Source organism: Haliotis cracherodii, unplaced genomic scaffold (genome assembly GCF_022045235.1).
Source record: "Haliotis cracherodii isolate W230 unplaced genomic scaffold, xgHalCrac1.p SCAF_4, whole genome shotgun sequence".
Classification (NCBI taxonomy): domain Eukaryota; kingdom Metazoa; phylum Mollusca; class Gastropoda; order Lepetellida; family Haliotidae; genus Haliotis; species Haliotis cracherodii.
This window is the reverse complement of record NW_027266297.1, coordinates 40,961,800-41,025,662: the sequence shown is the minus strand read 5'-3', so window position 1 is coordinate 41,025,662 and position 63,863 is coordinate 40,961,800. Positions and strand designations below refer to the sequence as shown.

General features: G+C 40.5%; 4 protein-coding genes across 4 annotated transcripts in view; 1 reads left to right on the top strand and 3 right to left on the bottom strand.

Moving 5' to 3' along the window:
• Positions 1 to 6,674: 6,674 nt before the first annotated feature.
• Positions 6,675 to 30,590, bottom strand: LOC139478442 (neutral amino acid transporter 9-like). Its single transcript, XM_071260903.1, has 15 exons — positions 30,473 to 30,590; positions 30,106 to 30,159; positions 27,329 to 27,446; positions 26,558 to 26,643; positions 25,000 to 25,063; positions 24,501 to 24,594; positions 22,303 to 22,470; positions 21,587 to 21,649; positions 17,031 to 17,216; positions 16,253 to 16,363; positions 15,023 to 15,129; positions 13,768 to 13,872; positions 13,037 to 13,185; positions 11,057 to 11,146; positions 6,675 to 9,904 (listed from the first exon to the last, which is right to left on the bottom strand). The coding sequence occupies exons 1-15, from the start codon at positions 30,559 to 30,561 to the stop codon at positions 9,715 to 9,717; spliced, it is 1,674 nt and encodes a 557-aa protein (XP_071117004.1). The 5' UTR covers positions 30,562 to 30,590; the 3' UTR covers positions 6,675 to 9,714.
• A 273-nt stretch (positions 30,591 to 30,863) lies between these two features.
• On the top strand, positions 30,864 to 46,392 carry LOC139478651 (phosphoglucomutase-1-like). Its single transcript, XM_071261212.1, has 10 exons — positions 30,864 to 31,233; positions 32,622 to 32,784; positions 33,499 to 33,771; positions 34,579 to 34,769; positions 35,510 to 35,664; positions 35,904 to 36,035; positions 36,630 to 36,749; positions 37,955 to 38,138; positions 40,060 to 40,194; positions 41,620 to 46,392. Exons 1-10 carry the CDS (start codon positions 30,985 to 30,987, stop codon positions 41,707 to 41,709), a joined length of 1,692 nt encoding a protein of 563 aa, XP_071117313.1. The 5' UTR covers positions 30,864 to 30,984; the 3' UTR covers positions 41,710 to 46,392.
• A 698-nt stretch (positions 46,393 to 47,090) lies between these two features.
• On the bottom strand, positions 47,091 to 60,661 carry LOC139479711 (WD repeat-containing protein 18-like). Its single transcript, XM_071262561.1, has 11 exons — positions 60,637 to 60,661; positions 58,279 to 58,470; positions 57,168 to 57,278; positions 56,200 to 56,333; positions 54,418 to 54,565; positions 52,460 to 52,603; positions 52,009 to 52,082; positions 50,475 to 50,599; positions 48,788 to 48,960; positions 48,575 to 48,619; positions 47,091 to 47,234 (listed from the first exon to the last, which is right to left on the bottom strand). Exons 1-11 carry the CDS (start codon positions 60,652 to 60,654, stop codon positions 47,097 to 47,099), a joined length of 1,302 nt encoding a protein of 433 aa, XP_071118662.1. The 5' UTR covers positions 60,655 to 60,661; the 3' UTR covers positions 47,091 to 47,096.
• A 3,193-nt stretch (positions 60,662 to 63,854) lies between these two features.
• Positions 63,855 to 63,863, bottom strand: part of LOC139479419 (phytanoyl-CoA hydroxylase-interacting protein-like) — a 576-nt gene continuing 567 nt past the window's right edge. The window contains exon 1 of the mRNA XM_071262271.1: positions 63,855 to 63,863. This exon is cut by the window's right edge and continues 567 nt beyond it. Within this exon, the coding sequence (XP_071118372.1) occupies positions 63,855 to 63,863 (9 nt within the window).

Here is a 63,863-nt window from a genome sequence, read left to right as displayed (position 1 = left end):
ACCACACGATCCCTTTAGTCGCCTCTTACGACAAGCATGGGTTGCTGAAGACTAATTCTAACCTGGATCTTCATGGGCCTCATCCAAACGATAAACACAATGGCTAGCACAACTGTGCTCTAATTTCTAAATTACTTACTGTACTGTTCTTTTCTGAGAATTTTGACAGTGCCCACTCCTGCCCTTATGGATAAGCCAGTTCTTACCATTGTAAGCTTGAATGAGATTACATCCTTTGAAAAAACTGATATCAGGGTAAAAAATGTTTGAGATATATTATTGAGTGTATGATATCAAACAAACAATTGACAACAACTGAACAATCACTAACTTGTGTGAAGTTAATGAAGATAATTGATAATTTCTCTGTATGATATACAAAAGCCATTTTCATACAATATATAGCTATCAATACAAAAAGCTATCTACAAGCTGTAAGTCGAGTAGTCTGCATATTGTGATACCATTTGTACAAATTAGAACCAGGATATACCCTAAATACATTTGTCTGACAAAACATGACATTTTTCATAAAAAGATAACTTCAAATGTGAAGTATACCCTGTACACATCTGATATTTGACAAAAAACAAAGCGACTCATGGGAAATATGATTATTGTAGTGAATCATGCGACTTATTGCTGACAAACCAAGGATCATTATCAGGGTATATCTGGGAGTCAAACCAACGATCAGTGGATGCTGGCATGTGTAAGGGAAGCAACTCTTCTCAGCTAATTGTGGTGCTCTGGACCACTCAATCTCATTAAAATCATATCTTAGTTCTTGCTATCGCTAAACAAAGATCTGAGGACATCCCATCACGTCAGAACAACCTTGCATCCGACCAATCGAAAGCATCGCTTACCAGATCATGAAAGTGACAGTCGGAATGTGTTTTCTAACCATGCAAACTCAAAAATGTTAACACTGAATCTATCTCTCGCTTCCGTGGGATAAACATTTGAACGGAGGAGGCGTTGCACAGTACGTGGGAAGCACTCCTACACAATCTCAACCATATATTAGACATTCCGGAATGTTCGTTTGTTCAGTTTTCAAATTTTTAATCAAGAACTGTGTCAACACATTTTTCAAGTGTAGTCTGAACTGGTAGTCGCCAGGTTGAAACGATTGCGTAAAGCTTGAGAAAGCTGATTTCTAATTGGCTGATGTCGACTTCTTGTTAGTCATTTCAGTGGTCGGTCAAAGTTTGCGAAAGGTCGTTCTGACGTGACCCGTAATGGGATGTCCTCAGATCTTTGTTTAGCAGCAGCGGGAACTTGGATCTGATTTTAATGAGATTGCGGACCACTGGGGCAGCTGTGTAAACTATTTCCAGTGCTTCATGGGTCTGTGGACACTACTTTCCTTCATCCTCCAGAAATACCTGGCTGCTATTTATAACCACCGAATCAAAGGCCTACTTCAAAGGAGAGGGAAGTCAACGATTGCTCAGAGAATCAGCAAACATCATACATAGGGCAATGTTTCATGATTATGTTACCTGTTAGGCAATGTGTTCACACCTAGTTCATACATGGCGTAGGGCTCATTTGACCAACATAAACTGCTTTATTTCATTAGCTGATGGGGCAGTGGGGTAGCCTAGTGGTTAAAGCATTTGCTCATCATGCCAAAGGCCCAGGTTCGATTCCCCACATGGGTACAATGTATGAAGCCCATTTATGGTGTCCCCTGCCATGATACTGCTGGAATATTGCTAATAGTGACGTAAAACCAAACTCACTCACTCGCTGACAGAAAGTGATGGAGGAACGTAGTTGTGTATATCAACCAGTGAAGTACTGATGTAAGTTTTATCAAGAACTGTAAGTTTCTGAAAAAATTAACCTCAATATTTCTTTCAACGTGCACACCGTAAAAAAGTACAAAACGGTGAGAATAATTGAGTGAGTTGATTTTAACACCACTTTTAACAGTATTCATGTTATATCACGGCATGTCAGCTGAATGTGGGAGGAAAGCCCGAAGTGATGTAGGTCTCAGACGTTTACCACTTCGGTGAAACCCTATAGCACGGGTATGGTGCTGACAAACCTAGAAAAATAATCAGGGCGAACCGGGATTCGAACCCACAATCATAGGTTTCAGGTGTGCCCCTATTAATAATGAGTAAATCTGCATATTATACAAAGCGTGCTCATCAGTTATTACGTTTTTTGGCTCCATAAATGCAAAAAACATACTGAAGTCATGCCAACTATAATAACTTTACAGACAACTTATTTCATCAATAACATACAAAAAAATGTAGACAACAAAAAACTATATCTACATCATGTACATCTACATCATCGTTCTGTCCAATAATGCAACACTCAATCCATTATCAACCAATCCAAAATACAGTTAGAGGACAGGGCTTTTGGGAGGAATTATGGAAACATAAATGCTCCTTGTTTAGCCCATCAAATGACAAAGAATCACTTGCAAAAAATCTCCCTGAATAACCATAATGGTATCATGTCCACCAATGTATACAGTCCTAGTATTCCATGGTCCATTCAGTGATAGTTGAACAATATTCTCCCATACGCGGACATAGTACATTTATCACAGCTAGAGACTTAATGAAGATATATAACAAAGTTCGCGATACTACAGCAGTATCACAGTGCTCAATGGAATGTGACTAGAAAGCTACTGTGGCACGGTGTGAAATGTTTACATCAAGTACATACAGGATACATATTTTCAAAATACATAAAAATATTTTTTTTCATCAATGATAAACAAACAAGAGATTTTCAGATGGTTCAGACATGAACACCATGACACCAGCTCTAATTGATCTTACAAAAATACAACATTTCTGCCCATTTCATCTTCCCAAGGCAAGGGCGTTAACTGACCAAGTCCAGTTTCAACCTTGGAATTTTCAGGCTCTATCATAGCGCCACCAGTGGCTATTATAAGTTGTACCAGGATCAGTCGGAGTCCCGCTGGAGGCGTGTGGTATCAAACCAAACAAGGGACGCATAAAACCCCATGTACCCCGAGTGATCCTGCTACAACGAATTTAACTTACCAACATGTTTTAGTATGACATTGTAAAATAATTCAAACAAATTCCAAACTGATAGAAAACAGCTGCTCGATTGAGCTGAGGTCAGCTTGCACTATGTCACGTGACATCTATGGGCTCGGAAAAAGGGTGCGGCTTTTTGCTTTGAAGCGGGGTATAAAGGATTTATTCTGTCTCTCAGAAATGCACGTGCAGCCTGTAGTGGTCGTGGTGGGGTATAAGAGATTTATTCCCCCGCTGAGAAATTTATTACCCTCCAAGGAAGGTTACGCAGTATTTTATCAAGGTCATGTGGACCAATCAGATCTCATGTTTCTGACATGGAGGTATGATAATACGAGTCATGTCCCTCCAACTGACAATCAGATTCCATCTCATGTATCACTTACATTTGCATTAAACAAAATTGTGGTCCCCTGTCAAGACGATCTGATCGGTGGCCAAGATCTATAGTGTAATAACATGGGTTTTACCTCGCAAGGTGCATCAAATCATTAGAGCACCTTGACTAAAAACATGAAAAGATTTGTAAAATATCTGTCAACGCCCCGTTGGCGGTATTTGCAAATCCCGCAGTCAACTGAAATCTGCACTTTGAAATCCATGTTGTTCGCAAACCGGATGTCTAGTTCCTCACACAATTTTGATTGGAGCATGCACACACTCGTTAGTCCAGCCAAAATGTAACTCTGGTATTCCAGCAAGGCCATAGTTAACTTTTTTTGATAGGGGGGGGGCAAATAAGATTATTCATTTTTTATTCAAGTTAACTTTCACAAGGAAAAATGTTTTCTGTAAAAAATCCAGGGAGGGGCAACTGCCCCCCCTGCCCCCCCGGCTGGCTATGGCACTGTCCAGCCTAGTTCGGCAAGGGCGGAAATTGGTCTTTAATAGTCAGTTAACACCCTTGCCTCGGTAAGATGGCCCATTCTGGTGCAGATTACACCATTCAGTTGGTTCATTATGATATATAGTACTCAAAAGCAGTAAAAGAATACCCGATTTTCTTCATATGACAAGAGTTAATGCCATGCCATGACAGTTTAACTATAGTTATATGAAAAGCTTGGGTGTTCTTTAACTTCTTTTGAGCAGTATATATATTTAGGAGACAAGGATATCCATATGTTAGCTTTATATGATGTGTTGAATGAATTCATGGATATTTCATCAAATCATAGTAACATTGTGCGAGGTACTACTTTCACGCGAGACATACTCAGAGATTTTAGATTTGAATTGTAAAACCTAGGTTTTACAAATGATTTTTATAAACCTGCTTTGAGGTTTTACATTTGAATTGTAATACCTAGGTTTTACAACTGAAGATTTAAAAACTGGCCTTTTGATGTGAATACAATGTTAATTTTTGATTGGCTGAAATCACTTTTTTTTCAGATGAAAATTCCATGACGTGAATCAAAGCTGCATCCTCACTTCATGTTAAGTTTTGTAACCCACTGTTTTCCTACTGAGCAGGGGAAGAAAGGTTGTTCAGTTTTACATGTCATGACTTCAGTTGTGTGCATGCTGCACAGTCTTTCTCTCGCATGCTTTGATCAAATTCCTTTTATACCAAGACACACCTTATTGTTTCACCTTAAGGAGTCCCAATGTTTTCTTATTTTTTCTGGTATTTCTTGCATTAAGATGGTTCATACGTTGGATAAAACACTCCTTGTTTTGGTTAAAAAAATGTAAAAGCATAATTTCTGGAAAACCTCACAAGCTCCCACGCTTGTGGTTTTACAATTTCAACCAAAACTGAGGAGGAGTGTTTTATCCTTAACTCATAAAACAAAAAGGGGATTAGGCTTCGACAGGTTTGATTCACGTTGTTCAAATACCACTTTACTGATCCACTAAATCAAAAGTTATAATTCATTAAATCACCATACCTCAATTAATTTACCAAATAATACATCCAATGTGAACAACATCTGAGTAAATGCTAAGTGGCATAAACACTTCTCTGTTGCCCTGCTTGTACATTAGGGAGTGAGTTGGTGGATTGGGAACATAAAATCAATATTTCAAAAATGTTGATAGAAAGCATACCAAGGTAAAGGCACATAAGGACCAACAGATAATTACAGAACCTCAAAAGAGGTGAACATTGTGAGATTACATGGATTTATGTGTAGGATAAACCATGTCCGAGGGTATTTATGATATCTAAACCCTAAATCCGCAGAATAATGGTTTTGATTATCATAAAGTGGAAGGAAGTGTTTCATCTAACGTATAAACCAAAAAAAGAAAATTAAAACAACATTAATCAACATTTTTATGTTTCAAACATACTTTCCATGAACCTTAGGAAACTGGCGTAAAATATTTGTTGCTGGCGTGAAAACAATATTCTTAAAAGCATTGTGATTTATCAGCACCTTTGTCACCTAGTGGTACACTCACTGGGCTACAGATATGCAGGTTGAGTGTTCGATCCTCGGGAACATAAAAATTTTGATTTTATTTTATATTTCATTACATTGTGTTGAAATGCAAAATAAATATCTCGCCAGAAACATTCATATGTTACAATCTAAACGGAAGTTATTTCAATAAAATACCTGGGATATTACATGAAATCCCCAGGATATCATAAAACATTATATAGCAAATATGACTGGAATATCATGTAAAATCCTGGGGATATTACAACATCCCTGTTTATGAGATTTAACCCGACTGGAGAACAATAGCATGACATCACTGGAGGTTTATAAGTGGATCTACTGGGGTCTTGTTCCATCTATCCCCAGGAGTTGTACATAGTAATGACAGCTGTATCATTAAAATTACACTAGGTGGTCTGTCAGCCTCAGATGATTTAATAAAAATTGATCTCACGTATATTTATTTTGGATTTCGATTCAGTCAAGTTATTTGTATAACATGTTGTAAATATACTTAAATATTATGTTTGGAAAATATTGTATATTAATTATGTGGTTATAAAGATGATAAATGTCTAAAACAGAGTGATATAGAATCTGTGTTACATAGAGGTAAATGCGTGATTTGAGACAAATAAACAAAAGGAAACCTGTGCTTATTTACCACGTTACTATTACTGCTGTTGAGTGATTATAGTCCCATCATTGTCCTCGTGGTCTATCACCAGCCACTGACAGTGAACATCGAGAGGAAGACAACAGGGGAAATGGTTTCAGATCTGTATGTGAACATCAGTAACAAAACACAAAGGCGAAAGTACCAGTCAACAGGATTTTGATTCATACTGTGATTCTAAAAACATAGTCCTCTAAACCCTTTTTTTTTAACGAAAAATGCGTTTAACTGTGCCAAAGCCAGGTACAATAAAATACAGGAACAACTTTTATCTGTTAAAAATATATTTGATATAATTATCATACAATTTCAGTTAGCAATAAATTCCTATAAACACTGTTGACATTTAGCATACTAAAGACAATTGATGATCATAACTAAGGATCACATACCTGATCAACTGCAGAGACAGCATGAGGTATCACAGCCTAAGAATACAATTCAGCTAAGTGAAATTTCTAATGAGGTAAAATGTTACCATGGTAACAATCAAAACATCTTAATTAAGTTCAGCTGTATCAATGCATCCTTCTTACAAAAAAAGCGGATTTGTGGAAAACAGCATGATTTGTTTGAGAACAAAAGCTTTGTAGTTAATCATGACTGACTACAGTAGCAACATGAGTGAGATTGCATCTGGAAGCTGTACGTGCCATCATACAATAGCAACATGTCACAAGAGTGAGATTGCATCTGGAAGCTGTACGTGCCATCATACAATAGCAACATGTCACAAGAGTGAGATTGGTTCTGGAAGCTGTAAGTGCCATAATACAGTCAGTTTACACACAACCACAGCGCCATGGAAGTTGTGTGAAACATGTCACGCACCAACCATGACTGGGCCCAGAAGCACTAACCTATGAAAATAAAAACAATTTCACTTTTTAGGCTAGGATTTGGGGAAACATGGTGAGGTTGGCGCACTCAGAATTGTCAGAATTGTCAGAAAGTGTGACAACACAAGGGCAGGTCTCTGACAGAACCTAAACACAAAGACTACATACAATAACAGCGTCCAGTTTTATCAATAACCAGGGCCCACTTGCACAAAGCGGTCTTAGCGCTAAGATGATCTTAACTCCCATACTTTAACATAGGCTTACAATAGTCTTAGCGCTAAGATCGTTTTGAGAAAGTGGGCCAAGGACAACTCAAGCTCCTGTATCTGCCACACCCTTGAATCAACACAACAAAAGAAACAATATGGTGTTTGTTGCCTTCCTGTCCCTTGGCATACTGACAAAAATATGTGAAAAACAAGACAATATATTGGCCTAGCCTAATAACAGCATTAAACACAAAGCATTGCCTTTAAATAAAAATAAAAATATGTATTGAACATAAGGTAAACATGCTCTATTGAAGTCATCAGGACACTATCTGTCTATCATACCACAGTACATGCCCTCCTCCTGTAGCTTGGCAGGAGAGCTAGGGACATCCTCTTAAACCGTTACCTAAACCTCAAGTTGTTTCGTATCACACAGCTGTATTGTATCATGATTTCAAAATTCTGCTAATTGTAATCATTGTAAAGGATGTTGATACGGTCGCTTCAGTATCAGGCAGCCTTCATATACACAGTACAGTTCTAAAATATACCGGTGGATTTAATGATAGCTTTCTGATATTCATATAAATCATTGTCAAGGATGTTGATACGATCCCTTCAGTATCAGGTAGCCTTCATATACACATTACAGTTCCAATATATACCAGTGGATTTAATGATTTGCTTATGTGTATTTTAGCAATTCACATAGAGGGTTGGTCAGTTGAACCAATATGTCATATTGGTGTATTGCTGAGAACAATATGTTACACTGGTAATGCCGTCCATCATTCTAAAGTCTCCAAATGATAGTGTTACATCACAAGGGAGGGGGAGGTGGTGATGTCAATTCATGATGCTAGGGTGGAGACTGACTCAAGGATATTTAACATGAGGGAATGGAGATAAATCTCATTGGTTCAACAAGGATACATAGCTCGTTGGTAATTCTCTGATCATTTCCTGCCAAAGAAGTTTAGCTTATTATCTTATCTACACAATTTACATAGTCAACTAAAATAATGTAAAATTTATTTGGAAAACGGGCAGATCTTAAGTCCTATGTCATATGGCCGATGATGAGAACCGGTCCTATGTCCTATGTCATATGGCCGATGATGAGAACCGGTCCTATGTCCTATGTCATATGGCTGATGATGAGAACCGGTCCTATGTCCTATGTCATATGGCCGATGATGAGAACCGGTCCGAGGTCCTATGAAGTATGGCTGATGATGAGAACTGGTCCTATGTCCTATGTCATATGGCCGATGATGAGAACCGGTCCGAGGTCCTATGATGTATGGCAGATGATGAGAACCGGTCCTATGTCCTATGTCATATGGCTGATGATGAGAACCGGTCCTATGTCCTATGTCATATGGCTGATGATGAGAACTGGTCCTATGTCCTATGTCATATGGCCGATGATGAGAACTGGTCCTATGTCCTATGTCCAATGATGAGAACTGGTCCTATGTCCTATGTCCTATGTCATATGGCTGATGATGAGAACCGGTCTGAGGTCCTATGATGTATGGCTGATGATGAGAACTGGTCCTATGTCCTATGTTGTATGGCTGATGCCGAGAACAGGTCTGAGGTCCTATGAGGTATGGCCGAAGATGAGAACTGGTCCTATGTCCTATGTCCTATGGCCGATGATGATAACTGGTCCTATGTCCTATGATGTATGGCCGATGAAAAGAACCTGTCTGAGGTCCTATTATGTATGGCCAATGCTGAGAACCGGTCCTATGTCCTATGATGTATTGCCAATGATGAGAACCTGTCTGAGGTCCTATGTCGTTTGGCTGATAACGAGAACCGGTCCGAGGTCCTATGATGTATGGCCGATGATGAGAACTGGTCCTATATCCTATGTCATATGGCTGATGATGAGAACCGGTCCTATGTCCTATGTCATATGGCCGATGATGAGAACTGGTCCTATGTCCTATGTCATATGGCCGATGATGAGAACTGGTCCTATGTCCTATGTCCAATGATGAGAACCAGTCCTATGTCCTATGTCTTATGGCTGATGATGAGAACCTGTCTGAGGTCCTATGTCGTTTGGCTGATGACGAGAACCGGTCCAAGGTCCTATGATGTATGGCCGATGATGAGAACCTGTCTGAGGTCCTATGTCGTTTGGCTGATGACGAGAACCGGTCCGAGGTCCTATGATGTATGGCCGATGATGAGAACCGGTCCGTGGTCTTATGTTTTATGGCCAATGATGAGAACCTGGCTGAGGTCCTATGTCGTATGGCTGATGATGAGAACCGGTCCGAGGTCCTATGATGTATGGCCGATGATGAGACCCGGTCCGTGGTCTTATGTTTTATGGCCAATGATGAGAACCTGGCTGAGGTCCTATGTCGTATGGCTGATGATGAGAACCGGTCCGAGGTCCTATGATGTATGGCCGATGATGAGAACCGGTCCGTGGTCTTATGTTTTATGGCCAATGATGAGAACCTGGCTGAGGTCCTATGTCGTATGGCTGATGATGAGAACCGGTCCGAGGTCCTATGATGTATGGCCGATGATGAGGAACTGTCCAACGAAGTTTGCAAAACCAAGAAGAATGAGCGCAGAGTGAAATATCGCTGATGGCCATGAGAGGGTGCTTCCTGTCTGACCCAAGTACAGTGCTCGCATGTGGACCAGGCAGGGCAACGCTATGGCGTACGAGAACCCACAAAAAGCTCCAACAAATCTGAATGAAAAGAAATATGACATGAAGAAACATCTGCCACAATAGTGAGTGGGTGATTAAACATTTGTCAAAAATAAGCTGTAAACATAATTTAGGCCCAGGCAACCGGTGAGTGAAACCATGATCAACAATCACTGCCATGACGCCAGGATGAAATGAAAGAGTCACAGAGTCTGAAAACCCATGGACACATGGTATGGTGCTGACAGACCAAGGGGCATAATCTGGGATTCGAACCCCTGATCGGCCATTACGGAAAGATGAAATGAAAGTCACAGAGCCTGAAAACTCATGGACACATGGTATGGTGCTGACAGACCAAGGGGCATAATCTGGGATTCGAACCCCTGATCGGCAGATCCTGTCTTGCATCACTGCAGTGCAACAGAAACCAGTGCCACAGTGCTGTAGCTGTCAACAGTTACAAAATCAAAGGCAGCAACTGAACAGAAGCTGATGTCACCATTGATATTCAAATATTTTCCACATAAATACTGACCCGTGAAGATTCCGGGGTAGAATAGGTCTTCAGCAACCCATGCTTGCCATAAAAGGCGACTATGCTTGTCGTAAAAGGCGACAAACGGGATCGAGTGGTCAGGCTCGCTGACTTGGTTGATGCATGTCATCGATCCCAATTGCGTGGATCGATGCTCATCATATCAATCAGTGGATTGTCTGGTCCAGACTCGATTATTTACAGACCGCTGTCATATAGCTGGAATATTGCTGAGTGCAGCGTTAAACAACAAACCAACCAACCAACCACATAAATACTTATAAATAACTAAAATGAACTGTACAAAATGTCATGTTATCATATATAAATAGTTACATAAATAGTTTTTTTCAATATGGCTGCCATGGCGGCCATATTTTAAATCCCATCCAAACCTTTTTAAGACATTGGGGTGTCATCATTGGTGGGAACAAGAATGGGAGGTTTCAACTTCATTGATTCTGAGGATGGCGACAGACATGCACGATGCACATTGACAAACAGGCCATGACATAAACTCACCCAATTGAAAAGAGTGCAAGTGTAAGAAGTTGTATGAATATGTACTGACCTACCACGAAAAAGTGCACAAGGGCTAAGATAGTAAGTGGGAAAAAAACCCAGACCACAAAGCAAAAACTGGCAAAACTCACCCAATGATTCTTCCAATATGTGGTTCAAAGACAGCAAATAGTATACATATAGACATCAGCACCAGGTTGAGCATCAGGACATGGCGCCAACTGTAACCATGGCAACATATCATCTCAGTACCTAGTCACAGCATCATCCTGCATGCAACAAACTTAATCACATTCATCCTGAAAGTCAAATCTCCAGTACAAGCATGGGTTACTGGATATTAGGGATTCATTTGGCCCCAGAATCCCTGAGGGGGGACACGCACGGGTTACTGGATATAAGGGATTCATTCGGTCCCAGAATCCCTGAGGGGACACGCACGGGTTACTGGATATTAGGGACTCATTCAGACCCAGAATCCCTCAGGGGGGACACGCACGGGTTACTGGATATTAGGGACTCATTCAGACCCAGAATCCCTCAGGGGGGACACGCACGGGTTACTGGATATTAGGGATTCATTCGGTCCCAGAATCCCTGAGGGGACACGCACGGGTTACTGGATATTAGGGACTCATTCAGACCCAGAATCCCTCAGGGGGGACACGCACGGGTTACTGGATATAAGGGATTCATTCGGTCCCAGAATCCCTGAGGGGACATGCACGGGTTACTGGATATTAGGGACTCATTCAGACCCAGAATCCCTGAGGGGGGACACGCATGGGTTACTGGATATTAGGGACTCATTCAGACCCAGAATCCCTCAGGGGGGACACGCACGGGTTACTGGATATAAGGGATTCATTCAGTCCCAGAATCCCTGAGGGGACACGCACGGGTTACTGGATATTAGGGACTCCTCGGATCCAGAATCCCTGAGGGGGGACACGCATGGGTTACTGGATATTAGGGACTCATTCAGACCCAGAAACCCTGAGGGGGGACACGCATGGGTTACTGGATATTAGGGACTCATTCGGATCCAGAATTCCTGAGGGGGGACACGCATGGTTTACTGGATATTAGGGACTCATTCAGACCCAGAATCCCTGAGGGGGGACACGCATGGGTTAGGTATTTGACAAAACACGCTTACGAGGTTTTGGTAGACAGAGCATGCCCTGGAGAGAGGGAAAAATCAAGGGGGCAAAGCCCCCACAGTTTTTCCCTACCCCCAGGGCATGCTCTGTCTACCAAAACCAGGGGAAAGTGTTTTTCCATGCTTATAAACCGAAAAAAGAAACTTAAAACAACATTTATCAACATTTTTATGTTTCAAACATACTTTCCTTGAACCTTAGGAAACGCGGGTAAAATATCTGTTGCTGGTGTACAGATCTTGAAAAGGACATTCTAAAAACCAGTGAGGCTTATCAAGACCTCTGTAGCCTCGTGGTACACTCACCGGGCTACAGATATGAAGGTTGCGAGTTCGATCCTCGGGAATATGAAGAAAACATTTGTCATTTGATTTTACATTTTATTACATGTTCCAATCTGAACGGAAGTTACATTAATAAAATACCCAGGACATTATATAAAATCCCTGGGATATTACAGCAAATATGACTTGAATATCCTATAAAATCCCTGGGATATTATATAAAATCCCATGGACATTACAACGGCAACATGTTAGAGTTAATAATGTCGGTTAAATGGCTATGTTTCACAGTAGCCAAGTCAACACCAGTGATAAAATATTTGAGAATTTAGCTTGCATTTATAAACCACTCACGATAGGACACATTTAGAAATCACAGTTATTGCTTAAATACCTTGTGAATAATCAAGTCTTGACCAGACAATCCAGTGATTGATATTGTGTCCTACAATGTCAGGGAACAATGAAATGCAATCACCCACGTGACCCAATCCACAAAGTCATATTGTAGGACAAGTTTAGAATATATATTCAAACCTGCATATGGGGGGGGAAAAACAACTTATTTATTAATAAGGGCCTTCATGTTTACAGTTGACTACATCCGCTGACTGTAGTGCTCGGGCTGATTCGTACTGCCGAATATCTCCATGGCAACACTCACCTCGGCCAGACTGACTTGAAGATCGCCTGCATGAACTGAATCCTGAATATAAACAGCAGCAGGGGAAACACAGTCAGCATCTGGAAGAACAGCCCAATGCGTGCCACGAACGCCATGACATCATTTGTGTTGATGTTGTTGAGGAGATTCTGAAATTCACACACCAAATCAGTGACGATTTTCAGGAAGAGATAAAAGGTCTATTGTAGAATTTCCTAGTCTCTTCACCATATACAATAATGGATTATTGTTCTAAATTATACAATGTAAATAAGGGTCAGCAGCCACACAAATTCATGTCACTGGGTTCCAGAAGTGTAAGAGTAAGCATTTACAGTGAACTCCCTTTTTTTGGAGGGGGGGGGCAGTACCTTATGGGAGAAAATACCCGCTTGGAGCATCCCCCTTGGAGGATCCCCCTTGGAGCATCCCCCTTGGAGTATCCCCCTTGAAGCATCCCCCTTGGAGCATCCCCCTTGGAGTATCCCCTTGGAGCATCCCCCTTGAAGCATCCCCCTTGGAGCATCCCCCTTGAAGCATCCCCCTTGGAGTATCCCCCTTGGAGCATCCCCCTTGGAGTATCCCCTTGGAGCATCCCCCTTGGAGCATCCCCCATGGAGCATCCCCCTTGTTTGTGAATGCATGGGCTGACTCAAACACTACAGAGTGTCTATCTGGTTTCCATGAATAGTGTTGGAGGAATATATCCATGGACTCATTACGGTACTCACATCCTCTATACAAGACTTGTCAAGCGGGAATGACGCATAAAATATGGCACCCATATAGATGTAGGTTGCAGCTACCAATATGTAGGCTATCGTCAAATCTCGAACCTGCAAATACAGTAACGTTGTTTTAACAAGACAACCGAATGGTTTGGTTCATGAAATAAACAAAACTTGTTGGTTCAGACACCCTCCCACATCAGGAAAACAAACAATGCATTGGTGCATTATATTTCTGCTATGATTTTGTAATGTCTGTCCTGGTTTTGTAATGTCTGTCCTGGTTGAACAGGTCACTCCATAACTTTAACATGACTTATGACAATGGTAGCTCTACGATCGCTTTGTGGAACAGGGCCCAGGCTTCACTAATTTGTCACAAGTCAAAATGTCTTCTTTGTTTTGCATCATCACTGTCTGAACGTCCTGCATCTTCTAGGGTGAGCCAAGACATCATGGCAAATAAACAACATGGTCACTCATTTTGAACACCCAATCCCCATTTGAGTTGCCTTTTATCACAAGCATCGGGTGCTGGGGACCTATTCTGGCCCTGAATCTCCACAAGACACAAACTCAGAGGTGAGGTGAGGTGCCATGGGGTTTTATGTCTCGTACAAGATTATTGCACTTATATAGCGACATGCGTGCATGCATGTGAGTGTGAGTGTGAGTGTGAGTGTGTGCTTGTACTAGTCTGGAGTGATGCCTATTTTATAGTGTTATAACCACTGAGATACCATGCCGCAGTTTAACATGAATACCCCACTCAGACACAGTACAGTGACTCCAACCCGACCCGCCCCTTAACGCTGTGAGCCAGACAGGGTAACAACTCACATTATTTTCTAAAATTCACATTATTTTCCTGTCTACTCACATTATTTTCTTATTTATGCACATTATTTGCTGGTCTACACACATTATTTTCTTGTCTACACACGTTATTTGCTGGTCTACACACATTATTTTCTTGTCTACACACATTATTTTCTTGTCTATACACATTATTTTCTTGTCTACACACATTATTTTCTTGTCTACACACATTATTTTCTTGTCTAAACACATTATTTTCTTGTCTACACACATTATTTTCTTGTCTACTCACATTATTTTCTTGTCTACTCACATTATTTTCTGGTCTACACACATTATTTTCTTGTCTACACACATTATTTTCTAGTCTATGCACATTATTTTCTTGTCTACTCACATTATTTTCTAGTCTATGCACATTATTTGCTTGTCTACTCACATTATTTTCTGGATGTTTCTGGTTTCTACATATTGCCAGGCAACAGTTTTGAACAAAATATGCCAGGGATGCTATACCAGTCAAGGCTGGGAATGTCAGCTTAAAATCTGAAACACAAAAGACACTAAAAACAGCCTGTAATTTGATTGGGTGAATGTCGTTTTATGCTGTAACAGGCATCCAGCTGTATATTAGAAGCCTGTAACCATGGTAATTAATCCAGCTGCATCACAGCAGCCTGTATCCATGGGAATTAATGCAGCTGCATCACAGCAGCCTGTATCCATGGTAATTCATGCAGCTGCATCACAGCAGCCTGTATCCATGGTAATTCATGCAGCTGCATCACAGCAGCCTGTATCCATGGTAATTCATGCAGCTGCATCACAGCAGCCTGTATCCATGGTAATTCATGCAGCTGCATCACAGCAGCCTGTATCCATGGTAATTCATGCAGCTGCATCACAGCAGCCTGTATCCATGGTAATTCATGCAGCTGCATCACAGCAGCCTGTAACCATGGTAATTCACGCAGCTGCATCACAGCAGCCTGTAACCATGGTAATTCACGCAGCTGTAACACTGCAGCCTGTAACCATAGTAATTAATCCAGCCCGGCAGCCTGTAAACCCAGGGCCTGTCTTGCAATGGTTGACTGTAGTTGACTGCATGAGCAACATACAGCCATGCAATTGGATAACCATGACACAATCAGCCAGGTAATGCATTGTAACTACCTGATGCTTGTTAGTTTTTTTACAATAAGGTTGGTTGGTTTGTTGTTTAACGCCACACTCAGCAATATTTCAGCTATATGACGGTGGTCTGTAAATAATCGAGTCTGGACCAGACGATCTAGTGATTAATGTCATGATCATCGATCCAAGCAATTGGGATCGATGACATGCGAGTCAGCGAGTCTGACCACCCGATCCTGTTAGTCGCCTTTTACGACAAGCATAGTCACCTTTCATGAGCTTTGATTGTATACAATTGGGATACAATGACATGCATCAACCAAGTCAGCGTCTTGACCACCTGATCCTGTGAATCTCCTCTTCCTACAAGCATGGGTTGCTGAAGACCAGTTCTTACCCAGATTTAATGGGACATAGAGCATGTCCATATTGTGATCAGTCTCACAAAGGCGATCTTTCTTATTTGTTTTATAAAATGACATTGTTTGGATACATTAAACTTGGTCCGACGTATTGTTGTGTCATCACTTACTTTCAACATAATCCCAGGAAAGAGCATCACCCGGGTTGAAATCAATGTTGAACTTCCAGTGTGATGCCTTCACAGCAACAAAACACACCAGGTAGGCCACGGATATGGTTCCTGGGAAATACAGTACAATCTTGCATTACCCATACAGACAGATATCATGAGGCAAGACATTTTATGGAGGTTTCACTTGGACAAAATCAATTCTTTTGTTCAAATGGTTTGATGGTCTATGAAGCAGCTCTGAAAATAATGTTGTCTTATCTGTGCTATCTGTGGCTTGTCACAGGTAACTATGTGTTCCCATCAATCAAAACAGAATTAGGCCGTGCCCACTAGTAGATTACTGTTTCCTGATTGGCTGATAATAGGGTGGGCGGGACTTGGGTTTCATCTTTGTACTGAACGATGTCATTATTTCATAATGTCTACAATTTTCTGTTAATGATTAAAAAAACAGTCAATGTAGTTATTCTTGTTGACGTATGTATTATTAAGAATTGACTTAAACATGTTTTTTGTGTGTTTATGGCGGTATAAACATAATAATGATGTTGAATTTACACACTGAGTTGCACACACTTACTAACACGTTAACTCTTCCATAAATGTAAAAACAGTAAATTCTTAAACAGCCTTGGTACTTAAAACCCATGGACACCTTAAAGATTACATTTCACAAAAAATATGAACAAACACCTTTTAAACTGTTGATGTAAATCCTTCCTCACAAAAGAGGAAATTGAATAATATTTGGTGGAGAATGCTCCCTTCAACTTACCCAGAGAATTAAACTTGGTAAAGAAAGTTGGAGACTTGAAGTTAAGAAGTGGTCCTAGGATGACGATGAGGAAGAAAGGCACTGTGTGCTGCTCGTGCCAGTACGTGGTGAACGTGTCGTGGGTAACCTCGTCCGACACACCTGTACCCACGGAGTTGTTCCCCTTGTCACTGCCAGAGCAGACGGCTGCAAAGGAAATAGAGGTGAGTGAGTGAGTGAGTGAGTGAGTGAGTGAGTGAGTGAGTGAGTGAGTGAGTGAGTGATATTCAATAATAATAAGTAACAGCCTGTTCAAATATTATATGCACCCGATGTTACTTTTTTGTAATCATGTGCTGTCCATGTGATTACAGTGTGCCTTGCCTGCATAACGATGCAAATACCAACTGCCAGAAATGGTTTTGAATGACTATTGGCTATGAGTGAGTGAGTGAGTGAGTGAGTGAGTGAGTGAGTGAGTGAGTGAGGTAAATTTAACATCACATTGGCAATATTTCAGCCATATCGTGCCAAGAGAAAGTAATACATTAAAGAGAGATATATTTAGACTGTATAAAACCTGTCGCCAAAGGACAGTGAGTGAGTGATAGAATGAGTGATAGAATGAGTGATAGAATGAGTGTGAGACTGTTATGACATGAGAGCTTGGAATGTGGAAGGAAAGCCCGAAGTCTCAGATGTTTACCACTATGTTGAAACCAAGAGCATGGGTATGACAAAACTTGAATTTGAACCCATGATAAGTTTCTGGCCTGCCTAAAGGATGTAATTTGTCTCATTGAATTCTGGTGCCTAAGACAGCTGGGTCATCCATGCCCACCAAGCACAGACACAGGGTATAATGATAGAGAAGTTTCTGCTCTTGTGACCCCACCACAGGTGTAGGCTTATCACATGTCCACACTTTTCTCTTGTGTGTAAACAAACACACTTATTCTGAAATATGAACAGACGGGCCTAATGCAGGCTTTTCTAGGCGCTTTACATATTGTTTAGCATAATTATATAGCTATACTATTAAGACTGTGACAGTGAGATGCATGACAATATAGCTTTATACTTCAAAGTGACCATATCCCTAGCACTCCATAGGGCTTTGCTAACCGCATGTGGAAGATGAATACACAAAGAGAATTTTTTTTTTTATCTTTTACAATATTTTCTCAATGAAAGATATACATTTCAGGACACATGTTTATAGAAATGTATAGACTTGTCCACATGGAAACAGATGAAAAACACAGTGAAAGATGGACAGAGGTACTAGGCTGGAGTGAGTGAGTGAGAGTTAGGTGTAACGCCGCTTTTAACAGTATTCCAGTTATATCACGGCGTGTCAGCTTAATGTGGGAGGAAAGCCCGAAGTGATGCAGGTCTCAGACATTTACCACTTCGGTGAAACCCACGAGCACGGGTATGGTGCTGACAAACCTAGAAACATAATCGGGGCGAATCGGGATTCGAACCCACAATCATAGGTTTCTGGCGTGCCCAAGGGACGCAACTCTGCACAGTGAATCGCGGCGCCTTAGACGACTGGGCCACCCGTGCCCCCTGGCCGCAAGGAACTCTGGGTAGGAGTGTGATTGTCGTCATATGGCCGGGGGCATGTTTATACCGTAAGCTACGCTTTGATAAACACTGGCTTCTAACCTAATCAAGATGGCAATTAGTGTTTTGTAACTCATCCATCAAGAAATCACAAAAGCTTTCTCTTCAGTTTGGCTGTAATAAAAACAATGACTGAAGCCAGTTATTCTGTGCAGGGCTTGGGCTGTGGAGCTCTTTTGTTTGGGTTTGAGAAGTGAATCGGGCATGATCTAAAGCTGTGACAACACACTTGGAAATGATGTCATGCATGACAGTCAGTGCACTGTACCTTCAATATAACAAACTGACAATCTAAATGAAGTCAACAAGATATTTAAAACATTACTAATAGCAGCCTCTGCAGTCTTGGCTCTGAACTTTTACTAATATGAAACAAAATATTTTTATGGTACAAAGCTTAATCCCATTGCTTCTCATAAAAAATGTTTCTTCCTTGACCTTGTGGTTTCCTTAACGATTCTTAAAGATTTTTTTGTTATTTGATTTATTCTACCTAGAGCCAGGAACAACTCTCAGTCACATCCATCCTGAATGGAGAAGTCGTTGACAGTTCAAAGACAATGGACGGACAGAAAACTCACAGTAAGCAAGGCTCATTTTAAGATCAAATGCAAAAGATGTTATCGGATATAGATATCAATAGACATTATTTATTATCATTGAATTCAAGATGGCCAACATTGACTATATGATAAATAAGTAAACATATTTTGTGTTTGATCAAAGTAGGATTCTTAAGAAATGACAATACAGACTAGACTCAAAACAATACTTTCACATGATCTATGTAGCCATGACAAATGCATTCCTGCTGAAATTGTTGCGAAAAGACAACAGACCCCACCCCCAGAACCATGCCCCAGAAATATATTTCCCCAACCTTGATTTTCTTTGGGATGTTTTTATTATGACCAATAACACCCTTCTTGTGAGTTTAATCACAAATTTGGCCTGTTATCAGAAATGTCCTGGTCCAGTGTAGTGTCTACTGGACTGTTATGGGATGGTGGTAAAACCCAAATCAAAAGTACACAAGGAAGTGAAGCAGGATGTTATGGTGAAAAGAGTTAATTATTTACAGAGCATCACATGACAATGTCACACAATTACAGAGGAAGACTTCCAGGGAGAATGCATTGTTTGTGATGTGATGTAAAAATACACCAAGCAACAAACCTGAGGCAACACGGGCATTAACCATGTTAACGAGAAACTAAACTAAGCCAAATGGCAATCTCAGCAGACTTGACTAAGTCTTTAAACAATGTTCAAAGAAAATTACATAAATTTGGATATGCATATTAGAATACTTTTCCTGACACAACTCATTGCATTATAATAGAAAGGTCAAAACATGCCTCTTCTACAACCAGGGTGGGGGGGTGGGGGCTATTACCCCAAGTCATCCTTCACTACCGTCTCATCAACACTTCCAGTGACGGACGGCCAGGTCAGAGTCTTGTGTCAGGATATTATTGTAAATTATTTCTTATCATGCGAATACACAGATGTTGGCAGCTGCAGTTTGTGGTATTGATAATCAACAGAGGATTAAATCTGGATTAGCATGATTAGGCCGTGCTGAGCGGGCACCCTCTTCACTAATTACTTACTCCATCCTCACTTCAACAACTACATTTATTGTCACAGAATGGAAATATCTGGTATAAGGCTTTTATCTTTTTTTTTAAAAATGGAAACTAAAACGAAACGTGCTGCAAACTTTACGATGATGTGGGCTGTGCCTAAGAACCAAGACTATTATTTTTTTTAGCCTAACACTGAGCAGTAGCTTGTGATGAATACTTGACCGCGATATCACTCAGTGAGTGAGTGAGTGAGGTTTTACGCCGCTTTAAGCAATATTCCAGCAATATCATGGCGGGGGACAGCAGAAATGGGCGCATTGAACCCATGTCGGGAATCGAACCCGGGTCTTCGGCGTGACGAGCGAACGCTTCAACCTCTAGGCTACCCGACTGCCCTGATATTGCTCAGATATCAGTTGACAGTGGACCCTTAATCGTGGATGCTAGGGCCATTAGTCAGAATGCGTCAGCTTTCCTCCATCACACCAGAGGAAGGAACAGCTGCCACCACCGCCACCACCACCACCACCCCCACCACTTCCTGGTAGACCTTGTCACTGGACTGTTTCATAGTCCTAGTGGAAGTTCATGCCTTAGATGTAACCCAGATAAAGTTTGACAGGACAATATCACCACTTTCATCAGTACTGTGGGATGATGATACTGCTGACTTGTCATATGTCCCGCTTGCACACTGAGTACTAGGTATTGGGTCCAAGTATACATTATGTCTGCCCATCTGTTATTAAGGCTGTGATACCAGAGACTGTAGGTCTTGGGTGCTAATGTCAAACAACCACAACAGCAAGGATTTGGTATCTAAATAGCAAGCACACATCTATCCCAGTGTGCAATGAGAGTGAGTGAGTTTGGTTTTACACCACTTGTAGCAATATTCCAGCAATATCACAGCAAGGGACACCAGAAATGGGCTTCACTCATTGTACCCATGTGGGGAATCGAACTCGGGTCTTCGGCATGGCAAACAAATGCTTTAACCACTAGCTATCGCCCCTGTGCAATGAGAAGGCAAAAGAGAGATCAAGGACGGGTGACTTCCGATTGGTAACCAAAGGCAAGATCTTGACCCTAAGACAGAAGAGGCAGGTTTTGGGTTCTGTGTCATATTATCATAGTGAAGAAAGAAATTGCAATGTGTTGTGTCAGGATAAATATAATTAATAACTATCAAACCCCATTCAAGGTCATTTTTACCTGTCAAATGCAGCACATTTGTTTTACATCAAAAACATTTTACTTCAGAATTCAGGCTCAAATCATTCCAGTTGCCATGGTTGCATTCACAGTTCCGAGGCAGTAATAGTACACTTAATGATTCATTAATATCTTACTTACTATCTGGGAAGTCAGTGGAGTTTTGCAGTGGCACTGTGGAATTATCAGCATGATCAAATTTATCTGAAAATATCAAGAGCTTCTGTTCAAGTACACTGAAATGATGTCACTGAAAGGTTGCCCTGAAGAAACAGAAATGACACTTTAATGTTCCAAAAGCCAATCACTTAGGTCTTGTAGCTTAGCACTTTCATACACAATGTTTTTCATGATGACCGTATAAGTTTGCATTTAGGGGAATAAGAAAACTATTGTGATTTACAGGTGATAATTTTTCATACTTTCCATACTTTTAAGGTCAGTAGATCCAAAAGGCTTAATAAAATAAAAGAATTGGTTCTCAGGCAAAAGCATTTGAAAATATAGCGCAGAGGAGTTTATGAGGTTATTTTCAGGGGGTGGTTGTTCAAGCTAGTAATAATAAGTATGTAACCCAACTTTGTTTACAATAATTTCAGCGAAATCATATTGTTCTTAAAAATTGCAGTTTTGCACTACTGAGTTTGTGTGTTCGAGACGCGGAAAAGTAAAGGTTTTTTTGTAATGGGGGTGGGGTGGAGGAGATGATGGCAGTATTTCCGGAGAACCAAGACTATTATTTTCTTAAGCCTAAACCATGTAACATCTAAAGTCTATATGATTTTTTTTGTTTTGAGAACAAATGTCAAATGCTTCGTATTTGACATAATTGAGTGGAGAGATTCCACGGTACTCACAGTATATGAAGGTGACAACATTATAGAGGAAGTTGGACATGAGAATCCAGTAGACAATAGCGCCACCTAGCAGTGTCAACAAGGAGCAGATAACTGCTCCTATTTCTGCCCACCGGCCAAGGTAGTAACCACAAACATCAGAAAACTCAAACGTTTGACTAGAGCCAGCTGGAAATAAAAAAATAAACAGCAAGATGACATCCATATATTTTCTAGGTTCAAGACAACTTTGAATAGTATTTCATTAACACTAATAACAGGTGGGAGGTAATCCCAAAGGGGTGTGTTTGTTTTTTTTGGTTTTTTTTTAATGCCGCACTCAGCAATATTCCAGCTATAAGACGGCGGTCTGTAAATGATCAAATCTGGACCAGACAATCCAGTAAATGACATCATGAGCATCAATCCACACAAATGGGATACAATGACATGCATCAACCAAGCCAGCGATTCTGACCACCTGAACCGTTTAGTCGCCTCTTCCGACAAGCATCATCGCTTTTCACATCAAGAATGGGTTGCTGAAGATCTATTCTACCCGAGATCTTCACGGGTGGCAAAGGGGTGTGAGTTGTAGATGTTTATCCTTTCATAACAATGAGCATGATGCTGAAAAATCAAAATCATGTTCTCATATTCAGGGCATAACTTGGATTTCAACCTTGATCAGCGAATCCTGACATGGCCAAGGGATGCAAATCTGCACAAGAGTTGCCTTATACAACAGGGTCACTATGCCCTTACGGCAAGCATGGGATGTGAAGACCTATTCTACCACAGATCTTCAAGAATCTAATTATATAGAAGATATTTTAATGTACATATACAGTGCCATCAATGAACACAATACCATATACATGTGAAGAGAATCAACTCACCGACTCCCTCCACAGACTTGAGTATTCTGTAGCTGGTGTATAACATGAGAGCCGCCATGGCTGCCAACAGTGAACACAATACCATATACATGTGAAGAGAATCAACTCACCGACTCCCTCCACAGACTTGAGTATTCTGTAGCTGGTGTATAACATGAGAGCCGCCATGGCTGCCAACAATGAACACAATACCATATACATGTGAAGAGAATCAACTCACCGACTCCCTCCACAGACTTGAGTATTCTGTAGCTGGTGTATAACATGAGAGCCGCCATGGCTGCCAACAGTGAACACAATACCATACACATGTGAAGAGAATCAACTCACCGACTCCCTCCACAGACTTGAGTATTCTGTAGCTGGTGTATAACATGAGAGCCGCCATGGCTGCCAACAGTGAACACAATACCATATACATGTGAAGAGAATCAACTCACCGATTCCCTCCACAGACTTGAGTATTCTGTAGCTGGTGTATAACATGAGAGCCGCCATGGCTGCCAACAGTGAACACAATACCATATACATGTGAAGAGAATCAACTCACCGATTCCCTCCACAGACTTGAGTATTCTGTAGCTGGTGTATAACATGAGAGCCGCCATGGCTGCCAACAGTGAACACAATACCATATACATGTGAAGAGAATCAACTCACCGACTCCCTCCACAGACTTGAGTATTCTGTAGCTGGTGTATAACATGAGAGCCGCCATGGCTGCCAACAGTGAACACAATACCATATACATGTGAAGAGAATCAACTCACCGACTCCCTCCACAGACTTGAGTATTCTGTAGCTGGTGTATAACATGAGAGCCGCCATGGCTGCCAACAGTGAACACAATACCATACACATGTGAAGAGAATCAACTCACCGATTCCCTCAACAGACTTGAGTATTCTGTAGCTGGTGTATAACATGAGAGCCGCCATGGCTGCCAACAGTGAACACAATACCATATACATGTGAAGAGAATCAACTCACCGATTCCCTCCACAGACTTGAGTATTCTGTAGCTGGTGTATAACATGAGAGCTGCCATGGCTGCCAACAGTGAACACAATACCATATACATGTGAAGAGAATCAACTCACCGATTCCCTCCACAGACTTGAGTATTCTGTAGCTGGTGTATAACATGAGAGCCGCCATGGCTGCCAACAGTGAACACAATACCATATACATGTGAAGAGAATCAACTCACCGACTCCCTCCACAGACTTGAGTATTCTGTAGCTGGTGTATAACATGAGAGCCGCCATGGCTGCCAACAGTGAACACAATACCATATACATGTGAAGAGAATCAACTCACCGATTCCCTCCACAGACTTGAGTATTCTGTAGCTGGTGTATAACATGAGAGCTGCCATGGCTGCCAACAGCACAATCCCAGAGACAAACCCAGCCTGCAGTGAAACAAATAGATTGTAACTCAGCTCTGGGCAGATAATGCCATCTCCAATTTCTCCAATTTACCATCACAATTCTTTTGTCACTTTCAACACTCATCAATAGGAAAGTGCCCTTCACGGGCAGATTGGGGAAAATCACCATTTTGTTCAAAGTTTGGATTTTTTTTAAAGTTCTTATTTTCCCAAATTCAGAGGTATTTTAACATTGAATTTTAACACAGGGTTGGTTTCATACAAAAGTGACACGGCACTGACACATATTCTGTGTATTATTCGGTTTTGATAAGAAAATTACACAACAAACTAGTTTTCTACCATGACTTTCAAAAATACTCAACTGTGATTTGTCCATCAAAGGTTTCAAATCACCAATAATACTATAATATCCTTGTGTAGTACCTGCTTGATGGCCCAGGGCATTGCTAGTATTGAAGTCCCCATCATTGTGTTCCACAAGGAGAAGCTGTAACAGTGTCTCAGTGTTAAACATTCAGTGAGTGAGTGAGTGAGTTAAATTTAACATGACATCAGCAATATTTCAGCCATACCGTGCCGAGAGAAAGTTATACATTAATAATATATATTTAGACTGTATAAAAACCTGTCACCAAAGGACAGTACAACAGTATTATCACAGGACAGTATTATCACAGATAATGCTTAAAACTAGTTTGAGAACATTTAAAAGATATAATATTCATTTTGGCATTATGTAGCCACAAGCTCCTCACAGTGATAGCCCGTTCGCGGAGCTCTCTATACTATCGCTGCCACCAGTCAAAACTCCCCACAGTGACAGATGACCACAACCATGCTTGGAGTTGAACTCGCAGCCGATTGACCGTTATGTTTACAAACAAGTGATGACTGTCGTGACACTGTATACACTTATCGCTGCTAAATTACTTTCTTTGTTTGTCAATTTGAATTTCTATTTCATTAAAACTATCATGTAATTGATATAGTAAGAATGTAAGGGAGAAGTTGGTTGATTTTCCGTTAGTCTGCAATCTCAATCCAATCTGATTATACAAACAACAAAGAAAATTCATCTGGAAAACATGGTCAGTCGTAAACCTTTTCAAAATGAACTATGATGGCATTCCCAAACACGTAAACAAAAGTATGAACATGACTACATTTGGTGTTTGAGGGCAAATTTCAAGATTCTTGTAATGGCTGCGCCCACACTGGTGGCAGCAATGTTACCGAGGGTGTAACGAAGGTGTCATGCGTTGGGAAGGAGCTTGTATGTAGCCATAGTCGATACAATGGAGTCTTAATACTTTGTTAATGATAAATACATATCACGATACATTATTTTATTTTAAGTGTGTGAAGATGATCTAAGTTTCAACCAGAGGAAAGCAAAATGACACTTAGTGATGCAAGGAAATCACTGGACAAGGCTCAGGCTAGATTATACTTTATACGCTTTATTAGTTATTCATCAATATCATCAATATCAGCCTGATCATTTTGATAACAGATATAATTGTTTCCTGTTATTTAGTCTATCAAGGATGTTATCAACTGATCTGTGAAACCAGTAAACAAATAGTCCCACGGCACTGAAGCTCCTTAATTTCAGAAAAGTTTGCAGCATACAATATGAATTTTGAGAGAACACAAGAGTATGGTCATGAGAAAGTCAACATTTAAAATGTTGCATAAAATCAGATCAAGGATGTTGAGTCACACAATTAACTAAAATAATACTGAAATTCCATACACTTTCCATACACTTTCCATACACAAACATTTCAACACAATGGCCTGAGATAGATTTGTTTCAAAATGCCTGCTGTGGTCTAAAAATCATGTTCAAATCAATCAAATTATTAATATTGATGCATCAGATAACTCAAGATAAAAATAACACAAAATCATATTTCTATTATTTCTTATAAATGAGGTCAATGTTTTTTTTAAAATTCCCTCATTTTTGGCCACTCACATGGTGATGATGCTGCTCTGTTTCCCCTTGGTTGGGATTAGGATCTTGATCCAGTAGTTTTCCGGAACAACATGTTCGGGCATTTGCTGGAAAACACAGCATAACCTGTTTGTTTGATGTGAGTGAGTGAGTGAGTATGGTTTTACGCCGCTTTTAACAATATTCCAGCAATATCATGGCGTGGGACACCAGATATGGGCTTCACACATTGTACCCATGTCGGGAATCGAACTCGGGTCTTCGGCATGACGAGCAAACGCTTTAACCACTAGGCTACCCGACCGGCCCTTGTATGATGTATGAAACCCTATCAAAACACAAGAGAAGATAAACACAATGCTTGCACACAACCAGATATGTTGGCGGGGGATATGAGTATTTCATGCTTGTTCCTGATAAAATAATAGTTTCAAATACAATTTATCCGATCACAGCATCAAAATTCGTTGAAGATATATTATTGGGTATTTTTGAAACCAAATCACTGGCAGATTGGTAGAAATTGTGCGTACAGCTGATTGCTATTTCTGGCTTAGTTTACAAGAAAATACACAGGGTAATTTTATTTCCGCATATAGAACATTGCCAGGCAGAACAGCAAATACAATGGAAATGGTAAACCATTATATCTGGTAGCATTTATCTCAAATTTCACATTATTATTGATTAAGATTGTTATCCTCTGTTCGTTTACCTGAAGACATTCACTGATTCAGTGGTACGTTCTCTGAATACACACCATCAACTGCTTGATTAACACGGATATCTTACCAGCACACTTTCACTGTGTGGAGCTAATCTGTTATAGTATTTGTAGCGACTGAGTAGCGCCTGGGTCTCATCACCATCATCGGTAGTGCTCCCAATGCTGTACTGACGGATTGGTTGTCTGGAAGCAAAACATCACAGCGTTGAACCATCAAGCTACTTTCAGTGTCTCCTTCATGTTTTCGGATGACATCATCAAAAGTTCAAAAATTCTCCACACTCCTTCACCTCCCCAGGGAAGATCAATCGTGAGTTGTAACCTCATGGGTCTTCACCTCCCCAGGGAAGATCAATCATGAGTTGTAACCTCGTGGGTCTTCACCTCCCCTGGGAAGATCAATCATGAGTTGTAACCTCATGGGTCTTCACCTCCCTAGGGAAGATCAATCATGAGTTGTAACCTTGTGGGTCTTCACCTCCCCAGGGAAGATCAATCGTGAGTTGTAACCTCATGGGTCTTCACCTCCCCAGGGAAGATCAATCATGAGTTGTAACCTCATGGGTCTTCACCTCCCCAGGGAAGATCAATCATGAGTTGTAACCTCATGGGTCTTCACCTCCCCAGGGAAGATCAATCGTGAGTTGTAACCTCATGGGTCTTCACCTCCCCAGGGAAGATCAATCGTGAGTTGTAAGCCTGGCTCTACATGACACATGCATGACAGTCTACATGACACATGCATGACACTCTATATGATACATGCATGACACATGCATGAAACTCTACATGACACGTGCATGATGCTCTACATGACACATGCATGACACTTAACATGCCATATGCCTGGCTCTACATGATACATGCATGACACTCTACATGACACATGCATGACACTTAACATGCCATATGCCTGGCTCTACATGATACATGCATGACACTCTACATGACACATGCATGACACTTAACATGCCATATGCCTGGCTCTACATGATACATGCATGACACTCTACATGACACTTAACATGCCACATGCCTGGCTCTATATGACACATGCATGACACTCTACATGACACTTTACATGCCATGTGCCTGGCTCTACATGACACATGCATGACACTCTACATGACACATGCATGACACTTAACATGCCACATGCCTGGCTCTACATGATACATGCATGACACTCTACATGACACGTGCATGACACTTAACATGCCACATGCCTGGCTCTACATGACACATGCATGACACTCTACATGACACTTTACATGCCATGTGCCTGGCTCTACATGACACATGCATGACACTCTACATGACACATGCATGAAACTTTACATGCCATATGCCTGGCTCTACGTGACACATGCATGACACTCTACATGACACATGCATGACACTTAACATGCCATGTGCCTGGCTCTACATGACACATGCATGACACTCTACATGACACATGCATGATGCTAAACATGCCATATGCCTGGCTCTACATGACACATGCATGACGCTAAACATGCCATATGCCTGGCTCTACATGACACATGCATGACACTCTATATGACACATGCATGACACTTAACATGCCATATGCCTGGCTCTACATGACACATGCATGACACTTAACATGCCATATGCGTGCATGGTGTTGACAAACCTAGACACATAATCAGGGTGAACCATGATTCAAACCCACAGTCATTGCTTTCTGGCATGCCAAACATGACATATGTAAGATGCTCTACATGACAGTTAGTAATCTACTTTCAATATAGCCTGCAACCTCGGGGTATCGCGGTACTTGTCATGTACACTAAACGGAACAAAATGCACTCACTAACCTTTATGGTTATTCATGTTCTCTGTATCAGATATCATTCATGTTATCAAACAATGCATATTTTACTGATAAAAGTTCTTTATTTACATTAGTAGCTCCGAGTAAAAGCCGGGCCTCGGGCTCTGTTTGACAAGGGAGAGAACTCCATCGTATCGCGGTACAGAGAAAAGTTGTGTATGGAGGTCCGAATTGGACAAAAAGAGGACATAATTCTACCAACCACTTGGTATGATCATGCCAGACATCAGTGATTTGTCCAGACAAGTGCAAAGACAGCACAAGTAAAATTCTAAATGTGTTATCAGCAATAGGTATTCAATGCATATTTACCGAAAAGTAAGAGAAAAATATTTTTATAAGTCAACATCAAAATATCAGAAATGATATTTTAAGATTGTTTAAAAATAATTGGATGACAATAATTTGTCACAAAATGGAAAAATGTTAAATGTCAACAATAAATATACAAAAAGCACTCCTAGTATGCCTAAAGTATGTATTTATCTTTTGGTTACTAGTGAAGAACGTATTACTAAGTTTGGCATTATGGCCCTTATGATCTCCCAATAGATTCTGGGCACAGAGCGGGAAAAAATGTGCGGACTACGTAACTTCCGTTACCTTATTAGTCGCCATGAATATGTAGATGATCTAGTTCAGGTCGATAGAGAAAGTTTACTTGGGGAACTGCGGGTTATATCGTTGGCTGTTGATAGATGGGGGTAAGGCAATATTACAACAGGTGCCAGAAATATCTATCAACGGATTAATAACTCCTTACATACAGCAGACGTAACATTCCGAGGAAATTGAAATTGTTTACGAAGTGAGCACTTCCAGGCTACTGATTTGCATTAATAGACAGCCGCTAAGAGGCGTATCCCGCGTGAACTATCGGAAATCACAAATGCCGCGATACGATGAATGCCGCGGTACCATGGGGTCCGAGTATAAGTGGCATAGAATCTATATGTGCAAAATGTTATGAATGCAACACAATACCGTCTTGCTGTAGCTACTTCTCCATCCCTGCGACTTCCTCTCCCCATTTTGGTTCTGAAATTACAAAATTCTCAACGGTAATCCGATTATTGATACCGTCGATAAAATATTTAATCATATGATATGTGTGATTTTCCTAAATCCACATGCACTACCATCGCGGGAACTGAATTTTGAGGAACAATCACAGTAAAACGGTTACAACTCTAGGTCTAAATTGAAAGAAGGAAGAAGGAAAATAACAGGGATCTCATTGATTTATTGTTTAATCTGTAACAATATGGGGAAAGCCCGAACTGTCAAAATAAATGTCACAGGCGAAAATGAAATTATCACTGAAACTGAAAATTGTGTATATGGCGGATACCTTCCGCGTGAATTCCCATTTTCGGCGCCATTTATTGGGACTATGTCTGAGTTAATTGACCCATAGCCGCCTCCAACTGTGTCATCCATGATGAGATGATAGGTCCACAGTCAGGAAACTAGACAATATACATTTCAAGCAGCTGACCGAGTAATAACAGGAAGTGACACTCGAAGCAGGAGCGCACTTGCGTCTGGGTCAAATATAAATAGTAAATATATACTGAGTGTAAGCAATAAATCATGAAGCTTATGGAAATTAAATCATAATGCGTTATAAGTGAAGACTTTATTCTCCTGACGTATAGATATTTTTTATTACCTTTTCCTGCCGTCACAACGTCCTTGAGCTGTCAGGGACGGGTCAAGGTCATGGGGTCATTGTCATTGAGTAAATGGCAACGCAGGCAAACTAGATTGCAGGTACCCGGCGTGTAATATATTGCAAAGACGAAGTTGTCGATTGAAAATTTTAATCGCCTCTTGCCAGTCTGTAGTACTTAGTAATAGAAAATGGCGCTAACTGCACAAAAGGTTGGCACTAAGCCCTATGATGACCAGAAACCAGGAACAAGTGGACTTAGGAAAGCTGTCAAAGTTTACCAGAATCAACCAAACTACACCGAAAATTTCATCCAAGCTACCCTCATAGCAGGTGTTGGTGACAGACTAAAGGGAAGCACTCTAGTTGTCGGCGGTGATGGAAGATTCTATGGCAAAGAAGCAACTGAACTTATCATCAGAATGTGTGCTGCAAATGGGGTATGCTACATTTTGACCAAGTGCCTTACCTACTTTCACCAGTGATCTTCATGTTTACATGAACATGATAAAGTAGGTGAACAGCTGGTTGACAGCTGATAAAATAAATGAGGGGCTGGTTGGTATGGTTAGCTCAAGTGAGTCAACAAAGTTACAACGCTTAGTGACATTTATTTGATAAAGACATTCATTTATTAATATGTCTTTGTTTTTTCATGACTTTTTTCAAAAGAAATCGATTAGGCAAGGAGGATATATTTTCTTATTTTATTTCTTTAATAGGTTAACAATCTGTAAAGTTGATTCTAATGAACCATGCGTCCTGTTTTGGTCATATGCCTCCTGTGAAGTATGAAGAGACAATCAAAGGCCATTGTTTCCTGCAAATCTGGCGCTCTATTATTGGCACTGCATGCAGGGATTTATCTCAAAGTGAAAAAATGGGAGGAAACTGTCGTCTTCTTCAAAATTGCACTTCTTTACCATACTTATTTTGTTAAATTTTGAGGATTTGGGACATATCTAATTCAAATTGGGAATTTTTACTGTCATTCCCTGCAGATTTGGGGCCAAATATCATTATATGAGCAGGTCTAGATAAATATTCGCAATATGGTGTGAAAATGAAATTGGGTAGGAAAGACTGTTTCGTAACACTGCTTAATTTAAGTGTAGGCTGGTCATGAGAAACAAGAAATTTATTTTACCATGTTTACCAAGCCTATTCCAATAATAAATCAGTATGTTGTTAAAGGTTTTCATGTCCCATGCATAAGTGAATATTGTTAAATGGAGCACTCAGCAATATTCCAGCTGGATCAAGCAGCTTGTAAATAATGGAGTCTGGACACAGCAAACCTGGTGACTGGAAGAATGGGCATTGCCATCAGTGTTACGATGTCTCACAATAAATTTTCAGTCATAGTAGAGTATAAAGATTCTTTACATATTTGTCCAAAAGTTGGTTGGGGGACACATGTTGGATATGGTTTTTGGTTTTGGTTTGTTGTTTTACGCCGCACTCAGCAATATTTCAGCTATATGACGGCAGTGTGTAAATAATCGAGTCTGGACCAGACAATACAGTGATTTACATCATGAACATCGATCCGTGCAATTGGGATCAATGACATACATCAACCAAGTAAGCGAGCCTGACCTCCCGATCCAGTTAGTCGCCTTTTATTACAAGCATAGTCGCCTTTTACGGCAAGCATAGGTTGCTGAAGACCTATTCTACCCCGGATCTTCACAGGTCTGTTGGATATGGACCCTTAATATGTTGGATATGGACCCTTAATATGTTGGATATGGACCCTTAATACTGTGAATATGATATAAAAAAAGTTACAGTACCAATGAGTAAAGACATTTTTTGTCATCTACAGGTGTCCAAGTTGTTGATAGGTCAGAATGGCCTGTTGTCTACACCAGCAGTTTCCTACCTCATCCGTAAATACCAGACGCAGGGAGGAATCATCCTGACTGCAAGTCACAACCCCGGGGGCCCCGATGGAGACTTCGGCATCAAGTTCAACACACCTAATGGAGGTACAGTAGATTAGATCCATTTATTTACATTTATTTTCCGACTCCAAGATCCACGTTAGAAATTGGTCTTCAGCTACCCATGCATGTTGTAAGAGGTGACAAATAGGATCGGGTGGTCAGACTCGCTGACTACGTTGATGCATGTCATCATATCCCAATTGCATGGATCGATGCTCATGATGTCAATCACTGGATTGTCTGGTCCAGACTCGATTGTTTATATTGCTGAGTGCAGCATTAAACAAACAAACAAACAAGCAAACAAACAAGCAAACAATCAAAGTGACAACCCAAACCATTGAGTCGCCTCTTATGACCAGCATAGGTTGCCGGGGATTTGTTCTAATTTAGGATCCTCACACCAGGCATCCTTGAGTTCCAATCATTGGTTTTGGGAAGACTTGGATGGCCATGGATGGGTAAACGTGTCCAGAGAGTTTGTAGGGCTTTGGTGCTGCCCCATTACTGAAGAAGATGTAACACATGTGGTATCTACTTGGGGAAGTGACTGTTCGAATTGTGCCTGTGTTCACCCTTCTAGATGCTAACAGGCAGCATGGGTTGTATACTCCTCAGGGAGATGAGAATGATTGTTGAGTGCACACTGATCCATTGACCGGGGTAATAAAGCGCCATATAAATGGATTATTATTATTATTATTATTATTATTATTATTATTATTATTATTATTATTATTTATTTCATTGTTCCAGGTCCAGCTCCTGAGGCAATAACAAATAGAATCTTTGAAATCACAAAATCCATCTCAGAGTACCTGACATGTCCAGCCTTGCAGGCAGACATCTCTACAATAGGCACCCAGACGTTCCAGGTGGACGGCGCCACCTTCACAGTTGAAATACTAGACTCTGTCGCTGACTATGTCACATATATGAAAGAGATCTTCAACTTTGAATCCATCAAGACCATCGTGGCAGAAGGCGCAGTAACACCATTGAAGATCCTCATCAATGCTATGCATGGAGGTAAAGTTCTGGTCCACTTAACAACCCTCCAGGTATTTGTCTAGGATTCAAAATGCCACTCGACATGGAAACAAACACTATTTTGAAAATTAGGACTTTCTTAAAATTTATTATTTTCTTAAATTCAGTATTTTAATATTTGATTCAATGCGGAATGTAAAACTAAACATTAAAGCCTCTTGTTAATTAGTCCAGTGAAATGCAAGTCACCTCTGCCAAAGTCACAAAATTAGTTATTACTGTTATAACATAACTTGGCAATTGTTTAATTCCAATTTGGGAATTTGTACTTAGAATTGCTTCAGACTTGAGAATGAATATCAACCTCTAAGCAGGTCTAGATAAATCCCTGTTAACTATCATTTGGGTTGCCATTGCATGGGTGGATCCAGCAATTCTAAAAGGGAAGAGTCCAAAATATCAAAATCCTCTCTCAGATAATTTTACTGCCTACAACATACTACATTTGGTATTCAAAAGGATGGGGGTAGATCCGGACCCACACCCCCCCCCCCCCCCTCTCTGGATCCGTCTATGTATGATGAACAAATTCAATATTTCAATATTTGGCAACCATGATTTATCACAAAGCTCCTACCTCATGTCAAGACCTTGATTTCAGTAATATCAATGCTTATCTGCCCTTATAGATTTCAGTGTAGAAAGTAACCTTAATTGATTACCATAACTACAGTAATATGAAAGAATCAAGTGTTCATAACTTCTCTTAGTAGTTCAGCCATAAAGAGTCTAGTTTCAACGTCAGTTGTGCATTTTGTGATAACCCCTTTGCCCAACTGATTCCAGTAACTGGTCCCTATGTGAGGCGGATATTTGTGGATGAGCTCGGTGCGCCAGAATCCAGCATCATCAACTGTGTCCCACTGCAAGACTTCGGAGGTCATCACCCTGACCCTAACTTGACCTATGCTGCTGACCTGGTGAAGGAGCTCAAGAAAGGACAGCATGGTTTCGGTGCAGCGTTCGATGGAGATGGGGTCAGTATTCTGTGTGTGTGAAGGGATGTCATAGGATAGCATCTTCCTGAGGTGGGGGCACGGGTGGCTCAGTTGTCTAAGGCGCCGCGATTCGCTGTGCAGAGTTGCGTCCCTTGGCCGTGCCAGAAACCTATGATTGTGGGTTCGAATCCCGGTTCGCCCCGATTATGTTTCTAGGTTTGTCAGCACCATACCTGTGCTCATGGGTTTCACCAAAGTGGTAAACGTCTGAGACCTGCATCACTTTGGGCTTTCCTCCCACATTAAGCTGACACGCCGTGATATAACTGGAATACTGTTAAAAGCGGCGTTAAACCCCACTCACTCACTCACTCACTCTTCCTGAGGCAAGGGTGTTAATTGACTATAGTCCAGTTCCCTCCCTTGCCAGACTAGGCTGGATTTGCAAAATATCTGTCGACATCCACTTGTACTCAGTACACATGCTTTGAAAATCCTGCAGTCGACTGAAATCTGCATGTTGAAATCCATGTTGTGTACGAACTGGATGTCTAGTTCATTTGTCAGTGTGAAAATTGCATGTCTATATGTGACAGACACAGCTCACAACGGCTGGTCTTTCTCTCACAGTAAGACTGCGGATTGTTTGAGCGGGAATGTACGTGACTACAGGGATATGTTACATGTGACAACATTAGGAGGAGATTGTAGGAGGTTCACTGACTTGGGTTAGGAACTAGTACTTGTAATGCTGGCTGTATAGGTACATCCCCTTTCAGGACAGGAACATGATCCTGGGACACAATGCATTCTTCGTGACGCCGTGTGACTCGCTCGCGATCCTGGCCCAAAACCTGGATTGTATCCCATACTTCCAGAAGACTGGGGTCAAAGGTTATGCCAGGAGCATGCCCACAAGTGGAGCAGTTGACAGGTGCGTCAGATCCCAGTGTAATGAGAACTCTGCCAGTTATAGTGAAATGTTGTATTGCCATTCTGCAGTTTGAAAGTGAAAGAAACTTTTAGGTGTCTTGTTTTTTTTTTTTGTACTCCGAAGACTGATGAATCTGTCAAGACATGTAAATGATAACAATTAGTACCGCTTTTCAGTTATCAGCAAATTTATCTAAGATCATTACAGTATAAGTACTTGATGTGAATAAATACTTGCAGAGTTGCAAAGTCGACGGGGAAGGAGTGTTTTGAGGTTCCGACTGGCTGGAAGTTTTTTGGTAACCTGATGGATGCTGGGAGGCTGTCCCTGTGTGGAGAGGAGAGCTTCGGGACAGGGTCAGATCACATCAGGTCAGCAGCATCCCAGTACACTTGACACACGATGTACAAACATGACGGAAACCTGAATGTCTATGTAGATCACATCAGGTCAGCAGCATCCCAGTACACTTGACATACGATGTACAAACATGACTGAAACCTAAATGTCTATGTAGATGACATCAGGTCAGCAGCATCCCAGTACACTTGACATACGATGTACAAACGTGACGGAAACCTGAATGTCTATGTAGATCATATCAGACCCTTTTGGTGTATGATCTCTGATTATACTCAATATATTATTGAGATTTGTCTATTAATTAACGAGGCTGACCTTTTGGACATTCTGTCAAGGGACCAAAGCAAATTGTTTTCTTGTTTTATGTATTATACAAACATGGATGAAATTGAAACTTATGATGCTGTGTAAGATTGAAAATATGTTGTTTTGTTAAAGAAATTAATCTCTAATTAATCTCATGTGATCCATTGCAGAAATTTATTGTTAATATATTTTGCTTTCTTCATCTTGGTGTGGTGATAAGAATGATGACTATCTTCAATGTATTATATCCCCCTGTTATGTCAAGTACCTTCATCATGTGTGTCTGATGGTGGCAGGGAGAAGGATGGTGTGTGGGCGGTGCTGGCATGGCTGTCTGTACTGGCTCACACCAACAAGTCCGTGGAAGAACTGCTCATGGATCACTGGAATAAGTTTGGCAGGAACTTCTTTACTAGGTCAGTAGGTGTCCTTGACAGTGGGGTACGGCTTAAACGATGACTTTATGATCTATGATAACCGATAACCATCTTCCCGAGGCAAGGGAGTTAACTGACTATTGAAGTCCAGTTTCGACCCTTGCCAAATGAGGCTGCAATTATGGATTCATATTTTGGCAGGACTAACAACTCTATGCATAGTCCAATCAAAATCGCACAATGAAATCAACATCAGGTTCGTAAACTACTGTGCGGATTTAGGCCGATTGCTGATTTGCGAAGCATGTGTACCGCCAACTCGGCATCAACAGATATTTTTAAAATGTTTTCATTATCTTAATCAAGGTGCTCACATGATTGGATGCACTTTGTGAAGTAAGACCCTTTTTATTACAAAAACGATTTTGATTATCGATCAGATTGTCTTGACAAGACGCTGCCATTTTATTTGAAGCAAATGCAAATGCATGTACGTCATTCTGCATTTATACCTTTAGGGGTACCCGGGTCAGGTGGGTACTGAGTAGGAACCGGGTACCCACAGGACTACCCGGACCCGTGGTTAATCACGTGATATATTGTTTAAAGACAAATATTATCTGGAACTCTATGGGTACACTACAAGTCACTAATGTTTGCATTTCTTTCTGACTATGCACCCATGCATTCCTACTGATTTTTCATTTGGTTGAATATAAATATAACTTAAGCCAACTTCAGTGTATGCATGACCAGATTGTTTAATACATGGATCTAACTACGTTTTGCCAGGCCTATGCTAAAAAAGGTCCCTATCAGACATTTTGAGATGTCTCCTGACACCTACTGTGGGTACCCAGGTAGGGTCGGGTAATAGTGGGGTGGGTACCCAGGTAGTAAAGTTGGACTCGTCCCAGGCCTACTATGCTTGTTGTAAGAGGCTACTCAATGGATGGGGTGGTCAGGGTTCGCAGGCTTGGTTGATGCATGTCATCGTATACCAACTGTGTAGATCGATGCTCATGATGTCAATTACAATTTTGACCTGATTTGATTTTTTACAGACCGCAGTAATAAAGCTGGAATATTGTTGTGTACAACAAACAAAAATCATTAGATTTTCGAGTTTACAACTTCAAGCCTAAGTGTACAATTAGTGTGAAAGTTTTCTAGTGTTTAGTGTTTGTTGTGATACTCTGGTGTCATAATAGTTTCATTCATTGTATGTGGAATATATTCTTCAGACATGACTTTGAGAACGTCGACACTGCCCCAGCCAATGAGATGATGGCAAATCTGAATGCACTGATAGTTGACCCAGCCCTTGTGGGGAAGCAGTACAGCTCGGGGGACAAGACGTATACAGTCGCTGTGGCGGACAACTTCTCCTACACCGACCCCATCGACAACAGCGTCACTAAAGGCCAGGTAGGGAGTATGTCAGGCTCAAAGAGTATACTTCATGTAGATCTGTTCATAATACTGTAATGTTTGATCATCTCATGGCTAAGATGTCTGGGAGTGTAATTCTGAGGTGCTGAACTTAGTGTGTGTAAATGTATCTGATTTCATGTCACTTCCCTGCTGAAGTTACATTACAATGTTTAACTATTTCATTACCTATACTATTGTTTATCATCTACCGTTTTCTACATTTAAGCGCCAAGGGCGCTCCCAAAATATATTTTTGGTGGAAAAAAACATAGTTGAAAGATCTTAAATTTCGTGTTTTATGCTGACAGCCTGAAATGATACAAAAGAAAAGTCTGTGCGTATTATACACGACAGATATATTTTCCAGAAGTTAATTGCCCATAATTAAGGGTGCATATAACACACGAGTGCATATTATACACGAATACATAAGTGTACATTGATCAATCGAAAGGGGTGCTAATTGGGATTGTTCACTAGCCAATATATTAGCAAATATCACCGTGGGCGCTTATTAGAGTGGGGCGCTTATTATCTGACACCACACTTCAGCACTATTGGTATACAGATGGTACCAAAATACTCGTTGGTAGATGTGGTGTATATGACATTGCAGACTTTCTTCTGTTCTTCAAAACATCTGAATATATGTCCATGTGCACATCTTGTTGAGCTGTTCTGGTCTGTCAGTGGCTCAATGAGAGTAACCTCCCCTTTTATAGATGGATAACAAGGTTGATAAAGATTAGGATTGGTGACGGAGAGCAGTTAGACAATACACATTTCATAATGATAATATGCTAACATTGCAAGTCTCTACACCATGGGGGCGGTCAGGTAGTCTAGGGGTTAAAGCGTTCGCTCGTCATGCCGAAGACCTAGCTGGGTTCAATTCCCGACATGGGTACAATGTGTGAAGCCCATTTCTGGTGTCCCCTGCCATGATATCGTTGGAATATTGCTAAAAGTGGCGTAAAATAAACCTAACTCACTCACTCACCCACTCTACACCATGGTAGTGCTTCCAAGTGTATAACTATTAGTGGGCATTCAAATTGCATTGTCAGCTCTGTAATGGACAAATCATGAGAATCTGTTGATTCTGGAAGTAGAATCAAAGAGCACTGAAGGGACTAGTTGATTCTACTTCTGGGAATAAAAAATTGAGAGACTTGGGTGACTTGATAAACCATGTTATGGTTGATATATAATTTCTCTAAATTTTGCATGACATCTGGTTGTGTCAGTATTATTTGTTTAAATTGCACAATCAGAATCATTTGCAACAAAAATAACGTGAAGTGATTATAATGCTTTAACTTGGGAGCAGTGTCTGAAACTCAGCAGAGTAAACTGAGAGCCTTAAGGGTCAGAACATTTAAACAAATGTAGGCCCAGTGGAAAAACTGTAGGCCTAGTGGAAAAACTGTAGGCCCAGTGGAAAAAAATGAAGGCCTAAACATTTTACCTGAAGCAGGGAGACATACTCTTGCAATAAAAACTACAAAACACAACCAGTCAACTAGAAGCATTTGCTGCTATCACACCGAGTTCCCAGAGACTCAGTGATGATAAATGAAGCCTTCATTTATTGGGAAATTATCAGCTTGTAAAACATCTTTGCGACAACATGTCATTTGAAAGGTCTAATCCTTCTGTTACAAATATGAACGTTATATTATACCTTATGAATAATTATTTAAATAAACTGCCAGCTGATATTTGAAACTATCGGCACGAGAACAAATCTTTCGGCCTCTGGCCTATGGGCCGGTCTTTTCGAACACTGCCTGGGAGCCTACGACTTATGCTGGTGCTAGAAGATCTGCATTCACATCACCGTTATCTTGTCCTGCCGACCGTCATCCTCACTCATACTTGTGTGAACCTCTTCTGTGTCTTGTGTTTGTTGTAGGGTGTGAGACTTATCATGTCTGATGATTCCCGTGTCATATTCCGACTGAGCGGCACAGGGAGTAGTGGTGCCACCATCAGGCTGTACATTGAAGGATACGAATCTGACCCAGCCAAGTACGGCCTGGATTCCCAGGTATATATTGGCATATGATTTTACAGTGAACATCTTCTACATGCAGGGGAACAGATGGAACAGTGGTGTAGGGTGTCACAATTTGGTGTTCGTGGGTAGAAGCCCGGAGAGCAGAAAGTTGGTAGTTCGATTCCCTTGCCACGTCATACCAAAGGATGTTCAGAGATGATACTTGTTGCCCTGCCTGCATCGAGGGCTTAAAACGAGGACTGATCTCTCGGACTATACTGTGCCCGAGTGGCGTATCTATGATAAACTGACTTGATATCTCAGTGAGCTAGCACTATGAAACCAGCATTAATCTGAACTAGAATAGCAGAAACACTCTCACATGCATGCACGTTAGGGCTGGGAGGGGTAACTCAGGTACTCGGGTCGGGTAGGCCCTGAGTACCACCCGGGTACCCACAGGACTACCCGGACCCATAGTTAGTCACTTGACATATTGTTTAATGAAAAAAACTCACTATAGCTCAGTGGTTACACCACAAGTTGCTAATGTTCGCATTTCCTTCTGACGATGCACACATTCCTTTTGACTTGTATATGTCTGAGTAAAGATAAAGCTTAAGTCAACTTCAGTGTATGCATGATTTGATCGTTTCATAAGAGACCATATATCTGTTGTATGGTCTCTGGTTTCATACATGTATCTAAACAGTTTTTGCCAGGGCTACAGTTAAACTATTCCCAATTAGACACTGTGTTCCCAACTCTTGAGACCTACAGTGGAGACACGGGTAGAGTCAGGTAATAGTGGGTCAGGTACCCGGGTAGTAAATTTGGACTTGTCCCAGCCCTAATGCACGTCTCTATTTTATTAGTGACATAATCTTGAATATGACATTAAGCCCCATTTCACCTGGGTTGTCTGGTCCAGACTCGATTATTTATAGACCGCCGTCATATAGCTGGAATATTGCTGAATGTGGCGTTAAAAACAAACAAACAAAACAAGTTAATCGGTCATGGCACTACAGATTAACCACAGTAAAATGAAAGAATTAACGTTTTTGGATTACTATATAGAAGCAATATTGCTGTACCTAGTTTGATGGGGATTATTGGGCAGAATCGTCCCATGCACCAGAGTTGACTAACATTTTCACAGTGTTTGATGCAGTTGTGTACCATTGTATTTTATTGTATTGTACAAGACTCAATTACTTAAAAGCTGTCAGGATATAGCTGGAATATTGCTGGCTGCAGTGATAAACAACATCTACTCGCAGTTTGAAGTTGTTGGGTGGATGTTTGCAAGGAGCATTATAGATAACCACTTCTGAATTATTCTGAATGTTTCAGGGTTACTTCCTGCCCCTTTATCACCAGATGACGTGGCGAAAACTGCCCTGAAACATGGAAGCTATGTCATTATTACATGCAACTCTAAATGTCTTATGAAGAATTTGTACTTTGTTGCAGGTTGTCCTGAAGCCATTAATTGATATAGCTCTACAAGTATCTCAGCTGCAAGAACTCACAGGGAGAACTGCGCCAACAGTCATCACTTGAGACCTTGTTGTCTTGACAACTAGTCCTGTATTGTTAGGGCTTAAGAAGTTCTCCTATCCATGGTGTTTTGCAATCATAGTACTGTCATATAGCGCAAAGAAATCCATATACATACTTCCACCAGGGTTTGCTAACAGGCTTTGCTAACAGGGTTTGCCAACACGCTTCGCTAACAAACATAAAACTACTTCAGGATCACAAAACCAATTGTTACAATTTTGTTACAATTCTAATAATGAAAAAAACATACCGGGTATGCTTCCACATGCTTATCTCTCTTGCTGCCAAAACATATATTTTCAGTTACACATGAACTCTATTATGGTGCAATTATTCATCAGAAATGAATAGCTCAACTGCCAAATATGATTGCTGAAGGGTCAGTAATTTATAGATGGAAAAAATGTTTATGCTCCTTTCTTAAATAAACTTATGTGAATTGTTCTAATTTTGCATATTAGGTACTTCTCAAGAGAAGTTAAAAAACACTAGATTCTTCATATTACTATGAGGGGGCACGGGTGGCGATTCGCTGTGCAGAGTTGCGTCCCTTGGGCACGCCAGAAACCTATGATTGTGGGTCCGAATCCTGGTTCGCCCAGATTATGTTTCTAGGTTTGTCAGCACCATACCCGTGCTCGTGGGTTTCACCGAAGTGGTAAACGTCTGAGACCTGCATCACTTTGGGCTTTCCTCCCACATTAAGCTGACACGCCGCGATATAACTGGAATACTGTTAAACTCACTCACTCACTCATATTACTATGGCAGGAAAGATTAACTATAGTACCGGTAATGGTAAAGAATCGGGTGTTCTCTAACTTCTGTTGTGTAGTATATTTTACCTCAAGAACCGCGATCACAAAGCACTTTGCTGTACCTGCTTTACCTCAACAGCTGTGATCCCAAAGGAAATGATACGCAAGGTGATTAGATACCATGACTGCCAAAACTTTGTTATATGATTTTGTTGCTTTTCTTTTCAGCAATTGTCTAGTTTGTCTTTGTGCATCAGCATTGTTGACATTTTTTTCTTACCATATTTGTTCATTCCTTAGTCTACTGCAATAGTATTTTTATAGGGAGTAGGGCTGTCTCTTGAAGTCTGTATCATGTTTATGCTCAATTGTTGTTAATATGGGTATTGTCAGTGAGGAAAAGAAGGGTATATTATATTTAGGTGAATGGATCTAAGAACTCTAAGTACTAAGCGTTACCTAGACATTTACCTTCAAACAGTAAAACAAAGTACTTACCGTATTTGACGTAATAAGCGCCCAGGGCGCTCTCAAAAATAGAAAACGGGGGCTCTCATTAGAATCTTATTTTGGTAAAAAAAAAACAGACTTGAAAAATAAATTTCGTGGATTATGCTGACGGCCTGAAGTGTTTATATACGACAGATATATTTTTCCTGAATTTAATTGCCCATAATATAGGGTGTATATTACACACGCGTGCATATTATACACGAATAAATAAGTCTTGTGTACATTGATCAATCGGAAGGGGTGCTAATAGGGATTGTTCACTTGCCAATATATTAGCAAATATCGCCGTGGGCGCTTATTTGAGCGGGGCGATTATTACATCGATTACGGTAATTAGGATAAAGTCATAAATAACAAAGTGATCATCATTCATACCATGTCTCCCCTAACATAAACAATAGTTCACAGTCCTGAGCCCACTTGCTCAAAGCTATCTTAGCGCTACGACTATTGTAAGCCTATGTTAAAGTATGGGAGTTACGATCATCTTAGCACTAAGATCACTTTGTGCAAGTGGGCCCAGGGAAGTACTCTGGTATTTAAAACTCCTCATTGTTAAGTCTAATATGGCCAGGAATAATATGCAGGTGCCGACCATGCATTACTGCACCATCAAGACACTTTGTGCAGACCTGCACAGCAGCTTGGTGTCACAGTTAAAACAAAGCACAGATGGAGAGAACAGCAAGATGTAAATGTTAACCGTCGATGATTGCCAAAAGCAGCCTATCCATCGTTAAGCCCTAAGCACAATGTATTGTTTCAACCAGGAGTCTAACCATGCCAACCATTATCCATTGTTTAAAGTATGATTGGGTGAATTGTTATAACTATTGACATTATTTTGCAAATTTTTGTAATCATTTGGAAATGTTTCAATTGACATATCTTCATATTAATATGTTATCTAGTTCCATGTGCCAACTCAGAATAGAAAAGAACTCAGTTGAGCCACTATTTGTTTTGTAATAATGCACACTAATGCCCCTAAATATATTGACTAAAAGCACTCTGGGACAAGCACCTTGTATTCCAGCTATAAATATATAGGTTAAAAACATTATTGCACAGCACAGGAGTGAGTTGAGTTCTGACATGTAGGCTGACGTGTCATGGAATGTGCAGAGTTGTGTTCCTTGGCTGTGCTGTTGTCATGGGGTCAAGGCCAAGATTAGCTCTGATTATGATCCTTGCTGTCAGAACCACGTGGTTAACATCCACAAGCTGAATCACTCGTATAACACAAGCTGAATCACTCGGATAACACAAGCTGACACAAAGTGACACTCATTACTGTTTAAAACAGTGTTGAATACAACTCAAATCAACAGGATCAGGTGGTCAGGCTTGCTGACTTGGTTGATGCATGTCATCGTATTATGATTGTGTGGATCGATGTTCAGGATGTCAATCACTGGATTGTCGATTATTTACAGACCGCCATCATATAGCTGGAATATTGCAGAGTGTGGCATTAAACAACAAACAAACATTGAGAAGGGCACATTCTGTAGCTCTTCTGAAATGCCAAAATATGTTGCTGGAAGGTTGAACAGAAAATTCTTACTAACATGTGAGAAGTGTTATGACTGCTTATTTCTATTCTAACGACAAAGATATTGTTGAGGTTAATGATTGCTGATGAACCTCTTTGTGGAACAAACATGCCTGGTTTTCACTTAAGTGAACAGTTTGTAGAAATAGACTGATCAGATGAAACAATCCATGGATACACTGCAATATTAATCTCACCGATATGATACATGATATGCATCATTCATTACAGAAATTGATCAGTTTATACATTGTTTTTGTATTATCTGGACACAAGGTTGTCTTCAAGTTGAAGCCGATTAACATTTTAGTTTGATAAATTTTATACTTGGTGTTCATGTATTGGTGGTGTTTTAAAGTAATATCAACATGACATCAAAACAGGATTTGGGAAAATAAACCTTCTTAAATATAAAGAATTAGGATTCACACATATAATCTGAAATAGTGTATTGTGATGTACATCCTGGCTGAATTTCAGAGCTGCGCTACATGCCTTTATTGTTTCTGATTAAGTCTTGATAGTTTGTTGTTACATTGCTTGTCAAAGTGACAAAATATTAGCAGTTGTTAACTACTTGTGATACAATCTCAAAGTGTTCCACAGTTGTATTATTATTCCTCTTTCCCCCAATTGTATTAACATTACATACTTCAGTATGGATTTGTTGACGTATTTCATTTGTTAGATGCTCACGTTAATGTGTTTGTGTTGGGGAAAAACATCATCACTTATTGTATGCATGTTTGTGCACACACAACATTTTTTAAGTCTGCCTATACACAAGAAAATATGGTTCCGTTTTAGAAATGACTATTTTCTTGTTTTATGCAATTTGTGTTCCTTCATTTGTTGAGATAAATTAGATCTGTGCATGGTACTCAGCAGCTGAGATTTGTGTCCTCCTTCAAGCATTACGATCTGGGTAAGAATAGGTCTTCACAAACCCATGCATGCTGTAAAAAGCGATTATGCTTGTCATAAGAGGCAGTTATGGGGATTGGGTGGTCAGGCTCGCTGACTTGGTTGATGCATGTCATCGTATCCCAATTGTGTGGAGCAATGCTCATGATGTCAATCGCTGGATTGTCTGGTTCTGACTCAATTATTTATAGACCGCCATATAGCTGGAATATTGATGATTGTGGCCTTAAACAACAAGCAAACAAAAATCACCCTCACCAGTGTCAGCACTAGAAGGAAGTATATTAGGGGGCATGATTCATAGAACCTTTGCTACATCAGTGCCATGAAACGAGTACCGTATCAATACCCAGTGATGCAGGAATCTTATTTTGTCTGAAAATTAATTGTGAAGTTCAAAGTTCTGCTGGGGCGGTCGGGTAGCCTTGTGGTTAAAGTGTTTGCTCATCATGCTGAAGACCCGGGTTCGATTCCTGACATGGGCACAATGTTTGAAGCCCCTTTCTTGTGTCCCCCGCCGTGATATTGCTGGAATATTGCTAAAAGCGACGTAAAACCATACTCACTTACTCTTTTCAATATCGTTATATTTGATGATGGATGGTCTCTTAACATGCCATGTGTCGAGGTTTCATGTATCATATTGTGTATCATATTGTGTCTCATAAAGTGTACCGTATCATGATCTTATCAAGATATGTATCATATCAGGCAAAAGTGTATCATTACAGCTCTAATTATTATACACTCATGCCACTATTGGAACAATGACTCGTACGACTCGTTACAGATTTCTTGTTGGGGTTAGACTGGATCCATGTTAATATTCCTCTGAACAAATGGCTTTTGTACCAGAATCAACTTGGGGTGTTTATAGTGCTTCGTGTTCATCAAACTGGTTGACCTTGTTATTTAATAAAGTGATAACATAAATGTTGAAGTTTGTTACTGTTTGCTTGTATTGTTCTTGCTTTGGTAATCACAAAAGTCACCTGTAATGTTATGTTACACACAATTGGTAGAGAAATCACAATGTGTTTGTCTCAGTTGCAAAACTGTACCTGAACTGGCATACTTTATTGGTTATTTAACTCTGCACTCTGCAGTATTCCAGTTATATCATGGCGTCCAGTAAATATTCAAGTCTGGTCAAGACAATCTAGTGATTGATATTGTGAGCATCGATCAACGCAATTGGGATCCAATGACCTGCATCAACCAAGTCAGCAAGCCTGACCACCAGATTCCGTTAGTAGCCTCTTATGACATGCATAGTCGCCTGTTACAGCAAGCATGGGTTGCTGAAGATCTATTTTACCCTGGATCTTCATGGGTCATACTGCCATCGGTGTATAGCGACACGCTGTCAATTAAGTCACCGAGCCTGACCATCTGATACATGAGGAACCCAATTAGAACCTGGGCTCCGTTCCACAAAGTGATCTTAGCGTTATGATTGTCTATGTTAAAGTATGGGAGTTACAGTCATCTTACCACTCAGATCACTTAGTGGAACCGGGCCCAGCATAGGCTACTGGGGACCTAGTCTAACCTGGAATCCCACGCTGTGAACTGGATTACAGTGTTTAGGAATACAGTGTTCATTGACAGACCCAGCAGGTTGTGGAAGATACAGTTTATTTAGTATTGAGTATATTATGTACAGCATACTGATACAGATCTTGGTTAGTGCCCTGCAGTCGGTCCAGGTCGCCCTGGAGGCGAACCACCTCCTCCTCCAGCTTGGCTTGGGTGTGGTCATCATGACTTGAACTCTACAGAAGAATGTTACATTTGTGTCAGTGTATGGCATCATCAAGAGTACATCTTCCTGAGGCAAGGAAGTTAACTGACTGCATAAGTCCAGTTTCCACCCTTGTCGAACTAGGCTGGAATTTCTGGGCTTGATCGTAGCGCCACCAGTGGCTATTATGAGTTATGTCCCTTCTATGTCTCTCATATTGGCCAAACAAACAAAACCTCTCATATCACTTGCATTTGCTTCAAATAAAATGGCTACAACAGTCAAGACGATCTGATTGATAATCAAGATCTATATTGTAATAAAACAGGTCTTACTTCGCAACATACATCAAATCTGCACAGTAGTTTACACACTGGATGTCAATTTTGTCAAATGATTCTGATTGGACTATGGATAGACTTATTAGTCCAGCCAAAATATAACTCCATAATTCCAACCTAGCTTGACAAGGGTGGAAAGAGGACTTTTAAAGTTAGTTAACTCCCTTGCCTCAGGAAGATATCAAGAGTACTGCATCAATAACAAGGCAGGGTACACAGAATGGTATTCAAGCATTGTATGTGAGTAATGGTTGTCAGGTGTATGTCAGACAGACGCACAAACAGCTGGGCTGTTCAAGTTCCTCCAAAATACTTTGACATATGATGGACATATTATTTACCAGAATCTTCAGAGTCCAGCATGTATGAAAGAGGGGTGTAATGATTGATGAACCTACTGATGCTTTGCAATAGGCGAGATGAAATGGGGTCGAATATTGCATTAAAGATTATAGCACTATAGCTCTCTGTGAGCTGTGACCAATGCTGATTACATAGCACTATCCCAGCGAGATGCCATGCCTCAGTTTAACATGGATACCCAACTCACAGTAAACTGACCCCAAGCCGACCAGTTCTTGTTGTATCCCCTTAATGCCGAGAGCCAGGCAATAAAACGACAAGAACAATGTTTTGATGTCTTTTGGTATGACACAGCCAGGGATCGAACCACCGACTTTCCGCTCTCCGTGCAGAACTATTGCCATGACAATGATATATTTGATAGACACTTGTAATGCACATGATACTGAGCATATTAAAGGACAGTGAAGAACCATGCCATTGGACAGCAGTGTCAGTGAGTATGGTTTTACGCCGCTTTTAGCAATATTCCAGCAATATCACGGCGGGGGACACCAGAAATGGGCTTCACACATTGTACCCATGTCGGGAATTGAACCCGGGTCTTCGGCGTGACGAGCAAACGCTTTAACCACTAGGCTACCCGACCGCCCCCATTGGACAGCAAACACATGCTGACAAGACAAGTACACAGGTACATGAAATACTGATGAAGAAATATACTCACTTTCTTCATTTCATCAGACGCAGGATTAGCCGTGTACTGATTCAACTGAAACAGTCACCAAACAAATAGCAACTTCGAGGCTTGATAACATAGTCCATCAACATGCAATTCAAAACAATTACAACTAACAAGACATAAAGATAATTAACTGACAACATTATGTACAACCAACTGAAAACAAATTAACCATGCCCAACAAAGGAAATACCCTACCTGATGTGTTTCATGTAGCCAGACATCGAACACTTGTGACTTGTCGGAGACAGTATCGTCAGCTTGTGTGGACACCAGGTGGCGCTTGAAGTGCTGAAGGGGAAGCTGGGGCCTGCTGTCGGGCAGCGCCACCCCGCGGGGTGTTTGTGTCAGGAACACATTCGTGATCACATCTTGGAAACACAGAGAGGAAGCATTAGTTTTGTGCGCACAGAGAATGACAAGGGAATGAATGTTGGAAAAATAATGTGACCTGATTGCTTGAAATGTTGTTACGGGATTCCGCAGTCTGGATATCATATTGACTTTTCACTGCGTATGAATAATTTTCTTGATGAAAAGTCCAAAATGTGATAAACCATGATAAACATGGCATTCACCATGGCAACATTAATACTGCATCCATAAATATTCAGAAAATTTCCAGATAACTTTTTGCAGCATTTTGCAAACATGGCAGATTCAGTTGTCATTATAGTTTGTGATGGCATCCATTGTATCACTACATCATTGTATTCCTGAGAGACATGTAGAGCTGACAGCTTTTAAGTTCATTCAAAAAAACAAAGTGCCATGGAAAACAACATTTAATTGTCTATGTAACATAACATTGTCACTAAACATTATGTGTTTTCAGATTTGGTGTTAATGAGTATTCGATACACATTATTTTAATTTCCTAACTGATAGATGCAGCAGTTATACATGTATCACAGCTATATTGAAACTGTTTTTGATCAAAATTCTCCGGGCACCAGAAAATATGTATAGTTATCCAGAGTTTGAGGTGAGGTGAGGTGAGGTGAAATGAGGTTTAACGTCACATTCAAGAGTATTGAACTTATACAGCAACGTGCATGCACGTGTATGTGTGTGGCTGCTTGTACTAGTCTGGACTGATGCCGTTTTTATAGTACTAGCTCACTTAGGTACCATGTCGCAGTTTAACACGAATACCCCACTCAGACACACTCTGAGCCAACCAGTTTAGCCCCTGAATGCTGAGCGCAAGGCAGGGTAACAAGAAATACCATCTTTTAAAGTCTTTATGTATGACATGGATTGGTGATCAAACCCCCGACCTTCCGCTCTCCAGCAGACAGAAATCTGTTGGAGCTTTCAAATGACCAATCGAAATAATCAACTTCCAGTTTATAAGGTTCACAATAGATGACCAGTATTTCAGTTATATCACGGCCTACCAGCTTAATGTGGCATGAGAGCTCAAGGTGGCACAGATGGCATATGTTTACCACCTTGATGGAGTGAGTGAGTGAGTATGGTTTTACACTGCTCTTAGCAATATTCCAGCAACATCACGGCGGGGTACACCAGAAATGGGCTGCACACATTGTACAAAGTGGGGAATCGAACCCGGGTCTTCGGCGTGATGAGCGAACACTTTAACCACGAGGCTACCCCACCGCCTCGATGGAGCCAATGAGCATGTGTATGCCTGACAAGTAACAACATCAACAGAAATGGGCTTCACACACTGAACCCATGTGGGGAATCAAACCCGGGTCTTCGGCATGATAGGCGAACGCTTTAACCACGAGGCTACCCGACCGCCTCGATGGAGCCAATGAGCATGTGTATGCCTGACAAGTAACAACATCAGGGTGAATCTTGGTTTGGAATCCCCAAACTTCTAAATCACATACAAGCTGTTGATCACAGAGCTTACCTTTATGAGCTAAGGTCCGGACACACTGACCGCTGAATACATCCCATATCCTCACCGACGCATCATGTGACCCGGACACTAGCCGTGTTCCATCCATGGACACAGATAAACACGTAACTTGTTTCCTTAAAAGACAACAAAAACCAGGTGAACATTTCTCACATGTCTCATCTAGATCGATGCTCATGATGTTGATCACTAGATTGTCTGGTCCAGACTCGATTACTTACAGACCGCCATCATATAGCTGGAATAGTGCTGAGTGCAGCATTAAACAACAAACAAACAAACAAACAAACAAACAAATCTACAGGTCATACTGAGATCACTAATCATAATGCTCAACATTTTTTCTGTTGTGATGACTGCTATCCTTCATGATTGTGTCACTGATGCAGCAATATCTAAGAGTGAGTGAGTGAGTATTTTTTTACGCCAATTTTAGCAATATTCCAGCAATATCATGAAACGAGAAATGGACTTCACAAAAATGGAGCATAGGCCCTGTAGCTCACCTGATCTTAAGAGAATATTGGCTACATTTGATCATAAAGTCATCATTAAAGGATAAATATGAATATGCTAAACTAACTGGAGTTTTGTTACAAGAAACAATCAGAACCAGACTATCGAGTGATTAACATTATTAGCATCAAATTCTACTCAATTGGGATACAATGATATGTATCAACGAAGTCAACGAGCCTGAACACCTGATCCTATTAGTCACATCCTACGACAAGCATAGTCGCCTCTTATGACAAGCATGGGTCGCCAAAGACGAATTCTAACCCAGAATCTTCATGGGGCAACATTCTAATACACCTACAAAATTTCTAATACAGCACATATGTTCAACATAGCAAACGGCACCACTGGCAGCAAGTGAATCTGGTCACTTCTACATCACCATCTTCCCGAGGCAAGAGAGTTAACTGACTTTAAAAGTCCAGTTTCCACCCTTGCCAAACTATGCTGGAATTCCTGGGCTCGATCGTAGCGCCACCAGTGGCTATTACGAGTTTTGTCCTTTCTATGCCTCTCCTATTGAGCAATCAGAATCAACCTTTTGTATCACTTGCATTTGCTTCAAACAAAACGGTTGCGCCAAGTCAAGACGATCTGATCGATAATCAAGATCTATAAAACGAGTCTTACATCGCGAAGTGCATCAAATCATGTGAGCACCTTGATTAAAAACATGAAAAGATTTAGAAAATATCTGTTGACAATGAGTTAGCGGTGCACATGCTTTGCAAATCCTGCAGTCAACCGAAATCTGCATGACACTTTACGAACCGGATTCGATTTCAGTGCACGATTTTGATTGGACTATGCATAGTCCAGCAAAAATGTAACTCCATAATACCAGCCTAGTTCAGCAAGGGTGGAAACTGGACTTTTATAGTCAGTTAACTCACTTGCCTCGGGAAGATGCTACTTCACATGCTTAGCGATACATCTTGATTTGTTTTGCAATAATCATACAAATTAGCTAATATCTTATCTCTAGAGGTTGCTGTAAAATACATACAGATGGCCTTTGAACATGGTGACACCTTCATGGCTTTTAGTGTCTGTTGATATGTGTCGTTCTGTTTTCACTGGCTGAAAATATAAATATAAGCTCTCAAATGACAAAGGCTGTTTGAATTACAGTCAGTTTGACTGATATGTGTTTGTGCTGTTCCTCCTACCATTGTGCCCCCTCCGTTCAAAATGTCAACTTGTAGACATAACAACATGATAGTTTAAACAAATTTTTCCAGTGATGGGAATAAAAAAAACAAGCAGCAGATATTGTTGGGTACAGGGTATTCATTGACATGTACCATATTGGCATCTAATAGACTATTCCCAATTTTGAGCTTGCAAAATGGACTGTAGCTGAGTTTTTAACTCATTTAACCATGCATGTTTCAAGGTTATCAATATTCTCTGTAGTGATATTTTTCAAACACATCAAGAATCTAGGATTTCCCTACCTGTGTAAACATAGCCACACTATGTATGTTGCCGTTACTGTCTCCGGCAAACACCCGCAACTCCATGTTGTCCATGGCAACTGCAGTTATACAGGAGTCGAACACCAGCGTACAGAGGAGTTCCCCAGAGCACAGGTCCCACAACTACAAACAGAAACAGTCTCCTCAATAGTTGGCAACACAAGTATCATCTCTTAGAGAAATACTTGGCCATATGCAAATTAAAGATAAATAGATTTGTCTGCAGATTTGAGCTTAATTTTCTAAAACAAAATGGATTAAATAGAAAACATAGAAATAATTTGTTTACTTTTACAAAATTGAAGCTTTAATCATGTTCATGTTAAACATAAAAAGACAGTTACAGTGAGCATGAATCTTGGCAGCAGAATAAAAAAAAATATTTTCAGGGTAAAAATATCATTTATACCTAACCTGACTCATACTAATTGCTTATCTCATCTCATTTCTGAAAAGGTACTGAAATATTCCTATGCTGTGTTCCTGGAGAACAGAGAAAACATCTCACCCGAATGCACCCTGTCCAGCGCAGACGCAATGGAAACACATGACCTAGCTAGCTGACTCGTCAATCTCTCATTTACTAACTTAACGGTCCGAAACACATCAGGGGAGATCGGGGACAGTTGGGTGGGTACTTGTATGCGTATTAGTCAGGATAAGCACAAATGATATTTTTAGCTCCAAAAATACATATTTTGCCAAATTATGACTCATACTATTCATACTGGTTCATTTAAATAGGTCCCGCCACAGACATTCGACTTGGTTATCCACCATACGAGGTGTTTCTTCTGCCGTTGTGAAAGTCTAAGTCTTAGTTCCTGAAGGTCAAGAAGCGTTTTAGGAACCTCGGAATGGGACGTAGATGCAGTCTCGTATCTTCAACACTTGGGCAGAAGAGAGCAAGTCTAATGTCACTTGCCACTGGTCATGTTGGTTGAATGAAATCTGTTTGTGAATAGCTTTTTATTTTGACCCACCAACTTCTGGTACTTGAATACATTTCTGCTGTGTTAGAAGTCCGATCCCTAGGAACTTGAGATCCCCTGATGGTTGAAGATCTGACTTCTAATAGATGATTAACCAGCCTAGATGAGTTAACAATTTCAGAGTGAAATTCAGTTTAAGTTTGAGTAGTTCTACTAATTTGAGATTGAAATCCCCTGTCCAGATAAAAAGCAGAACCGATTCCCCTGTTGTATAGAAAGGCCACAACTGGTAAAGTTGCCTTGGTACAGGGAACGTAGGTATTTACTGGAGGCTGGATGAATGGGGATTTGAACATGATAAAGGTAAGCTTGATGCTTACAAGATGATCATCCTGTTTTATCATCTGCTTTAGTTGGCTTGGAGAGACACCCCATTTCTTCGCCTTCCCCCACTGATACCTATTGTATAAGGCATTTTGTATCGTGTATGTATTCTATTGTATTATGATGTAATTGTTTACGTAGGGGGTGGCGTGGGGTGCGGTACAGTGCAGTGGGGTGGGGTGGCGTGGGCTGGGGTGGGGAAAGGAGTGCCTTTTGTGAAATTGCTATGTCTATATCTATTGTCAGCTGATTTCTCACTGTAGAAGTAGAATAATTGTACAGATTCCATCAAGGAATGTGCATATGCATCTTGAATTCTCCGGACAACTTCTTCAGCTGGTTTATGGGACCTACTCCATCCCTGAATCACATCAGACCACCAATAACTCAAAGGAGCCTGGACCAGACAAACCAATGGTTGATGGTATGAGCAACAATCAATATGATTAGAAAATGATCCCACACAAAGAAACAACATATTTCGGTAGCCACAAAGCGTTTCTAATGTGTGATCTTATTGTCATTGATCTCATTCCCTTAGCTACTCTACACCAAAGCTCCAAAGCAAATGTAGTCTTGGCGTCCCCTGCCATAGTGCAGCATAAAAACACCATCCCTCACCTTGCATGTATTGTCTCTGGAAGAGGAGATAACTCTGGCTCTACTTCCTCCACAACCTACATGGAGGTCTGTGACAGGAAGTGAGTGCCCAGACCACACATGTCTCGGCTCTGGGCGGTTCTGGGTATACGGTGAGATGGACACTAACCTAAAATAGAAGATAGCTACGCAATAAATCACACAGAACAATAAAGAACAAAGTGTGGTTTATTTCACGATAAAAACATTGTTCTATCATGACGTCATTACTAGAGATTTGAACATGCGCTTGCAACTTGATGAGGTCGTATATTGGATGAAGCTGGGCAACGCAGATATGCCCGAATGATCGCATCCAAAAGCGGGAGAGATATGACATTCGGTATTGGGAGAAAAGGTACAGGTAATCGACGTAAGGATTGTGAGAATATGCGGGAAATACCCATCTGTGCATAAAATGGACTTGTCGGACATTGCTGAGGTCAGACTCTATTGAGGGAGTCACCATTTTTTAAATAATTGTAAATATTCTAAAAGCTTGTACACTTTATCATCATCCTTAAAGAGGCTGTACACAATGTTGATATCTCATATAAGAAATGAATTACCATGATTACTCTTGGTCATTGCTTTTCTTACAAAAAACCCTGCTGTGCCCTCATGGTATATTCTCCCTGCAGTGTTTTATTGTAAGATAAACAACTCACCCTTGTTGTTTATTTCTTAAATATCAAGTACATTTGTAAAGCACTAATTCTAATCTCTAATGCTAAAATGACATAGACAGTCATTACCCAAGCAAATATCTCTGGGTACATTCAAATGCATTATCAGCTCTCTGTGAAGGATGTAACTCAAACTGCCTGATAGGCACGTCATTGTTCTGCATTCACATTTCATTTCACCTTACCAGGTACCCGGTTATTATAAGGGTGACACTATTCTTCAGGTCATTATCATTTGCAGAAGTCCGAGGTCTTCCATTAACTGCCCCGACCAAGTAGGGCAGTTGAAAAGACCGAGGGCTTCTGCAAATGATAATGCCCTGAAAAATAGCGTTACCGTTATAATTGCTAAAATGCATGGAATTTGTTATCACATATAGAGAAACAACAATATCGGTTTTGAAACATTTACTGCAATCGACACTAATGTCACTGACCAACTTTTACAAATATGGAAACGTCATGGAACAAACCAGATGACGTCACTATTGAACGTGACTTCACCTATCCCTATCCTATGACGTCACCTAACAACGGGCATGATAATGGCCTGTCATCAAGCAATATGAGGGCAGTATCAAGTTACAGTGGCCCGCTCATTTTTTATAACATGCGGGCGGTTTAATGATAATTCTATCCATTTTAGCTATAATGCTGGGTAAACAATGACATACATGTGTATTTTGAACAAAGCCAATGCCTAAGAAGACATCAGGATCATAAACTACATAGTCATGATAGTGTTTCAGTGTGATGCAGGACAGAAGCCATAGAGATTCTCGGGAATTAAGCTTGTCAAGCATGGTCACCTATCAGATTATAGTCCAGGAGAATCCAATGCCCCAATTTCCATTTATTCACGTTTTTCAACCAATCAGATTTCAGCACACACACCCAGTCCTTTTACAATCGATCATATTTAAGGGACACCAGAAATGGACTTTGCATATTGCACCCACGTAGAGAGTCAAACCAGCATGACAAGTTTTGTCTGGATGACATGACATCTCTTGGACCAGACTACAACGTGTACAAGAGAAATTGATAACCATGATAACAAGCAGAATGTGGGACATACCTAACTAGAGACCACGCGATCACAAGATTGTCTTCTCCTCCAGAAACAAAATGGCTGCCATCATCTGTGAACTTGATGCAGTTAATGTTCTGATAGTGCCGGCTGACAACTGCTAATAGGTTCCCATTACACACCTGCAATGAAATCATAGCAATATAGGTTTAACATCATTCCAGATATGACACAAGCTTTTAATCCATTTACAGCATCACTATCAAAAAATGCCCTTTGTATTTCAGCATGAAGTGTGTAGTTTCAGTGCAGCATATCTTTATGAAGTAAGCAAATTGAATAAATAAATAAATAAATAAATAAATAAATAAATAAATAAATAAATAACCTCAGCTCAATCGAACAGCTGTTTCCTATCAATTTTCAATTTGTTTGAATTATTCAAAATATCTCACATAAAAACATGTCGGTAAGATATATTTGTTGTAGCAAAATGACGAGGAGTACATGGGGTTTTATGCGTCCCTCGTTACATTTCATACCACCAGCTGGAGGCATGTGACATAGCGCAGGCTAACGCCAGTTCAATCGAACAGCCGTTTTCTATCAATTTTGAAATTGTTTGAATTATTTTATAATGTCATATTAAATCATGTTGGTAGGATATTTTCATTGTATCAGGATCACGAGGGGTACATGGGGTTTATGCATCCCACATTGAGTTTTATACCATGAGCTGGAGCCAGAGTGGTATAAAACCTGATGAATGCATAAAACCCAATGTACCCCTCGTGATCCTGCTACAACTTATATTGTCCAGTTTTCCTCACTTGTATATATCACATACATACATTTACACATGTTCAGACTGTAGCGCCTTTAGTATACCCTAGGGCATGGAATGGTGCAGATATGAATATTTATTGTTACATATTCTGCCTTGAATTCCACCTGGATTTTCTAGAAAAAGCAGCACTGAAATGTACCATGAACGAATGATTGAGACAACGCCCTACCTGCCACACATGTATTTTGTCTGCAATTCCTGCCACACAGTAGCTCCCATCAGGTGACACGTCAAGAGAGGTCACTCTACCCGGACATACTATCCGCATCTGTGACTGGTTCTGTAAGTGTTAATGAGTCAGTGAGTGGAGTGGGTTAACACAGCCGTAGATCATATTTCCATATCATGTTACTGGCAGCTTAATGTGAATCTTCCCAGGGCAAGGGAGCTAGCTGACTGTAAACGTCTAGTTTCCACCATTGCCAACCTAGGCTGGAATGTCTGGGCTCATTTGTAGCGCCACCAGTGGCTATGACAGGTTATGTTCTTTCTTTATCCCTTCCTACTGACCAATTTAGATGCCACTTCTCATATCACTTGAAAATGCTTAAAACAAATGGTGGTGCTAAGTCAAGATGATCAGATTGATAATCAAGATCTATATTGTAATACAACTGGTCTTACGTGAGCACCTTGATTAGAAACATGAAAAGATTTCGAAAATATTTGTTGACGACCAGTTGGCGGTACACATTCTTTACAAATTCGGTAATCGACCGAAATCTGCACGACAGTTGATGAACCTAATGTCGATTTCGTTAAATGATTTTCATTGGACTATGCATAGACGCTTTGGTCCAGCCACAAAATACCTCCATAATTCCAGCCTAGTTCAGTAAGGGTGGAAACTGGACTTTTAAAGTCAGTGAACTCCCTTGCCTCAGGAAGATACTTAATGTGTGAGGAAAGCATACAGTGTAGGTTGTAATGTTGATTTAGGTTTTTACCACAAGCACTGGTATGTTGTGGACAAGCTGAGGATCAAAATCAGGAGGGTCTGAAATATGATTTTACAATCATAGGATCTTGGTACTCCTAAGGGATGCAACTGTGAGCAGCGTATATTGTGGCACCTGAGATGACTGGGCCACAAATGTAAACATGATCTTGCACCAGTTACAATCAGCTGACAAGACACAAGTAACCATGGAAACAATAAGCTCTAACTACTGGAACCATCAGACAACAAGTACCTGTCTTGTCAGCGAACAAGATACCTGTAACAACATGCCTGTAATCATGGTAACAATCAGCTAACAAGACATTTGCCATCCACTGACCCTCTTTTGTAGACTCCATACATTTAACAATGGCTTAGTTGGGTTGGCACCCATCAGATAATCCTGTCCCAGAATTGAGAGTGTTCGTGGACTGGTGCTGCCACCTTTGTATGTGGTGAGACTGCTTCCTGTCTCCAGGTCCCACACACAGGCATTCCACAGCTGACCCGACGCATCACTGCTGACTAGTACCTGTGACAGGAAATATCACAACATATTGTGTGTCTATATATAACTGCTGGCTCAATCAGACAACATTTGGCTAAGTAAGGATAAGATATTTGAGGTTGGTTGTGAGGGCTTTGACTTTTTCCCACTGGATGCTGTGGCTTGGATTGCATTCAGTGGGACAAAGTTAAAGCCCTCACTACCAACCTCAAAGACTTCTAAATCAGAAAATAACTAGAAGCCATCACCATCCAAAGACTCCATCCATTTATCACTTGACTATTCACTCAGTGAATCCTTTTTAATTGAGAGAGTGAGCACCAAACTGTATTTATACACTGTTTGGATCTCACTCTATGAAGGTTCATACTCCAATGAATTCAAACAAAGTGAATGTATTTTAAAAGATTATAATTTTATATATCCCTATTTGGTGCCTTGAAAAAGTTGTGAAAGTGCATGTGTGGTGAGATGTTTCATCAGTGGTGAACTGGATGCTCATACAAAGATGCTCATACATATGCATAAAGATGTGTTGAATAGATATGGAAGTAAAAAGTTGGAGGAAGGCCTGTACAAGATTAAAGTTTCAAAAACAACAGTTCTGTACATACTCATGCTAAGGAATTTCCAGGGTTTTCCCCCAAAATGTGGAAGTAGCCTGTTAGTGTATAGGTCATTTCAAGAATACTGTCTACTGAAATATGTATGAACATCAAAATGTGTCGTTTATACGCTTTAAAGGTAAACAACACTCCAACTTTGAAAGTATTGAAATATGGACTGCTTTTTCTTTGTGGTTTCAAAATTTGCTTATCACGGACTGTAATTTCGAATGGTGTGACTTCTCACTGCACAGTCACAGGGGACATCTATCAGTGGATCAAAGAACGCAAAGCAGGATATCATAACAAAAGGATACAGAATAAAGAGCTGCAGCCAAACTAACATGTGTTTCTGTTGTTGATTAACGAAGTGTCAACACGACTTGAAAGAGTGACGTTATCGGTCATATTATGCACAGTAAAAAACTATAACATATTCCTTCACACGCTTCAGTGACATTGCCCATGCACGCAAAAAAACGGGTCCTGCAGTAGGAATTGAAAATCCACATTCCAAAGAGGCCACCCTGACTGTTCAGCAAGTTAAGGTAAATGAACAGGTTATAACAAATTTGGTAAAAAAAAATGTGAAAATTGGGATAAATTATCACTAGACATGATGATTTAAATTTAAACTGCATTTTCTGTTATGCTGGGCATTGTTTTATACGCAGAAATTATGTATTTGTGTAAATTTGTAATTGTGTATTTTCCATAAACTAATTGTGAGCAGCGTAGACAGCCTGGCAGAAGCCAGTCATATAGAGGTCATGTGACAAGCTCCTTGTCAGTGTAAAATTTGTATGTCAAGTAACCTTTACATAAAAAAGATATTCTGATCACTATGCATTTAAAATATCATAAGTAGTATAGTAGTATAGTCTATTCATTAGGTATTGTAGGCCAAAGGCCCAAACATCATCTTTTTCCTGCTAAAGGTGATCAGTTGGCATAATAATATGTGTAAAATTATGTTTATAATGAACTACGGTTATTGTGAACAAAATAAATGGTCCCTTTGAGTTCGTTATAACCATAGATTACTGTATTTACATAATTTTACACGTATTATTATGCGAACTGATCACCTTTAGCAGGAAAAGGAATACATCACTTCCTAAATGTTCTTATGATGAAGTTGTTTTTTTTATGAAATCGATATAAATTATAACAGCAAAAACCTGCTAGTGCTAGGCTTGTGATCGAGTAATAATATTTTCAATATTGTTCAACAGTCAAAAAACTGGTGAAAATTAGAGTAACACTAGCGTTTATTGGTCATTTAACGTTACAGCTACAGAAAACCTTGCAAATGACAATATTGACATTTGCAAGTATTAAATCCATGTTTGAAACATCTTAATCATGTTAGCAATGTACCACAACGGGCATGCCATGGTCGAGATGTCACTCTTGTGTTGGGACATACAACAACCAGTAGCAGTCACCTTAAAAGTAGGTGGAATACGCTGACAACAGCCGCATATTCAATCAAATGTCTACGAGTAAATTACACTGACATAATTTGCCTAACGTCAGCCACATAACCGGTCTCATTTCAAGAAAATACTGAAAAAGCATGTACCTCTATGGGCGCAGCCATATTGAAAATAAGCACCACCTGTAAGCAAACGCAAGCTCCTTCACAGCGCGTGATACCTTCGTTACACTCTCGGTATAGAGAGCTCCGCGAACGGACTATCGCTGTGAGGAGCTTGAAGCAAACGGGACAAAGAAAGATAACTCTGGCATAGATATGATAGCCGAGTACGGCCAATCGCGTCATAGAGTTTTGGATTCGGTGTGGCGATGGAAGATTGAAATAAAAACACTCTCTTGAATTTTTGTTGTTGCTAAAATCAAGACACATGTATACGTTCAATCCAGTCAGTGTTGACATATATTTTCATGAACATATCATATTCCCGAACTGATGTAGGTTTGTTTGTTGTTTAACGTCGCACTCAGCAAATAGTCTAGCTATATGACGGCGGTCTGTAAATAATCGTGTCTGGACCAGACTATCCAGTGATTGACATCATAAACATCGATCCACTCAATTGGGATACGATGACATGCATTAATCAAGTCAGCGATCCTGACCACCCGATCCCGTTAGTCGCCTCTTACGACAAGCATAGTCGCCTTTTAGGCAAACATGGGTTGCTGAAGACCTATTCTACCCCAGATCTTCACAGGTCTCCGACCAGGTACCTACTGCATGGCTGCCACCAGTATGAGCTATTTCTTGTTGACAGCTAGCATATTCAATTATACGAATGAATGAATACATTTTAATTCACAATTTAGTGTTTTTTTCTCTCAAAAATGTATCCATTTTTATTTTTATTTTTCTTTACCGTGATTCTGTTTGCCAGATCTCCAGTCCATCCTAGTTCACAGTCTGAAATATCACAGTACATTCGCTTTAACCCACTCAGCAGTATTCAAGCTATATGACGACAGTCTGTAAATAACCCAGTCGTTGACCAGAACATTCTGTGATTGACATCACGAGCATCGATCCACGTAATTGGGATATTGCTGAGTGCGGCGTTAAACAACAAACAACAAGCAACATCTTAAAGGCAGCCTGTCTGGTAGACCACCGTTATACAGGATCTCCCCAAACAGGTGGGTTCGAATCCCGGTTCGCCCCAATTATGTTTCTAGGTTTGTCAGCACCATACCCGTGCTCGTGGGTTTCACCGAAGTGGTAAACGTCTGAGACCTGCATCACTTCGGGCTTTCCTCCCACATTAAGCTGACACGCCGTGATATAACTGGAATAATGTTAAAAGCGGCGTTAAACCCAACTCACTCACTCACTCACTCACTCACTCACTCCCCAAACAGGCCCTTCAGCTTCCCATTGACTGGACATTGTGTGTCCCTCCACTGTCCACGTGTGAGGGTTCATGATGTTGCAGCGTCCACTGCGCCCACTGACGTTTGAAAGTCAATCCAGTGTAATTTGTGTGTGTGTAATTCAAGCCACACTATTTACTCGAGCCTTCACTCGCTATTGATCACAGATTCTACGAACCGAAAACGTTCCAGGAAACCTAAACTAGGCCATTTATATAACACTGGCTATTGCAACCCTGCAGAATAAGACGTAACAAAATGCAGTCGACCTGCTTAAAAAGGCCAGGCATCGTTATCAAACACACTGGCTATTGATCTTGCTCCGTAAGCCTGAGGTTTTGCCTGGTGACATAAATTGCAACAACTCACAGACAATGATGGCTCCGTTAGACGTGTACAACTATTTCTCCTTAAACCAAGTCATTTTTGTCGTTGTTGACGGCGCACTCACCAGAATTCAAGCTTTTACACTGCGGCCAATGACTGGTATTATAAGCAAGGTCCCACAGCGTCTGGAATGATAACACGCACACAACACGTCAGCGAGCCTGACCACCCGATCCAGCTAAGGCTGCTCGGTGAACAATTCTAACCCGGAATCCTCGAGCTCACGAGGCTTGAACCACGTCAGTAAATTTAGTTTCCAAAACAGTAAATAGGTAGAAGTACACATATGTCTGTCCGAGCTCCCTCCCGCGGTCATGTCTGTGTATCACAAAAAACAACAATGTGATACCACAATACTATTTCCTGTTAAGGTAAACAATGTGAAAACGTGAAGCTGATTGTTTAATTACCATTCCTTGTGTGGGTAAACCAGTTTTATTAACAGACCCACTCAATAACAGAGCCGAGTTGTTGTGTAATCTATCATGGAGTACCATTTTTAACAGTGATGCAATGCACTTGATATCCAATATGCAAATACCATGGCTACAGGGTCTTTATACTCTAGCAAATATGACACAAACTGCAATATCTGTATACCCAAAATAAATGCCAGACTGGTTCTGCCCGTGAAAAGAAATTAGATACATATTAAATTTGGAGGTCAATATCACCAGATTGGCTAATAAGCCACTGCCTTCTGGCATTGGAATCTGGCAAATTTGTACACATTATTTTCATTAAGAATGTTCATTTCCAGAATTCAAACGATGCAAAATAATTTCAACATGAACGTTGTCCATACACAGGGCATGGCGTGACCAGCCAATTGATAGAACCAGGTTCATTCAACCACCCGTCTAGGTGAAGACAGGGTCAAAGTAGTGTGTTGGGCAAAGGAACTGTGTACGTGGAACCAGTGCCCCCCCCGCGACCAGAATTACTTCCTCCACTGACACAGGGGCTCAACCCCCGGAAAAGGGGTTGCCCAATTGTGTTGCCTTTTACGGCACGGGGTTAACACTGATTACATCACAGTGAAGAATATACTAAAATAAATTCTAAAATACTTAATTATTTTTATATTTATTTTTACATGTCTGACATTCTCATAAAACAGATCGATTTCAAACAATCTGACACATTTAATAGTGTCCTAATGCTCTGAGGAGTGGAAAGTCCATATTTCCAATGTTGACATATATCTCTCTTAGGTGAAAAGTCAGTCTAATTGAAGAAAGGAAAGGAAAGGAAAACAATATAACCATGAAGAATTCCACTTTCTCAATTTGTGATTTCAAGTCCAATTTCTAGAAACTACAAAAAACGCCGAATGCACTCAAAAAAGTATATATTTCTAAAATATTATTAAAACCTGGCAAACAATTATCAATTGTTGTTATGGTATCACATATGAAATGGAGATTAGCCTCAAAAAGTAATATAGGAATATATTGAAATATTAATTCAGAATTAGTCATAGTAGATTCAGTAGCACTACTGAGACAACACTTCTATGACGACCATCTAGAAAACAACTTAAACTCATTAAAGATA

Bases quoted from the DNA above. Each gene is read 5' to 3' on its own strand.
- LOC139478442 (XM_071260903.1), bottom strand. From the start codon at position 30,561: ATGGATGACACAGTTGGAGGCGGCTATGGGTCAATTAACTCAGACATA. The intron at 25,064-26,557 runs GTGAGTGGCCAA...ACACTGTTACAG, and splicing joins CAGAGCAGCATCATCACCAT to CTTCTCCTTGTGGAACACAA. The intron at 24,595-24,999 runs GTACTACACAAG...GTTTCACTGCAG, and splicing joins TGCCCTGGGCCATCAAGCAG to GCTGGGTTTGTCTCTGGGAT.
- LOC139479711 (XM_071262561.1), bottom strand. The intron at 57,279-58,278 runs GTCAGTGGATGG...TAACACTTACAG, and splicing joins TATGGAGTCTACAAAAGAGG to AACCAGTCACAGATGCGGAT. The intron at 52,604-54,417 runs GTGAGGGATGGT...TTCTGTTTGTAG, and splicing joins CCAGAGACAATACATGCAAG to TTGTGGGACCTGTGCTCTGG.
- LOC139478651 (XM_071261212.1), top strand. From the start codon at position 30,985: ATGGCGCTAACTGCACAAAAGGTTGGCACTAAGCCCTATGATGACCAG. The intron at 33,772-34,578 runs GTAAAGTTCTGG...AACTGATTCCAG, and splicing joins CATCAATGCTATGCATGGAG to TAACTGGTCCCTATGTGAGG. The intron at 34,770-35,509 runs GTCAGTATTCTG...ATCCCCTTTCAG, and splicing joins CAGCGTTCGATGGAGATGGG to GACAGGAACATGATCCTGGG.